Source organism: Rousettus aegyptiacus, unplaced genomic scaffold (assembly GCF_014176215.1).
Source record: "Rousettus aegyptiacus isolate mRouAeg1 unplaced genomic scaffold, mRouAeg1.p scaffold_m13_p_9, whole genome shotgun sequence".
NCBI classification, from domain to species: domain Eukaryota; kingdom Metazoa; phylum Chordata; class Mammalia; order Chiroptera; family Pteropodidae; genus Rousettus; species Rousettus aegyptiacus.
Window position 1 is genome coordinate 93,406,135 of NW_023416312.1, and position 72,089 is coordinate 93,478,223.

General features: G+C 37.6%; 1 non-coding gene and 4 pseudogenes across 1 annotated transcript; 3 read left to right on the top strand and 2 right to left on the bottom strand.

Moving 5' to 3' along the window:
• Window positions 1-27,584: 27,584 nt before the first annotated feature.
• On the bottom strand, window positions 27,585-27,703 carry LOC118608219. Its single transcript, XR_004952975.1, has one exon. It is a non-coding gene; the product is annotated as a 5S ribosomal RNA (ribosomal RNA).
• A 4,922-nt stretch (window positions 27,704-32,625) lies between these two features.
• On the top strand, window positions 32,626-35,861 carry LOC107503432 (annotated as a pseudogene).
• Window positions 35,862-38,108: 2,247 nt separating this feature from the next.
• Window positions 38,109-38,227, top strand: LOC118608412 (annotated as a pseudogene).
• Window positions 38,228-48,453: 10,226 nt separating this feature from the next.
• LOC107503433 lies at window positions 48,454-58,651 on the bottom strand (annotated as a pseudogene).
• LOC118608215 lies at window positions 55,247-55,365 on the top strand (annotated as a pseudogene).
• Window positions 58,652-72,089: the final 13,438 nt, after the last annotated feature.

The window sequence follows — 72,089 nt, forward strand, 5'->3', positions numbered from 1 at the left end:
AAGTTTCTGAATAGTATCTTCAGGGGTGAGTAATATCAAATCCCAGCTCTTCCTTTCAGTAGCACTTGACTGTTTTACAAGCAAATAACCTTTCAAACAACATGCACATTCTTACTCTCCTATCTAGAATTTTCTAAAATGTCTCTTTTTTTGATTACTGTATTTAAGTATATCACTTGCCCCAACCTAGTTTGCATAAATAAACCTGAGACCCACTGTAGCAACAATAGCACAATAAGCATATTAGCACAACTCACAATAATTACATTGTTTGATTTAGATTCTTCCCCTACTGAGACACAAGTTTCATTTCAAATCACCAACCAAGAAAGTTGCTTAATTGTCATGAAACTTGAACACTTCTACAAAAGGGTGGTTCCGGCAAAATGACATGTCCTTGCTTCATTCTCATGACCAGATATTGATGCCCTGACTACTTACTGTAAATATATCTAAGATATTGTCGCTGTGTGGATATGAATTTATTTCGCATATATTTTCTCTATCTTTGAATAAATGATAGACTATATCTAGTCCTAAATTCACCATTACTTTCCTGTGTGACTTTGGGCGAACCACTTGATTTTTCTGGACCTTGCTTTCCTCAACAATAAAGAAGATGAGATTTTATTAAATGAGCTCTTAAGCCCTTTCTAGCTCTAAAGTTTATTGACATCATGTCGGTTATTCACGTTGGGATTTCACTGTGGTGGGTGTCGCCTGCTCATGTTTTAGTCAATACTAATTTAAGGAAAACTAAGAGTTTTTTAAAAAAAGAGTAAGGCAGTATTACTGACCCTCAGCAAACCTGACTTCATTATATACCTCTAATATATGCAACTGCTCATGAGAGTAGCTGTAGGAGAATAGTATCAAGCTCAGTGATCAAAACCAAATGTGAGCTCAGTAGGTACCCTGTGCCAGACACTGTTTATGTGTTTTACATCTACTTAACCTATTTAACCTCCTCCACAAGTCTATGAACTAGGTTTTAGTATTAATCCCACTTAACTGGTAAGAAAACTGAAGGACACAGTGAAAATTACAAGGTCATAAAACTGGTAAGAGTCAGAGCTAGGATTTAAACTGAGGTAAGCTGATTTCAGAGTCTCTCTTCCCATTTACCACACTCTAATTCAGAGCAGGCCAGCTTGTACAGGTTCCTATAAAGTAACCATAGATGACTTGTCAGGACCTCAGTGGTGATGATTTCCTTCCTCAGGACAGAGCTCCAAGCACTCACGTGAGCTGTAGCCATTAATATGCTTACTTGGCTTTCATAATTGGCTCTACTCACCTGCCCATCCCTTGAACTTCCGGTCACTCTAGCCTGTTTGATCCCAAGACAGGAGAATGAGCACAAATACCTACAAACAGACTGACATACTCTGTAGAGCTTTGCATCCACTTAGTGACAGAGCACGGATTTCTATTTTTAATTTTTTTTCCATACAAATATGCTTAGTCTCCCTGAATAGATAATACATTCCTTTGGGCAGAGTTATTCTATACTGCATCATCTCTAACCCTCAGAATATCAAATGCTTACCGAGCACCTACTCAGTGCCAGGTAGTTTCAGGTCCTAGGGCTACAAGATGAATATGATGCATCTTTGCTTTTGAGGAACTCAACAGATCAGCAGGGGAGGCAGATATGTAAACAACCCAAACAAAGAAATTCATAAAAATGGAATGACTAAAGGACTGTCAACAAAGAGGAGAAAATCATTCACTCCGCTGAAGGAGGTCACAGTAGTCCATATGTCTATGTAGTAGGCATAGTGATTGAAACCATGAGCTTTAGAATCAGACAGAACTTGGTTTGACTTCTGACTTCCCCACTTACAAGCTATGTGACATTGGAAAAGGAACTTTGCTGAGCCTCAAGTCTCTCATAAGTACAATGGAGACAGTGATGAGATTTAAATGAGAAAAAACACTTAGCAAATACCTGGAATAGAGTAGGTACAAAAAAATAGTAGCTACTATTAATATCAGGTAAATCTTCATGCAGAAGAAAACAGTTCAAGTAGTCCTTGAAAAAGGAATATGAGAGGATAAAGGGAACAGTATTTCAGTTAGAGAAAACTACATGAAACACGGTATGATAGAAGAAGAAAAAAAGCCTATTTGTTAGAGGAAAGGAAAATAATTTTGTACGACTGCTGGGTATTATAGAGGCTTGGGGACAAAGTGAAGAGAGGTGATGAGAAGGCAGTCTAAGGATCTTGAAAACTCATGCTTATAGGATTTTGAACTCCAGCCTGTAGGAAAAAGAGATAATAGGAGGACATTAAATATGGAGTAGAGTGGAAAGATGACATATCATCTCATCTATATTTTTATGCCTTAGGAAGTGAGTGTGATCATCCTTCAGATTACTTGGTTATCCCTGAGTAAATCTCTTTCAGAAAGACTTTAATTTCAAGGGAGGAAACTGATGAGACAGCTGCCTACCAGTCACCATTAACTCAGTCTACAGTCTCTAATCACGATTCTCAATATTGTCCAATAATACATTTTCTGAAATAATCATAGTCCAGAAGGGGAAATATTCTACTGTTTCAGCATATTTTATTTAGTAAGAAGGGGGAAAATATTTACTAGTTAACCCATCTTGAGGTTGGAGGTTTTATTGGATTTCTATCACCTTAAAAAAGTTCCACATTTTTTCATTAACACAACCATCAAAATTTTTCTGAAAGATTCCCAAAGGCTATACAACCATGTCACAGACCATGGAGAAAGTCTATGTTGCAAGCTTACCTCAGTTTTTTTTTTGTATTTGCTCCCCCATCCTTGACTCTAGAATCCTAACAGCTGGTGGAGGGAGCTCATCTCAAGACCTGCTGGCATTGCTTCTGCTCCCAGAACCATCAGTCACCATTTAAGAATATTCATTATCCTTTGCCAAAATGTATTTTTCTACTTCCAGATGAAGTCTGGATTTTTAATTCTACCACTTCCTTGGTAGTATTGAGAAATATGACCACAATTACAGATGACTTGTGGCCCAGTACAACTAACTCCTAGAGTGACCTAGATCCAGTCTCTCCCCATCCTTGGCCTCCATTTTCACTTCTGTAAAGGAGGGTGTTGGGCTGCAGAATGCAAGAGGGGCCATCAGGCCATGAAAATGAAGTTTACATTCTCAACTTCAGTTTATACCTTAGGATCCCCTATTATTTTGAAAACAAGGTATTTAATGCCTTGTGAAGAAATCATAGCAGGAAAGTGTTATATTGCCATTGTAGGATCAGACAGCTAACAGGCAACATTTACTGAGCATTCATTGTATGTCTGACTCTCTTGTATATGTTTTTAATAAGCCCAGAGAAATCTTGGGGTATCAATCTATAAGGTGAAATGTAGTACAGGGTATAATTCCTTTGAGAAAAAGTCCCCAAAGAAAATCCTTGGTGGAGAACATCTTGAGATTTCTCCAGTGATTAAGTTCCTAGAGTCTGTTTTAAAGCAGCAATTTTTGCTTCCATAGTTGCCAAACTTAGCCATCCCTCAAATCCCCTTGACCATGGCCAGAAACTGAGTCACCATGAACTCCCGTCTTCACTATCATGACTGCTGACAGATTAAAAATGCCCCAAGCAAAGATAGACTTCATGAGTGAAACTATAACACAAAGAAACTTATAGAAAACCATCTATTCCGATCTTCATCCTAAAATCATGCATTAGATTTCTTGAGGCAATTTTAACTGAGGGTGACTCTGTAAGAGTACCAGGAGAGGTTAGCTTCTTACTGCTTTTCAGAGACATACCAAACTAGCAGTCTTACTGCTATGTAAATTAGAAAAAAAAAAACATGTCCCCTGAAAACTAGAAGATATGGTTTTAGTCCTGACTAGTAAGAGTAATTAGTTGTTTTGAATGTGAACAAGACACTTTAAGTGTCTAGACCTCAGTTTCATCATCTATAAGTTGAGAAGGCTAGGCTGGAAAGTCTTTAAAATTCTATGATTAATATGCAATTTTTTTCCTATCCTTCTCTATATGTCACACATACTTCTGTGGCTCTCAGGAACTATCTTTCAATTTAGAATAGCTTTTAATATTCATTTGGAACATATAGACTTCTTAATTAATCAAAATGTTCAATGTACTATTTTGACATTTACAAAGATGAACATACTTTTAAACTTGTTTACCTTATGTTTGACTATTCAATACTGCATTCCAAAACTCATGGTCAGATAGGAAACAAAAAATACAAGCATGCATTAATGAGCAACATATCAAGGAGTCTGGAGACTCTTCAATTAATCTGTTTTCTAGGCCATTCTCTCAGGTTTCATCATATTAAAAAACTGCCATCTTTCCTCCGACAAGACAACTCTTCACTAATAAATCACCAAAGCATTCCACTAGGCTAAATAACTTAAATAAACCTTCTACATAGGTGTATACTGAATGATAAAACTTGCCCTAAACTCATGATGGAGCTGAGAAAAGAGTGACATTTTTGTACCTATATATCGAGTAGCTTAGCAAAAACTAGAGGCATTTTATCCACCTCCACAGGGAGCTTCTTACAGTGTTGGGACAAAATATGTAGCCAGGTGTCTGCTGAACAGTCCTTATGAGGATACGACAAAACCATAGCCCAGATTTTGTGACATAATTTCAAAAATTTCCTCCATGGTTTCCATAAATTATCAAAATATACTGAAAATTCCAGTATTCCAGTATTCAAACTACTTCTACCAGCATAAGTCTTGTCAAAAGTTCGACACAGATCTTTCACTCTGTTTGTTCCCACCACATATGGAAACATTTTCAGATGTGTTCTATTGCTACAGAGAGAACAATCTAACTATTAGTAGATTATAAACATACTCATCGTCCAAAGGACATGCAAAAGCTTTCTTTCCTATCTGGTTGCCTTTTACTAAAAATAAAAATATCTTCAGTGGGCATCAGAAGTCTTCTTTTCTCCCTGATTTCCCTCTATCTTCTATTCTTTACCCACCTTTTTCTTCCTTAGATCCCACCCAGTAAGGTCAAAGCCAAGGGGCCTTTGTTCCCAGTTTCCTCATGGGAGATTTGGCTCTATTCCACATTTATCCTCATGGCCCACTCCAGAGTCAGCTTAGGACTTTCAGGAAAACAATGAATTATAGCTAATACTCACTACATGCTGAACACTGTCCAATTACTTTACATGCACATTAGTTCCTCACAACCTTCTGAGTTAAGTGCAATTATTATCTTCCTCATTTTACACAAAAAATAACTGAGGCAGAGAGAGATTAAATGACTCATCCAAGTTTACATAGCTAGTAACTTGCAGTGCTAAGATTCAAACCTCTGTCTGCTGTCTGCTTCCAGAGTCCAGGCTCCTAACCATTGCACTGCCTTTTAAGATATAGAATGGAACATTACAGAGACCACCTGATGAACCCTTGTTTTGTACTTAAAAATCATTCCTGCATCTTGAGAGACAAAGGACTGGAGGGCCATAAACCTACAGCTAGTTTAGTCCAGCCACAGACGTTTGCACAGAAAGTACTACCCTAATCTTCCCATAAACTCAATCTCATTACACCATCATTATAATATCATGTCTATGCCTGGAAGTTCATGAATCTAATTATTATTGACTGAATTCTGGGTAAGCACATGCTCAGTAGACAAAATGTTATATGGCACTCAAGTGTCAGTCAAGGTGACCTCCCATGTGGGTCTTCTAGTATGGCCCCTGTACTCTCCTATCATGGCCACAATACAAACAGACCTTCCCACTTCTGCATTGTTACAGCCCTCTTTGCTGAAAACCTGCTTCTCCCTTGGAGCATACTCTGTTTTCTATCTTGTCTCCTCACTTCCCAAACTCCATGGGGCTGCAGCCTTACTTAGCATGGCCTGTCTCCTTCTAAAATATACTTTCAATAAATCTTACCTCTTCTAAATCTCACCGAGCTGTAATTATTTGCTGCGTCAGTGGGGAAGAACTGAGGACATCCCCTCCCCCGCATGCCATTGGGGCGACACCAGATTTCACATCAGCCCATCAGTAACAGAAAGAGCTCATCCACCCAGCACTGCAGATAGCAATTACATTGATATCAGTATACAGTGAAGGAAAGTAGTATTTATTGTACAGTACTACACAATGGAAAATAGGCAGGTTGTACTGGAAAAACCCCAAATACCCAATGGTTTACAGAAAAGCAGTTTTATAGAGCAAAAACCACAAGTCATCATGAGTACAGGGTTTGGGGTCCTGACTCTTGCTGATTGGTCAAGAAAGAGGTAAGGGCATTAAATCATTATTTCAGGTCTTGAGGTCAGCTTCTATGTCCTTCAGGGCAGGATGATAAGTGATATATCCAACTGCCTTCACAAGGATGTAGCCAGAAATCAATCCACTTTAGGACTCAGGAGCTGAAACACAACTTAGGCCATGATGTTATCCTTTGCTTAACAAAAACCCATAGCTTGTGGCCCTTAGTCAAGGCATGGCCATTGTTTCTGGCTGCCTTGGGGCTAATAAGAGAAAAGGGCTAAAATTTAACAGGCATACTATGAAGAAACTTTATAATAGAGTGCTAGGGCTACCTATTAAATCAAAACCATACATTAAATCAGGACTCTTGGTTTCGACGGGACACAAAATCCTGTCCTAATCCTTCACATGTTTTTTATTTTAGTTTTGCAAAATTTGATCAGGCCATAAGAAATATCAGGCTCTCCAGAACCATCATCTCACAGGTACGAGTGGCCTGACTTAATACTTGTAAGCTAGAACCTTAGGAGGAGGACAAGATGCTGAAAAGTACAGGATGGATCTGATCAAGAGAGAGGAAAAACAAAAATAAGACTTGGAGTTTTCTTGGTGGCCATACTTACATAGTTAAGGGAAAAGTTATAAATAATACCATCTTTACATATTCATGATAAACATATAGTTTCCCCTAAAGAAGTATATTGCACACAAACTGCATTTCAGTTCTTTAATATAGTTTTTCTTATTCAAACTGGTTTTGCCCAGATGGTGGCATTATGACTTACTTGCTTTTTCCACCTTCCCTCTCTGTACGCCTGCTCCTTTAATCGTTAGGCCTTAGGGCATAAGATCAATCAAGTCTCAGGTCTATTGTCAAGGGGACAATAATGTTCAGTTACACTAAGGATATAACATCTTAGCCTTAGATGTTTCAGCACTAGGCCCATCTAGGCAGAACAACAACTCCATCGGCCACAGGACCAGTCCACAGAACCAGATGGGATCGGGCTGAGGCAGGAAAGGGCAAATTCTCCCAATTTGGGGGAGACCAAGCCCTGCACCGAGAGAAAAAGAGGGTTCTTTGGCAGAGAGTGTAGAAAGAATTCAACACACATGCTGGAGTTAAGGTCAAAAAGAAAGTTTATTAAGGACGGGGAAAAGAAAAGACTAGAGAAAGCAAAGACAAAAACCCAAGACAAAGCTCCAAGTGTGTGCATGGTGGGGGAGATCCAGTTTATATATCATTCTTTAGTTCTGTGAGTTTAAAGACTTTGTTGTCCCCATTTCCTTTGATATGGACAGACAGTGAGGAAGTATGTAGTCTGAAAGGCCTGCTGGCAGTTCCCAGCCTTTAATCCATAGGTTCCCCATGATTTTAGCCACAGGGAATGAACACTTTTATTTCGTGTAGGATGCCACTTAAAGAATTCATTTTTCCTGTTTCCTCATTGCAGATGTGGGAAATGGGTTGTTAGCAATCCCAGCAGAAGTTTTCTGCAGGTGTCCTCCTGGCCTGGCTGCAGGTCTGATCAGCATATTGCAGTCTCTGAATGCAGCTTGATTAACGTTTTAGTTCTCCTGCCTCCTCACATTAATGCCAGGCTGATTCCAGAACTGGACACAATGATCAATTATCCCAGCTCCGTCCAATAGTCCAATCAGTAGCGCACACGCCCCCAACTCCCTTAGTTTCCATGATGACTAATTTTCCTCTATATGACCTGTACTCCTGAGACACCCTGGGAGGGGGGGGGAAGGTTGAGAGCATTACCTCACTTTGGTCTTTGGGGCTTGCAGCTCCCCAAAATAAATCCTTACTTTCTTTGCTGCAAACCTGCCCGTATCTTCTGTTTGGCTCGTGCACAGGCAAACAGACCCCTTTTGTTCCGGTAACAGAAGTAATTTAAACTTAAGAAAAATTGAACCAACAAAACAGCATGACATTAATTTTCTAAGGCCTGTTGTTTATAGGTTCCTAATAATTATGGGGAAAGAAAAATAATCCCTCTACCTTTCTAAGGTTGTTGACTAAAACAATCCTATAATAAAAGACAGATTAACAGGAGAAAAACAAGCAGTTCCATAACATGGATACCTCCTGTATACACAGGAGACTCAGGAATGGCCCAAGCCACCAGCTTAAATTACATCTCCAGCTAAAGACAAAAGAATGGGGGGGGTGTGCAGGTATGGGAGGTTTTAAAGCAAAGCTCCCTAAATAAGGTACTGTTATTATGCAGATTTAAGTCCTAGCCTTTTGCATTGATAAATTTCTAGAGATGTTGTCCCTGTTTCCATTTATTAAAACAAAACAAACCAAAAACAAAACAAAACAAAAAAAACAGTACTGCTTGCCTAGGAATGAATGCTATATTTTCTAGGATTTGACATTTTCAGCAATCAAACTACTAAAAACAGAATGCTAAATAGAATGATGTCATTTGTTTCCATAGACTATATTAGATATACTCGATATACTAGAGCGTTACAAAAATAATAATAATGAAAGTGAGACATTTCGTGGCAAACTTTGGGAGTAAGGTTGGGACTGTAATCCTCAAGTTATTTTGGGGAAAATGGGAAAAGGGTTAGAGTCATCCTCTTCCTGTTACAAAGAGGGAGACACCCTTACAAATGGAGATTGCCCTGTTTTCAGAGCTTTTCCTATGTCCGTTGTTTTCTTAAAAATAATCAGCCTAAAATAATCCTTAGGTCAAAAAGACTTTTTTTTCACTTAATAACAATTTCATTTTTTTGCATTTTTATTTTTTTAATTCTTTAATGTCACAACATATTTGACCCCATTTACCACATCTACCTTCTTCCTCCACCCCCACACTCTCTGGTAACCACTAGTATATTGTCCATGTCCATGAGTCTCTGTTTGTCCTGTTCATTTGTTGCTTTTTCGTTTATATCCCACATATAAGTGACATCATGTGGTTTTCAACTTTTTCTGTCTGGCTTATTTCGCTTAGCACAATTATCTTGAGGACCATCCATGTTGTCGCAAATAGCAGTATTTCATCTCTTCTTATGACTAATATTCCATTGTATATATGTGCCACAGCTTCTTTAGCCAGTCATCTATCGTAGGACACTTCAGTTGCTTTCATGTCCTAGCCACTGCGAATAATGCTGCTATGAACATCGGTGTGCAAATATCTTTTTGGATATGGGTTTTCAAGTCTTTGGCAAGTAAATACCCAGTAGAGGGATTGCTGGATCATATGGTAGATCAATTCTTAGTTTTTTGAGGAACCTCCATACTGTTTTCCATAGTTGCAGTCCCACCAGCAGTGTATGAGGGTTCCTTTTTCTCCACATCATTTCCAACATTTGTTGTTACTTGTCCTGTTGACAACAGCTATTCTAACAGGTGTGAGATGATACTCATTGTGGTTTTGATTTGCATTTCCCTAATAGCTAGTGATGATGAGCATCTTTTCATATGTTTGCTGGCTACTTGCATGTCTTCTTGGAAGAAGTATCTGTTCCAAAAGACATATTTTGGGGTATCAGAGTCTGCTCCCCTTTATAACCAAACATGAGATTAATGTAAGGAAAAAAAATATTTTTATATAATAAGTTGAAGGTTTCAAAATCGTAAATCAACAATGAATAAAATATTAAGTGATAATATTTGAGTACAGATTCTCTACTATTACTGCATCTCTCCTCATTTTGAAGCATATGTACCTCACAATAGAAATTCAACATACAGAAAATGTAAAGTTTCAGGATATATAAAACTGTATTTGAATTTCTACCCCTTTCCTCTCAAAATGTGAACAAATAGAATACTGTTTCTGTCGGTTCCCAGTATTAGGCAGGAAAAGATTTAATAATGCAGTAAGCGGGGCTTTCCCACTTTTAAATGACATTTAAATCAAGTTTTTCTGGAAGCTTAATTTTTTTTTCACCAGAATCCCTTAACACACACAATAAGAAAAAGAATTAGTAAAATCAGTACCATATTCTTTATCAAGAAAAAAGAAAAAATAATAATACTTTGCAGCTAAAAAAAATTTATACATCAAAGACTGTGTAACCTAATGCCTATTTAATGCATGACTCCAATTGGATTTGTGAGCAAAAAAGGGGCTACACACAAAACCTGACAAGCTCAGAGGAGGAGAGCATGGCAGGCCCTACAGGTTTAGAGACTTAAATTAACCACACAAGATGGTCTGAACATAAAAATTCCTAACTAAAACCGGGTCATGGAGGGTAGTCCCATCCTGGGCCTGTAGGTTTCTTGACTACAGTCAACCTTTACCTGAAATGAGCCTGACTATTGTCTTTTCGCATCTAAGATAACATACCCTTCCTATGTCAGAGTAATCTTATTTTCCAGACCACTCAAGACATACCCACTGCACCAGAGCAGAGACCACAGCATCCCTCATTGTTATCTTGTTCCCTAGATACCATCTGTATGTGCTGTCAATGTTAATTACCCACCAATGTAAAAGAAGTATGCATCTCTGCTTTGCTTGTTATCCAATCCCAGAGATTCCTCACCCCCTACATTGCTTTCTCCCGCCCTCTTAATCTACTATCAATGGATGTCATGTAACCCTCCTTACGTCTCCTCCTTTGATTCTAATGTATAAAATAAGCTGCAAAACTGCCATTCTCCAGAACATTTTCTCAATCCATTGAGATTTTGCTTCATGGCAATTGTCATCAGTTTGGCTCAAGTAAACTCATAAAAATTCTCTACAGGTTTGGATGTTTCTTACATTAACAGATTCTTTGTACAAAGGACATGCTTCTCTTTTAAAAAAAATAGCCTGGTATGAATACCAAAACCTCCAAGTATGTAATTGCTAAGCACATGCATCTATCGCTGGTCTGTATCAGACGTGCACAAGCAAAACTAACTATAACCACTGTTTCCTCTATCTAAGTATATTAGAAGCCTTGTCTACTAACCTTGTCTACCACAAGTATTCATTGTTTGTTGATTTTAAATTAGCATCCTGGTGCCCCTGTGAGAGAAATCCTAAAAGAAGCCAGCACCATGTACTTCATGGGTTTGAAAAGAGACGTGCAAAGCATGCCTTCGGAGCCAGAATCTGTGCATAAAATTGGGCTCAGCACTTCCTCAGTCTCAAGAGGGTTTCTGAATTGTGGAGAAGAAATGTTTTTGTAAAATCGACTACTTTTTCTTAGTCTGGAAACTTAGAATCAGGTCACACCCCTGTTGCCGGGTTATCAACAAAAGTGGCCCTGCGGTGGCACCTTCTGTGGTTGAGTTTCCAAGAGCCCTCCCAATAGGTGTTCTGCTCAGTGTCTCCATGTCTCAATGTGAAGCGTATCTAGTATCCATGTCCCTGTTTCACAAGCTCTGACCGCCACACACTCAGTTCCTCCCCTTCCTCTTCCCTATCATGAGCACACCTACTCTAGGCAGTATCTCCTGCTCATTGCTTAGGAAAAGCTAAAATATCATAAAACACAGTGCCTACCCTCAAGGAGTTTACAGTCCAGTTAGGGTGGTAAGAAATTTAGATAAACAATTCTAACACAAGGGAAAAATGTAAAGGCTCCTTATTTTTCTTATGCTGTTCGGAAAGGAAAATGTCCTTTAACTTAAGAGGAATTAGGAACATTTTATTGAGGTGGAAGCACCAGAAAATATTTCCCTTTGCATATGCTATTCCATTACTTCTTCCTAGAGTGCATCTTTTCTCCCCTTGCAGACCCTGCCCACGTCTTCTACCATTTACCTTATGCATGTCTTTCACACTGTTATGTATACTCAAAGTACTTATTGACATGGGTACCTCCATATAATTTCTTGTACCCCATGAGAGCAAAGACCGCACCTCAGTGACTGCTGGATCCCTAACCCCCAGCACAATGTCCGATGCATCACAGTTGCTCAGGAAATATTGAATTGGATAATAATAGTGTTGGTCCAGGTGTTTTATATAAGAATTCCCATTCAATCTTCTCTGCAGCACAGTGACATCGGTACCCTTCTTATCTCCATTTTAGAGATCAGGAAAATGAACCACAGATAGGTTGTGTGATGTCTTCAAAGTCACACGGCTCTTAAGTATCAGAGTCAAGAGTTGAATTGAGGCAGTCTTTCTTCCAAGTTTGAGCTTTTAATAATTCTACAATCCTGCTTCTGTAAATATAATAAATAATGAGTTCGGCCTTAATGGCAGGATCTGGACAATAAGGTTGGTAAAAAGAGATTCAAGTGGAAGTTTTAATATAGTAGCAAAGACATATAAAAGGGAAAATGAGGGAGCACATAAGAAGCAGAAAAAAGTTTAATTTGACTGAGATATGCTATGTATATGTGAAAAAATGTGATGTACAAGACAGAAGATTGAAAAAGAGATGTCAGGTGAAGACTGTTCTTGGGGCCATCAATTCCCATAATTCTTGAACAAAACTGAGCCAGCCTTCTTCGGCACCCTTCATGCCCGGCTCACCATGTATAATCTGTTTGAGGTCACTTGAGTTCTCGTCTACGTTTTTTCTTAAATCTATCTCTTCTACACCTCCCCTGCCTCTGGAGCAGGGCCCAAAGACCACCTGCTTGGATTACTGAAAGTTTCACATAACCGAAGTCTGTGCAGGCTTGAACGTCCTGGAAGAGTAATGCTCTTGAAGTATATTCTAACTGCCACACCACTATTCAAAAACCCTTGTGGAACAAAGGTGTGGCAAATTTTTGCCCAATCAGTTATGTCCTTATTCATGCTTCTGTGGTTGGTTGTGCTAAGGTCATACTGATAGGAATTCCATGAGCTAATTTATCAGATTCTGAGCAAGGGTTGAAATTCTGCACAAAAGCTGACGGAACTCTTCAGAGATACTTAGTGATACAGTTCAGAAGCTGAGCCATTTCACCATCCAAATTCCAAAAGGAGGCCCAGAATTACAGCCCTCAGAAGTCTTTGCACCTAACAATGCCCTGGCACCCTAAACACTTGAAGCTTTAGAACAACCATAAACAGTGAATTTGGTGTGAGCATTAGTGTTCTCATGACTGACAATGATTAAGGTGATGCCTGTCCAAAGTGGCTTTGATATGGAAAAGTGGGAACCAGAGCAGGAGAGGAACAATAAAGCAGCCAGCATAAGGCATGGTGACAGCAGCTGCCATATTGGTTTGCAGATACATGTGAAGCATAATTTGGGGACTCCTCGAAATAACAGGAAGCTTTATTTTAAGAGAATTAATTCCCGACAAACAATTTTGTAGACATTCATGCTATTTAAATTTGGATTTAAAAAATATGACTCTTGAACAGTCTTAGACTCCATCACCAGAAAGTGAAAGTTGAGTCTGAACCTAGACCAAGGACAGAAAAATTCTCTCCAATTTCTCCTAGCTTCTCCACACAAACCTGAGTTGCTAATCAGACTCGGTCAAGATCTGAGACAGTGATGAGGCCATCCATGTCTCAGAGTGACCTGTGTCACTATGCTACAAAGTCATGTGTGTACATGTGATTCTCTTTCTTCACCCTCCTACATCTATACTGTAGAACTATTTAACTGAGCTTGGCCTGCATCTCAGGGGATAAATGACCACCTTATCCTCTTTTTCTTCTCTTCTATGTCATGTCTTCAAATAGTAAGATGAGCCTGGAGACCTTAATCTCACTCGTTTTCTCTCAAGTATAAGCTATAAAGACTCCATTGTGTGACTGTCTACAGTCCACTAGTGATGATAGCTGGGTTTAGAGGGAGGAAGAAGCTATCTCAGTCCACAGTGACACAGACTGACATCATTCATTCTTAATTACAAAGTACATCATTTATTCCAAGGGTGCATGGCTGGACGACTGGCAATTGGAAGAATCTTTCAAGTTCAATATCAGTAAAACACTGTCACATAAAGCTGTGCACTTCCCCTCTGAAGTAAGGCTTCCTCAATGATCTGTTTGCCTAAGTCTCAAGCCAGCCATCTGAGATATGTGAAATGCTTGTCAAAACAAAACGGACAAAACAAAACAGTGTTTTCACTCCTGGCTGCAAAGTTCTTAGTTTCCCACAGTTGATTTTATAGCCTCCTCTCACAGTTTCTTTCTGGGTGAACCTGACCATCCCATCTCAGCATCTTAAACTATCAGCCCGGTAACTCAATTTCAGTGGTCTAGATAATATCAGTCCCCTTTAGTATCTCATGTAATGCTGTTCTTGACATGTACAGAAAAAAAGCTGTGACTTCTGTAGATTCTGTTTGGAGCAATGAATGTTAATAGAAATTCGTCCCCAAAAGAAATTTCAATATTTACCTATGACTCTCTCAAATCTATGATGGACTCCAAGTGCTCATTTCACAGTGCCTGCCATTAAAATCCCATTGCCATTTCTTTGTCCCAGTCACCTCTTTCCTCCTTCCTTGTACAGCTCTTTGGAGCTAGCTCCTGTTATGCTGGACCACTACATGCGTCCCTGACTCACACACAGCACCTGCCAGCGGTCGGTGCAGAGGGAGTAGATTTTTGGCACTTATTTTCTAAGAGAATCCAAAAGCTCTCTTCTCTCCTTGGGAGCTTGAAAATGCAAATTAGTTCATGCATTTGGCATCTTATTCATTGAGCACCTGCTATGTGCTAGACACTGTTTCAGGCAATAAGGAGAGAACTTTAAACAAAGCAACACAGGATTTTTACCTTCATGAAGCTTATATTTTAATGGATGACACAACTAATACAATTCTGAAAAAAAATGGTAATGGTTATCCCTTTACAAGTGTAAAGGTTTTATTTATGCTTTATCAGTAACTCAGTGAGGCAACAGGGCATGTTAGCTGAGCTGCCTTAAACAACCTCTGTGATGCTCTCCCTTGCTGGCACTCCTAAGGAACCAGAATCAGTTCTAGCTGGGCTCTCACAGAGGCTGTGCCTTAGATCATGTGCATATACCATGTACCATAGCACAGTTTATCCGACGAGTCCCTAATTAGAGTATTTCTCCAGCGTTATTCACATATCACTAAGTGGCACTTTGTTTATCTCTTTACCATTTCCCTTTATGTACCTGTGTCCCCCAGGAATCTCTCAAGGAGGAGTTCTGGGCTAAGGTGGATTAAAACATTCCTGGATTCTTGACTTATACCACTCAGTTATTCTCAAATCTCATCACTATTTCTAACAGACCTTATTTTATAACCATGGCCAGGAGTATTTGGGTTAAACTATTTTCCAAATTTTCCTTTGTTAGGTATTTAATCTACCTGCCCTATACTGCCAACTTCCTTAGATATATTCTATTGAGATGCTCATTTCCATTTCTTCTTGAAAAGCTCTCTCCCTTCCAGCGAAGCTTTCCCCATGGGCAGATGAGATTGGAAGCTGCCATCCCCTAGCCACCTCCAACGATTAGTTACTGACCTCTGCCATCTTCAGTTTCAAACAGCATTTATTCACTCATTTACTCATAATATTTCCTGAGTGGTACCATATGCTAGGTACTGGTCTTGATGCCAGGGACACAGCACTGACTCAATCAGGAAACATCTCTGCTCTAATGGAGCTTATTCTAGTGAGGGGATATATAAGATAAACAAATAAACGCAATACACCAGGTGGCGATGTGTGCTACGCAGGAGAATAAAGCACGACAAAGTGGGTAGAGAGCGGCGGAGGGAATATTTGAGACAAGATTCACTTGTGTCAAGTGACACTGATCCTGCTCCACATTCCAGCCTCAGCAGCAAAACTATTCCCAGGCTACAGAGATGGGGATGTGTCCTAAAAAGGGACTCTGGCACCAAAAACTATTAGGTAAGTCTTAACCTCTGCCAGATGACATTTTTCTGCTCTTATTTTCTGATAACTCTAATTGTCATTCCCCAGCTCTCTGTCTTCCTTTTTCCCAAAGGGCATGTCAAATGTTCCCTGTGGCCTATCCTTCACTCCCGCATTGTTCTGGGTCGCTCTTGCTGACTTGCCCTTATGACATATGCTTTGTCTTGGTAACTTCTTCTCCAGTTTCTTATTTCCAGCCTTGGCCATTGAAAATGAAATAGAAAAAGGTTCACCTCTAAAAGCTCGAACCGATCACTAGTGAAACTAATGTAGGGAGGAGGAAAGAGAACTGAAAGTTGAATTAAGCTATATTCAGAGACTGCAATAAGCTGATCAGCCCTACAGCCAGGCCAGGAGGACACCTTCAGAACAAAGGAAGATTTCTGCTGGGATTACTAGCAACCCATTTATCTATGCCATAAAGGGAAAATAGGAAAAGTCGTTAAGTTATGCCCTACACAAAATAAAATCATTCATTCCCTATGGCTAAAACCATGGGGAACCTATTGATCAAAGCCTGGGAATTGCCAGCAGGCCTTTTACACTACAAATTCTTGCCTTTTTATGCTACATACTCTTATCCTTTCATGCTGTATGCCTGTACCATCAAAGGAAAATAAGTAAACAAATTCTTTAAACTATAATCACAGGAACTAAGAATGATATATAAAATGAATTCTCTGAACACTCAGAGTCCCTCTCTCAGTGTCTTTTTCTCTGTCTCTCATTGTCCCCGTCTCCCTGTGTCCCTCTGAGTCTCTCCCAGGCTCTCTCACTCTCTGCCTCTGAGAGGAGACCATATTCTATGGAGCATTACCCCTTCTGTAATAAACTTTCTTTTTGACTATTTCTGGTATGCGCTTGAATTCTTTCTTCCGCTCAGCCAATAACCCTCTCTCTTGGTGCAATTTTCCCTGTCCTTCATCAAAACCTCTAGCAACCAGAAACCCCAAGGCTTTCATGGAAGCATTTTAAGACTTCTTGAGCTGGGAAATATCTTTTGAGTCACACTTCTTCACTTCTTGAAATACTGCCTTAACTCTTCAGCGGTTCCTTTCCCATTTGCTTCCTTTGCTCTTTAAACACTTTTATTAAAACTCCGTCTAATACCTGCTATTTGCTTGTTTTAAAGTCAGAATATTTTGTTGTTGTTGTTTTCTTGTGTCTTAGGTCTGGCTTAAAATGCTCCCCTCTCTTCCAAATTTCATATATTCTAGGAAAATAGAGGTTTTATGAACCAAAATTTTATGTAGAAAACCAAACTGTCAAGTACATAAAATAATATAATTGCTAAAAACTATAATTATAAAACTTTTAATTAGTAAATTGATGGCTGCCCAACAGAAATACCAATGTTACATATTAGGAAATGATAGGACATCGTTTCTACTTCCTGATTCTCCCTCCACTTCTCTGTGCTGGAGAAGATACCTTTGTTTTATACCTATAGCGATTCTTGTCACAGAGATAAACAAATTTACTCATAGCCATCAACCTAAAAAATGGAAATACCACAATTTGAACCCAGTTCTGTCTGGATCTAGAGACTTCATACCTGACTATACTATAATCTCACTGAAAACAATTCTGCATTTCTAGAAAATTATGCCATATCAGAGAGGCACAAGGTAGAATCCAAGTCCATCCAAAGCCAAGGCCTATACTTCATTCACAGCACTAGTCACGTTGTAGATCCTTAAATTAAGCACATTAGCACGTTTCTCTTGAGTCATTCGACCATCTGACTAATAAACATCTGCTTCTCTTAGAGGATGACCTACCTCACACTATTAATGGGCTTCATTTCTTTTTGACATTTGGGATTTTAATCCTGCCTCAGCTTTTTCCTGGCATATCTGGTTGAGCAAATGCCAACCCCAACATAATTTCCTCCCTTGCGCTGTTTCTTTATTACAGCTATTATATTCTTGCTATCCCCTCGTACACATTAACATCTGAAATCTCGATATTTAATTAAAAATTATGATATAGAAGTAAGTGCCAAGCTCTCACTATTCTTATGAATAAAGGAAATTTTTTTCTGGAGCAAACACGTGCACATGAGACTGTTATATCTGAGAACCAGATGTTCAAAGATTTAAACTGACTACGTATACAAGAATTTAAGGCTCTAAAGCAAACTTGTTTTTGAAAAATAATCTTAAAATTAAGCCGTAACTACTAAGCTATGGGGCACTAAATGCACACGCGCACACGCGCGTGCACACACACACACACACACTATTCTGTTAGATACTACAATACACTGCATTGATTTCAATAAAACCTTAACTTAGCTCATTCTATGTTCAAGACGCTACTAGATTCAAAAAGGAAGGACAGAGGAATCTAAGATAATACAGGACAAAGTAGGAAAAAGAGAAAAATGTTCTGTAAGTAGATTCAAATGAGGGACATACTGTTTCTGGTTACTGATATCAGAAAAAGTTTCGTGTAAACACCAGTACCTAAATCAGTCCCAAAAGGAAGTACAAACACTTCTCAGAAAGAAATGAGGAAGAAAGCATTCCAGGCAGAATCACCTGATTAAATATATAAGAGGTAGGAAAGTGAGAGGCACCTTTGGGAGTGATGAGTAATAGAGTTTGGCTTGAGCACAGGCTGTATCGAAGAAAGAAAGGGAAAATAAGCCTGAAGGGAAGAGTGTCATAGGAAGTCTTAAATTCCATACCCAGGAGTTTTAACTGAAATAAAGAAGTGTGATTAAAACTTCACTAGAAAAATAAATCTGGCGTGGAAATTGAATTAGGATGAGATAGAGATATAAGGCAATTACAGAAATCTAGACAAGAGGTGATTTATTAATGCAAGAACAATCCCTACCTGGATCCCTACAACAGCACCTACTGGTCTTTCTGCCCCCTCTTTGGCCTCCTCAACACAGCAGCAAGACCGATCCTTTTCAAATACTCATTTGATGCCCTAATCCTCATCCTTAAAGCCTTTTGCCCTTCCATGAAAATTTCATGTGACCTTGATATGTCTAGTCCCGGGCTAGGTATCCCACCACACTTCATGAAACTAGGCTTCAGCCACACCAGGTCTCCTTTTAGTTCCTCAAATAGATCAAGCTCTTTGTACCTCAGAACCTTTGCACTCCCTTTGTCTGCTGGACTCTTCGCCCGTTCACTGTGTGGCTTGCTACCTTTCTTCTATCGGGCTTTTGTGAACGCCACCTAAAGTAGGAACACTTTTGTTATTCTCTCATCATCCCCTTACTTTTTTTGAATCATTCTATTTAATATGACTTAATTTTTGTTTGCTTCTTGTTCTTGGTCCATCTGTCCCCACTAGACCTTAGGTGGCATGAGGATAGCACCAGGTCTGTTTTATTCACTTCTATAGTGCTAGTGCTTAGCACAGAGTAGGTGTTCGAGTAACACTTGTTGAATAAATGTTAGTGATCTACAACTGTATGGCAGGTATCATAATAGGTACTGAAGAGATAGCATTGAATAAGACAGTATTGTTGTCAAGTAGCTAATGGTCTAGAAAAGTGAGACAGACATGGAAATACATCATTGCAACGGAGGTAAGAATAGAGTCAAGCGGATCAACTAGAAGACTCTTCTAATTGCTTAAACAACAAATAATGATGGTCAGAGAGATGCTTAAGTGAAAAAAAAAGCTATAGTATTTTTGGGGATGGGAGAAGTACGAGTGTAGGATGTCACCCTAATTTTTGGATGGAATACACTGATAACAGTGGCAAAAGAAAGAAAAGAGCCATTGAAAAATATTTTAGAAGCAGTACTTGGCAACTTTTAAGGTTTTGAGAAAGAGACAAATCAAACGGTGACTTGAGCTTTCAAGTGATTGTAAGCTGGTACTGTGAGCACCCAGAGTCAAGATTCTAAGAGAAGAGGAGAAGAATTAAAAACATAGATTTTTCTTCTTCTTCTTTTTTTTAAGCCTACAGCACCTGGTATTCCTAGGTGGTCTCCCATCCAAGTACTAACCAGGCTCAACCCAGTATTTTCCTTCTTAAAAAAAAAAATATATATATATATATATATATGTCAGTTAAAATATATATATATATATTTCAGTTATAGTTGGCACATAAAACTATATTAGTTTCAGGTGTACGACATAGTGTTTAGACATCGATATAATGGACAAAGTGATCTCCCTAATCTAGGGCCCCTCTGACACCATGCATAATTATTACAATATTATTGGCTATACTCCTTATGCTATACTTTCTATCTCCGTGACTATTTTGTAATTACCAATTTGTACTTTTTAATCCCTTCCCCCTTTTTCATCAACCCTCCCAAACCCCTCCCATATGAGTTTCTTTTTTGTTTGTTAATTTTCTTCTTTAGATTCCACATATATGTGCAGTCATATGGCATTTGTCTTCGTCTATCTGACTTACTCCACTCAGCACAATATTCTCTAGGTCTGTCATGAAATACTTTTATCCATCCCATTACTTTACATCTATGTATGTCTTAATCTGAAGTGAGTCTCTTGTAGGCAGCATATGTTAAGGATCTTGTTTTCTTAACTGTTCATTCACCCTATATTTTGATTGGAGCTTTAATTCTTTTACATTTTAAGTACTTGTTGATAGATATGTAGTTATTGCCACTCTTTATTTAGACTTTTGAGAGATATTTTTCCTTCTTCTTCTTAAAGAAGGCCCTCCAACATTTCCTGTAATACTGGCTTGGTGGTGGTGGACTTTTAGCTTTTTCTTGCCTGGGAAGCTCTTTATCTGTCATAAATGATAACTTTGGCATGTAAAGTAACCTTGGTTGTAGGTCTTGGGTTTTCTCACTTTGCATATTTTGTGTTAAGCCCTTCTGAACTGTAAAGTTTCTGTTAGGAAGCCAGCTGACAGACAGTCTTATGGGCATTCCTTTATATGTAACTAATTGCTTTTCTCTTGATGCTTTTCTTTTGATGCTTTTAAGGTCTAAAGTTAACCTTTGGCATTTTGATTATGATGTGTCTTGGTGTGGGGTTCTTTGGGTTCCTCTTGTTTGGGACTCTTTGACTTCCTGGCATGGTATGTCTATTTCTTTTACCAGGTTAAGGAAGTTTTCCATCGTTATTTCTACAAATAGGTTTTTAATTCCTTGCTCTCTCTCTTCTTCTGATACCCCGATGATGAAAATGTTGTTGCTCTTGATGCATATTGGCTGCTCTGTAGTTTTGTTATAATTTTGGTGTGGTCGCTAAAGGAGACATGCACAGCCTCTAGTTGCTACATCATCTTGAATATGCAGCTCAGATTTTCCTTAATTGTCACAACCTTCCCCTCAAACTTAAAGCTGTTTTTTTTTTATGCAGTTCTCAGGAAATACAGTTTTAAATCTTGTTCACAATAGACAATTTTGAAGTTTCAACCTGAGGAACAGCAATTTTCCAAAAAAGCACTTTCATCGATAATGTCATAAGGATAAACAGAACTGTAAATAACAAACACAGAACTAAATTAAAGGCAGCAGCCTCAACCCACCCGTTCTTTGTATGGCTTCATCAGCAACTACATCTTAGTCCACCATACCCAGACCAGAGATCGATAAACATATTTAAAGAGGAAAGATTTAATGTGGAGAGAAATATACTTAAAGAAAACCAAAGTTAAAGTACATAATTGTACCCCAAAGAGAAAGTTAGGCAATTTTCATGAATTCTGGGCATACAGAACATTCATTTGATGCTCCGGTAAATGAATTCATGGACAAGATATCATTATAAGGTAGGCGTTCAGAACCAAAATAGAAATTTTGAATATTGTTTTAAAAGAAGTAGAAACCAACCAACATGCACCTCTGGTGGTTAAGTTGGCTGGAACTTTCTGCAAACATCACTCTGAGCCAATTTTCTACCTCTGAACCTTCCCATTGGCTATGATTTATGTCCATGAATGGTGCTAATGTACACATGCCCAATTTTCTATGGCTACTTGGAAAGACTTGGCCTCGGATCATGGTATACTCAGTGGCTGCCCAGAACTTAATTAAAATTCCCAACTGATTAAGCCGACTTCAAATGGTGCCATAACTAAACTTACTAAAACTCTTTTGCAGAAAAATATGACATTAATCCCAAGTCCAGCCACTATCAATCTTACTTGAACACTCCAAGCACAATAATTCATACTGAAGCTGTATCTACACTTGCAAGTGTTTTCTAAACAAAATTTATGTTTAAGAAAATGAACAATTCATTTGGATCGGTCTTAGCAGATCAAATGTATTTATTTGATATATTTGGTAGGAAATGATTTTCCAAAGAGCAAGGCAAAACAAACACCTTTGAGTAAACCTAACTTGGTGCAAACACATATTCAAAGTTTTCAGAAAGTAGTTTCCATTTACCTAGTCATCTGTAAGATTTCACCACATGACTAGTGATATTGCTTGGGAGCGATTATATTATTTAACGGTTTAACAACATAATAGGGAAGTAGGGTGTGTTAGTTGGGGGGGGGAATGGATTTTGAAAGCACAGAGACCTAGACTCAAATATCAGCTCTGCCACTTATTTACTGTATAATTTTTGGCATGTAATATAACCTCTTTGTGCTTCAGTTTCCTGTGTTTTCAAAAAGGATTTTATCACCAATACCATATCACTGTTGCAAGAATCAAGTGAGATAATGTGCATAAAGAAACTAGAATAGTGCCTGACATAAGGTACACAGTAGACAGATTTGAGATAATCCTCCTTTATTTTGCTGGAAAGAAATAGCCATCCACAAGCTGATAAATGTCTATATCTCTTTGCAACCCTTGCATTTGCCTGCACGATACTTCTCTAGGTCACAGCCCTAGGGACCACTGTGATCCTTCATTTGTGATCCTTCATTTTGCTTCTGTTCATATTCAAATTAATTTATCCTTCTAACCTCAAATTCACTTTGTAGTAGCCCCTTTTATACTTTCTAAGAGAGAGCTCAACTTTTTCCTCCAAAAAATCTTATCCACATCATGAGAAACTATTTATTGACTCAGTTCTCCTCACTGCTATATGTATCTGATTTGTCTCCCCGACAGATGCGGAGGGCGGAGCTAGTGTTGGATTAAATTATTCCCTGACTATGCTAAATTAATATAAGTTGATGATGCTAGTTGGTACAAAACTGTCATATTAGGGGTATAGTAAAGGGGGCAGTAGTGTGGGCTCATGAAGACAGTACTGGATTGCCAGTTGCATGTCATTTATTTGTACTATGTCAAATCAGTTAATCTTAAATAATGTTCTTATCAAAAAAGGAGGCTAAAAATATGCACTGTGAAGATCAATTTAGACATTATGTGTGCTATACAATATACACAGTAGCTGAAGAGTCTAACTCTTCAATGAGGAAAATCTTCAGGGAGATTTTAAATGATGTGTAGAAATGTATTAGTCTACAATCTAATAATGTGGTATGTTAAGACACGGGCAAATACTTAAATGATCAGTTGCTTTTTAAAAAAAAACACAATTTGAAGACTTTGCAAAACTCAAATAAGCCAAAAACTTTTCATTTTTACGAGGCAGTTGTTGAGGTGCCTCACTCGGTAGAAAATGAGAAGTGTATTATCTTAAAATTAGACGTGAGCTACTAATACAATTGTAGAACAAACACGTTATATTTTGTTGGGTTGATAGTATCGTTCCTCTTTGTTTCTAAGTTGTTTCACTGTATCACTAAATCACCACGAGAGATTTCAAAAAACAAAGGTGTGCCATAATACAACCATACTACAGTTTTTGGTTGGGTTTTTTATATTATAAAATATAAAAATCGACTGATTTTGAAGACCTTATGTTTTCCCCAAATAGAATACATACTGAAAACTTTATTTAAACATATGATCAGGTGAAATCTACAAGAATTATATGATTTGAGCATTAAATCTCCATGAGCTAGACAAAGTTGAGAATTATTCACATATTTTTCAGATGAGGAAAAATCTTTAGAAAAGTTGAGTGACTTGCTCAAGGTCATACATCTTGCAGAGGCCAGACAAGGAATTCAAATCCTTTAAGTGCTGCCGACAATTCAGCAAAAACTTCTTGCTTTAATAATTATAATTTCTTCAGAAAACAAAAACCGTATCCAATAAAACAACAAATTGCTAGTGAAATACCCCAATTAAAATTTAATAATTTTCAGCATGGATTTCTACATGTTAAATGAAATCCTGAAAAATTCATTCATTCAACATCTATTAAGTACCTACCCTGTTCCAGAAACTTTTGGTATGAGTATATAATTGTAAACAAGACAGAGAAGTTCCCTGCCTTCATGGCATTTTCTTTATAGTGGTCTGGCAATGAACCAATGAGCAAATTCATACTAGAAATATTAGGCATACTCTTGCTCTTATTTTTCTGAAAAAATAAGAAGATATGAAAATGCTTTAAAATTACTTATCACTCTGAAATGCACCATTCATCTGAAAGCTCTGAAGAAAAATAAAGCAAAGAGCAGAGAGACAGACAGGAGTTGCTAATCAAAGAAGCCCTTTCTGAGGGTGACATTTAATCAGGAAGCCGTACAAAATTTGAGCAAAAGTGGGGAAGAGCATCCTACATAGAGGAAGCTGCAAGTGCAAAGACCTGAGTTGAGAGTGTACTTGATTTGTGCAAGAAATGAGATGGAGGCCATTGTGGCTGCAGCAGAGGGAACAATGAGGAAAAGTGTAGGAGAGGTGGTCAGAGTTGGGTGCAAGTTCGATCATGTAAGTTAACATTTTATTCTAACTGCAGTGGGAAGATATTAGAGGGATGGCAACTCTGACTTCTATTTTACAAGGGCCGCTCTTGCTAAGTGGAAAAATTAATATTAAGAGAGTGGAAGAAAGGAGACCAATTACAAGACTATTACGGTAAGTCCAGGACAGAGATAACAATGGTTGGATTAGGTTGTGTAAGAAGCGGACGCATCTGAGTTAGAGTCAACACAGTTTGTTGATGGATTATATAAGGGAGTTAGAGAAAAAAAATAAGAGACGAGAATGATTCCAAGTTTTGTGGCCTGGACAATGATATGGGTGACGACACCATCTGCTGAGACTGGGAACATCCTGAGCGCATCACCCTCCTGTGCAAGAACTGTGTTTTATTCACCTTATTCCCAGTGATTAGTACAGTGTCCAAGATACAAGTAGTGCCTCACAAATGGAAGTTGAAGAAAAGGTCTGCTAGATTCTTACAGCAAAAGTCATCCATAACATTTGACATGTTTTCTGTAATTCTTTGTGCTTTAACTGGACTGAAGCACAGATCCACTGTTTACAAAAACATGGGAAGAATGTGGGGTAATTTTTCATGTGGAAATAATAACTCCAGACGTCTGATAAGTCTTGGGAATGCTTTTGGAAGCCAAACAGGACTCTCTCTTCATTCATGTATATCAATGCCATGAATCCTAGAGTGACATACCTACCTAGGATCTAGAAAATTCCGAGAAATGACAAACTACTCCAAGTGATGGTCTGAGGCCACCAGAATGAGATCCTTATTAAATGGGACTAGTCAAGGAGTGTAAGCTCATTGAGAATAAAACCTGCGAGTGACCCATTTATCTTCATACACAGTAGACTACCTTGCACATTAGGCATTGGGTGAATGTCTATGGAGCTGAATGGCAGAAACATTGCTATATGATTTTCATGCATCTAGTTTAGTAGAAAAATGCATATGTGTAGAAAGGTGGTGAAATTAACTATGATAAGCTGTGAATCATAAAGACTTCCCTACAAAGACATTTAAGAGTAAATTAAGGCATCTTCTACTACTATCTACTACTTAATTCTTGAGATACAAAATGAGCCTAACTAAAAATCTTTCACCATTTTAATGGTATGCATCCTTGAGATTAAAATGCAAATAATTTCTCCAGTATTGCCATTAGTTTGGCATGCACTCAAGGTAATAAAATCCTTTACATTACTAGGTGTAGGGCAGGGGTCCTCACCTCAGCACTGTTGATGTTTTTGGTTCTGTAATTCTTTGTTGTGGGAAACTGCCTTGTGCTTTGTAGGATGTTTAGATGCCAGTAGCATCCCCAAACCAGATGTGACATTCAAAAATGTCTCTGGACATTTCCAAATGTTCCCTGGGGGGTAAATTATCCTAAGTGAGAACCACTGGTACAGGGAAAATAAATTAATATTCATGCAACCATTCACCCATTCTATAAATTATCTGCACGCCTATCAAGCATTAAGCTAGTCTCTGGGAACACAATGAATGAAAAAGATGTGGTCTCTGTCCTAATGGAGCTTCCTTCCAGTAGAACAGGGAAAAGAAGTGATCGCCTTGATAGATGGCCACGGGGATGGAGAGCACAGCACAGGGAATGCAGTCAGCAGTAATATAATGGCTGTGTGTAGAGCCGGAGGGGTGATGGAGTAATCGGGGGGATCGTTTCATAAACTACATAAATGCCTAACCAATATACATGAAACTAGCGATAAAATAAAAAGCTTAAAAAAAGCAGCAATTGCCAAGTGTACAATACATGTATTAAGTTCAAACTGCAATAAGTTCTAAGAAAGAAAAGACAGACCTGGATATGGTGGTCGGGCACAGCTTCTCTGAAGAGGTGGCATTTAAACTAGGACCTAAAGAATGAAAAAGAGCCAGCCAGGGAAGAGTGGAGTGGAGGAGTGTTTCAGTCAAAGAGAACAGCGTGTGTGAAGGCTTTGAAATGAGCCAGGGAGTATGCTAGTCCCATTCCATGCATTGTTTCATTTAGGTGAGGTGTCGTATGACCCGGCTGCTCACAGCAATCCCACTTGTACCTGTGGCTCTCTGTGATTATTTGGATGGATGATGAATTATATTGATACCCTATTACAAATTTCAAGGGGATTTTGTTCTTAATCTCTATGTTACATATAAAAAAAAAAAACTGAGCCCCAAGTAGGTTAAGTAATTTGTACAAGTTCGCAAAGTCAGTTAAGTGACAACACTGGGTTATAAAACCCAATCTTACTCCAAAGTTAATGCTTTTGACTACTCTGCTTTCATGTCTCCTACAGAAAGAAAGATGAAAGAAGATATTAAGTACTGAGTAGATACGAGGTACTAATAGAAGTGAACATGCGAAATACAATAATTTGAAGAACTGATGTACTGTGCAAGGAGATCAAAGTTGAAATTGGGGTCATTTGAGTCTGACGGCATAAGTGCTCTATCAGGACCTGTGATGAAGTGTTCATAGAAGACCAGAACCAACTTCCTCACCAAAGAGGTTCTGGAGAGCTCATTCATAAGGCACCTGGTTGATGGTGCAGCTGTGTACAATGAAAGGGACCCTGAGCAGGACTCAGTAAAGGTTCGATTTCTGGCCAAGACACCTATTAGACATGGGGTGCTAAGTGAGTTCCAACCCCTGAGATTATTGCCTCATCTGCAGAGTAGAGATAAGTGTGCACATTCTCCTTAAATCAAGGTTTGTCTAGAGGCTCAAATAAGGTAATGCCTATGTAAACTAGAAAGTAAAAGCAGGCTTTTTGAGCGGTTGGCATTTCTGCTGCTGTACTCAGTCAACTTCTTTATCCTTTTTATTTTTTATGCCTACAGCACCTGGTCTTCCTAGGTGGTCTCCCATCCAAGTACTAACCAGACCCAACCCTGCTTAGCTTCCGAGATCGGATGGGATCGGGCACGTTCAGGGTGGCATGGCTGTAGAATTCTTTATCCTTTTGATACCAGAATTCTTCAGAAGGGCTGAAGAAATACAAGTTCTCCTAGGGAGAAAAGTAAATATGACATTTTTTAATGCCTCCGTTGAATTGTCTGGTCAGACACTAGTCTGGATACCAGCAGTTGGATAAACCTCTATGTCATTACACCAGTGTCTTCCATTCCCCTCTGGCCCTCATGGGCTCACCCACAAAAGAACTTACTGTATGGATCTCACAGTTGTTTCTAGTTGGGAAAAAGACTAAACAAAAGAAAAAGAGAGAAAGCACTCTATTTTAAAGAGAAATTTCCAAATATTGAGTTGGCATTGCGATGGCACTTCTTCATACCCATCTGTGCTGGTCTGCTTATATAATCAACACTTATTGTCTGAGATTTCAAGCAATTTAAAAAATATTTCTAGAAATACAGTGTCCCTTTGACCTTTAATCAACCTTTCAACAGTCACTTGCTGTAACAGAAAAATGATAGAAAATGCCTATTCTTTTACCTCATTATTTTTTTTCAGTGTATCACAGATTGGCTGTATTTTTTAAAGAGGAGAATGAAAAAAAAACTTATGAACTTACTTGGAAGGTGGTTTTAAGTGACTATCTAAAGTAACTTCCATGCTGTCTTTTTTAAGCTATTATTTTAACAACTTTAAGATAAAATTCACATACCATAACATTAACTCTTTTAAAGTGAACAATTCAGTGGTTTTTAATATATTCACACGATTGTGCAACCAACACCAGTATCTAACATTAGAACATTTTAATCATACGAAAAAGAAACGTCACTGCCCACTCTCAATTGCCTCGCCTCCTTCCACCACAGGCAACCACTAATCTTTTTCTGTCCGTATAGATTTCTGTCCGTTAATATTTTGGATGTTTCAAATAAATATAATCACATAATCTGTGGCCTTTTGTGTCTGGCTTCTTTGGCTTAGCATAATGTTTTCAAAGTTCACTAATATGGCAATATGTATCAGTACTTCATTTCTTTTTATCATCATAATAGTCCACTGCGGACAAACCATATTTGCTTATCCATTCATCAGCTGACGAAAATATGGGTTGTTTCTACTTTTTAGCTTTTATGAATTGTGCTTCCTCAAAAATTCTTGCACAAGTTTCTATGTGGACATCCGATCCCATTTCTCTTAGTTATATACCTAAGAGTAGAATTTCTGGTTTCCTCCAAAAGTTTGAACAATGGTTATTCGAAACAATTATTATAGAGATGGATTATTATGATAAAATAATTGGAATTCTTATAAAACTACTGCAGGCAGGCAAGAATTGCTATTAGAAAAATTTAATTTGAAAGTTAAGAAGATTGAAAGATTATTTCTCAGATTTAATAGCTTGTAATTAAGCTGTTATCAACTTTAACAATTCAAAAAGCTATTTTCTTATTGTAACTGGTCATTATAAGTTAGGTTTTTTCCTGCCTGTTTTAGCACTGCTATTCCTATTTATGAATTTCATTACTGTCAAATTATAAATTATACTAAGAAGAATTGCTATGTCAGATCACAACTCTTAGGCCATTTATATGTTTAATTTACAAGGTTTAAAATAGCTATATTGTTATATTTGTGAATAATTAAATGAGCTAATACTGTGACAGAAAATATAAAAACAGATGAACATAAAATGTGTCTGCAATTTCATTCATTCACTACAAATAAGGAATATAGCTTTGCTATAAAAATCACAAAATACTTTGCTGGCTTTAGTCTGAAAATGCAAGCACGAGTTTTAAAATGATTTTCTTAAATGTAACATTAAATCCATTTAATCAAAGTGATTCATGCTGTAAAATGACCGCACTGTCGCTCTTGCCTAGAGTAGAAGGAAAATTCAGGAAGAGTTGAAATTCTAGAAGTGAAAGCAAAGTGTTTTGGGGGTCAGCCTCCATTACAGCCCACTTCAATAAGCAATCTCATAACGTACCCAGTATATTCTTAGGAGCTCATTAGGCCTCCAGCTACCTTCTCCAAAATCTACACTCTCCCTAGTCAATTGTAGGCACAAGGAAGTTCAGAACAGACATATGGTAAAACATTTGAGAACTTTGAATGTTATAATTAACTTACGAATTTAGTTACATATCCATTAGATATCTAAAAGAACTTGTTGCTACAGATGAAATATTCTTGCCCCCAAATAAGGCCAATACCTCCACTTGTGCCGTAAATCTCATCCCTTCTTACATACTAAAGGACATCACTCCAGCAATTTCATAATTTTATTCTTGCATTTTTCGCTTTCTACTCAACTATCCCCATCGGCACATAAACAAACCATACTTTTGTATCTCTTGATTTACAAAACAGACACCACAAATGTCTTCTGACCTTAATTCCTCTGCCAGCTATCTCATTTCTACACTCCCATTTGCAGCAAAACCCTTGGAAACAGCTCTCTACACATCCTGCCTCTAATTCATCTCCTGATTTCTCCTCTTAGACATACTATATATGATCAGCTTTCACCCCCACTCCACTAAACTTGATCTTGTCCTGCTCTAAAACAACCTTTACCTTATAAATCTCAAGGTCAACTTTCAATTCTCATTTTACCTGACCTGCAGGCAGCACTGAATATAACAGACAACCCCCCCTCCTTTCCTATTAAATTTCTTCACTTAGCTTCCAGCAAGTAGACACTCTGGGTTTTTCTCCTGTCTGTACCTTCAAAGCCGCCTTTGAGGGTTATGCTGGTTACTTTCTCCTCCTTGTACTTTTCACAACTGTTGTGCTCCAGGGCTCAGGCTTTAGGCCAGTCTCTTTTGTATGTGCACTCTCTCCTTGGCTTTAAATGCCATCTGTATGCTGATAATTCCCAAATTTCTATCACCAGTCCACATATCTGTCCTTAACTCCATGCTAGCAGATTTTACTTCCTATTCAACTTTTCCATTGGTAGCCTAATTGGCATCCCAAAGTGAGCCTGTTCACAGATTAATTTCTGATGTTCTACCAAAACTTACTCCATCTTCAATCTTCCCCATACAGTGGACAGAAACTCCATCCTTCTCATGTCTCAGGCTAAACAGTTTGAAGTCATCCTTGATATTTCTCTCTTCTTCTCCCTCTCCCTCTCCTTCTCCCTCCTCAACCTCCCCGCCCACTCCGTATCTAATTCTTCAGCATTTCAGACTGTTTTTCAAAGCTGCCATAATCTTTTGTCTGCTCACTACAAAAGCCTCCTAGCTGTTCTCCTTGTTTCTACCTTTTCCCCCAACAGACTGATCTCAGAAGAGCAAACAGAATGATCCTGTTATTACATAAATTGATGCAGGCCAGGGCAAATCCCCTCGAGTGTGGGGAGGGGCGGGGCTCAAGTCCTGCACCCAGAGAGAGGGTTCTTGATTGAGCACAGAAAGAATTCAAGCACGCACCAGAGTTAGAGATGAAAGGAAAGTTTATTAGAGAAGGAATAACGCTCCACAGAGATGTGGTCTCCTCTCAAAGACAGAGAATGAGAGAGCTGAGAGGCAGTAAGGCACAGAGAGTCAGAAGGCACAGAGAGGCAGAAAGAAGAGAGAGAGAGAGAGAGAGAGAGAGAGAGAGAGAGAGAGAGAGAGAGAGAGAGAGAGAGAGACTAAGAGAAAAGACCCCAAGTGTTCCGGGACTTCAGATTACATCATTCTTGGCTTCTATGAATTACAGTTTAAAGACTTTGTTCACCCTGTTTTCCTTTGATGGTATGGTACGTAGCATGAGAGATAAGGGTGTGTTGCATGAAAGACATGGGTATGAAGTGTGAAAGGTATACTAGCAATCTTGGCCTTTTTTCTATAGGTTCCCCATAGAGAATGACTGGTTGGGTTTACTTCTTGTAGGGTATGACTTAAAGACTTTTTTCCTGGTAGAGTACTGGTAAATGGTCTCTTGGTAATCCCAGCAGGACTTTTCCTTTGTTCTGTAGGTTTCCTGTGGTCTAGCAGCAGCACATTGCTGGCTCTGAATATAGCTTAACGTGTAGTTCTCACGCCTCTTCCCTATATTAAAATCAGATTATGTTATCCCCCTTATTAAAAAAAAATTCTCAATCGCCTCCCAACTTAAGACTCAGAGTAAAAGTCAGATTCTTCCATAGCAATAAATGACACAGTCCAGTTACATCTCTGACCTCATTTCCTAATGCTCTTGCCTTTGAAGCACAATAGCATTTTTTTTGTCTCAAAATTGCTATTCACATTCCCGCCTTAGAGGCTTTGCATTTGCTGTTGCTTTCCCTTGAAATCTCTTCTCCCAGATAAGGACATGGCTAATTCTGTCACCTCCACCAAATCTTTGCTCAAATTCACCTTTTCAATGAGGTCTACCATGCACATATGCTCCTCAACCACGAACGACCCTTCACTGGCACTCACCACCATCCTGACTCTATTCCAGTGCGCTTGTTATGTTTACTACTTATTGATGATATCTTACAATTATACTGAAAGAGTTAGGAGGGCAAGGGTGCTTTTTTTTTCTGTGTGTGTGTGTGTGTGGGGGGGTAGTTTCACCTATACTGTCCAGCAAGCATTTGAAAATAGCACTTGACACATAATAGCTACTAAATAAATATTCTTTGGCTAACTATATCAATCAAACTTCATCTGTCTAAACCAAAACTTATGGGGATCTTCTTCCAGACCCACATCTCAATAAATAGTACCACTTTTAATCCAACTGCTCAAACTTAAAATCTTAAGAACCTGACTTAATTCATCTCTTTCCCTCCATCAGCAAATACATGGGGTTTATTTTCATAATACATCTAGAATTTGACCACTTGTCACCACTTCCAGTACTACCACCCTAGCCCAATTCACCATCATCTCTTACATGGGTGACTGGTGTTAAAGAACAAAAATTCAACTGAGTAAATGAGAAGATCTAATTGGCTTTACTGAGCTATTATGAATGCGCAGCATCCCATCAGGTAAGTAGAGGGAGGCCTTGAGAAGCTATAGGATATGGAAAGCTTTTATAGATAGAAACTGAACAGGACAAGAAAGTTATTACCAAAAGAAATGATCGTTCCAAGCAAGGTTTACCTTTTCTTAAGCAGAGGTCTTAGGCAGATTGCCTCGGCTTCCTTTGGGAGATGGGGAAAGCACATGTGACAGATTATCTCAATGGACTGACCAGAAAATTCCAGATTATTGATTAAGATTACAGTACTGGAGAAGGTTAAAACTGCAGTTAGTTCTAGAATTAAGTCTAGTTTCAGTATCATGGGTTTTAGCACAAGTGACTCCATTCTGGGCCTGTGGTTTTCTCTTTAACACTGGTTTCCTTGCTTTCACTCTAGTCCTACAGTTTATTGATGCTTTAGACAGACTGATCCTTTTCTCTCTCAAACCTAAACATGTCATTTCCATATTCTCAACTATTTTAACTAAATGCCCACTATACTTAGAATAAAATCCAAACTCGCCATGAGCCATTCTACTCAACAGATCAAAGCATAACAGGGATGTAAGATTAAATTTTTACAGATCTTTCCTTTCTTTATTTTAATGCTAAATGAAGTCAGGTTTGCCACAAAGCAAATTATAGCTTCTCACATGCATGGTAAAGTCATCACTAAATACTCTCTCGGGCAGATAAAAATGCAAAGCCTTTGATCATTGCACGTGACGATGTCAAGTTTGAAGCAAGGAAAAAAAATGGAAAATAATATCAATCAAAATAAATGTAATCAGATTGGATTCATCCATCGAAAGATAGACTATCGCAACAGATTAAAATAACACAGTGTACAGTTATAGGCTACTTAAAGAGCCATGCTATAAATAAAACAACACAAAGTTTGAAGATAAAACAAAAATATTAAAGGGAAATACTAACATAAAAAGCTGTGAAAATATAAATACAGATAATTTACATAAAGAACACTCACAGAAAAAGAGATAATAACAATAATAAAAGAAAAAGAACACTCACAGAAAAAGAGATAATAACAATAATAAAAGAAAAAGAACAATTCCCCCCAAATTATTAAAATCAAGAATTTTTAACAGCAGTTTCATAAAGATGGCTTGGTTTCTGGTTTCTCATACCATCATCTATTCTCTGTGACCCTCCAGACTGAGAGGAGATGCAGCTACTGGGAATGCTAATTTCATGACTGTTTCACCTTCTCATTTAGTTTCCATGCATTAACGTCACCTGGTAAGCAATTCTTTGTGTTAAATTTGCTCTTTGTAAAACACTTCGAGTGATTTCTGTTTTACTAGTTGGATTAAGGCTAATACAAAAATTCATACTCCTTTTTGAGCAAAAATAAGACACATTCGGTTACGTAGTATCACACACATCTCAAAATTCACTGATTATTTTCTATTTGCTCCCCTCCAGCATCCAGTCTCTGTCTTTCTCCCCTTTGTCCTATGCTCTAAGTGGTAGTCCCTGTAAGCTGCATTACCTGGACTGCTTACACTCTAGCTTCCTACTGGAAGGTACTGGCAGAAGATAAGAAAACATGAAGAGAGTTTAGGGTAATTTTCCCATTTCCTCCCTACTTATGCAGTTGCCATGATTCTGGCAGTAGCTGTGCCTTTCTATAACTTCAGCTTCTGCATCTCTGTATAAAGCATCCTGTTTCCACCACTCTATATCTCACTGGGCTCCAGTAATATCGTTTCCTCCCTTTGTCCCTTAAAGCTTGATGACTGTAATAGCCCCTTTTCACTGTTGATAGTTCACAGGTGCTGTGACCTCCCTCAACATATTTGTAAATACTTTTTTGTCATAATCCCAGTGGAGTGTGCCTTCTATTTCTTAGACCTTGAGTGCCGCTGAAACAGAACTGATACATAAAGGAAGCTTTACCAAATTTCAAAGAACTGATGTCACAGGTGAAAATATCTGAAAATACAATCAGATGAGAAATCAACAATAAAAAGTGAAATCTACATACACTTGTTTTGTACTGGTCTCAGCCTATCAATAACCAACATTGTGACTACACTGGCCCTTGTGGTTTTTATTAAGACTGCAAGTGAAGCCGCCATTGCCACAGGAGGTCGTGAGGAGATAAAAAACATTCAGATAGATTAGTTTTCTTCAGATGGGGTTCCTTCAGATTCCTTGGAAGCTGCTAAAAATCAAATACTTCAGAAAAGCTCACAGATCACGTGATGCAGCCTCAGGTTTTGGCAGCCTTTCAGAAACGACTTGACAGTCTCCTACGCTCCTTCAAGCTACATCAAGACTTTACCTAAAGCATTAAAGAGAAGAATCGATGCATTGAAACAACTTCAGGGGAAGTGTGGTCACAAAGAAGCCAAGTTCTATGACGAGGTCCATGACCTGAAGAGGAAGTACGTGGCACTGTATCAGCTCTCTTTGACAATAGAAGGGAATTTGTCACTGATGATGTTGAGCTGAATCAGAATGGCACAGTGAGAATGAAGAGGAGAATAAATTGGCTGGAGCCGTGAAACATAGTCATAGCAGAAAAAGAAGCCACAAAGCCAAAGAGCCAAGCCCCAGAGGAATTCCGGACTTCTGGTTCACCACCTTCAGAAATGTACATATGCTAAGTGAGTTAGTCCAGGAATATGATGAACCGATCTTGAAACACCTGCATGGTATTAAAAGTAAAAATTTCCAACCCTAGACAGCCTCTGCCTTTTGTATTATGGTTCCACTTTGAACCCAATGACTACTTTACCAATTCAGTCCTGACAAAAATAGTACAAGGTGAAGTCGGAGTGAGATAAGGCCGACCCCTTTTCCTTTGAAGTTCCTGAAATACACGACTGTGCTGGGTGCACTATTGACTGGAAGAAAGGGGAAAAAATGCCACGGTCAAAATGATCAAGAAAAAGCAGAAACATCAAGGTTAAAGCACTGTCAGAACAATTACCAAACAAGTTCCCTACAATTCATTTTTCAACTTCTTCAATCTGTTGAAAACACCTGGGGATGGAGAATCACTGGATGAAGACTCTGAATTCACATTAGCTTCCGACATATGGATTGGACACTTGTTTCAGGAGTGGACAGTCCCACTGGCTGTGCTGTACTTCAAGGGAGAGACCATACGGGATGACAATTTTGAAGATAAGGAAGAAGAGAAAGAATTAGAAGACAATGAGGAGGGAGAAGATAAGGATGGAGAAGATGAGGACGATGCCAAAATTAACTGACCTGACTGCAAACAGCAAGTGAGCCTCTGCCAATGTGACTGCCACTTAGAGGTGACTTCCAGGTCTCATAATGGCTGCAGCACCGTTGTAGTGAGAGTGCTTACATCTCACTTGTTTTCAAGTGTGTGATTTTCATTTTTAACTTTCACTTTGTCATTATTTTGCTTAACCTGTACAGTGGCAACTTAAAAGTCTTTCACAAATAGTAGATTTAATTCAAGCAATTTACACGGTCTTGGGTGTGGCTCAGTAGACTTTCCCAGGCCCTGCCTTCGGGAGGGCCCTATAGACCTCATCAGCATGGGGGTGAGGGGAGGAAGGCCACTGGAGACCCAGGGCAGATGTCCGGGAACATGGTTCCAGGGCATCTAGAACCAACTGCACCACTCCCACCATTGGATCGATTCTTCTTTCATTTGAAGAAATCCACATGGTCTTCTTGGTCTTCTGTATCTGATCATCTCAGGAGAGCTGTAGAGTGGGGTCTTGTTTATTCTCAGAGCGCTTTTTCTTTGGTTTTATTTTCCTTGGCGTGGGGGTGAGGGTTGTGGCGTACACCCTTGCTGAAGCATGAGCTTGTGTGCTTCATCATTGTATTTATTTATTCTTTCATACTGTAAGGACTTGGGTCACATGCTGTCAATTGTCTTCGGAGTATGTTTTTGACTGGAGACCTGGAAATTTGACAAGACAGAGATGGTACCCTCTCCTCCAGGAGAGAGTCCTGTGTGGGAGAAACTGCAACCCGTCCTGCTATGATCTCAGGGGCTTGTTTCTGTGACATGCAGACCATGCTCAGCTTTGAGGATGGCGGTTGTAAGCAGAGCCAGGATTTGCCCATCTTCTGTGGTGAGGGTCTTGAGATGGAGGCTCTCTCTCAGTGTGTAAATGTTGTGCCTCACCCTCTCAGCAGCTCCCATTTCTCAGCTCCACATCCATCTTGTTTTAAAAGCCTTGGGTTCAGAGTGACCTATCTATGGCTGATATGTGGGGTTTCCGAGTGTGTGACCACAGTCCCTGGCAGGCCAAGGATGCTGGGTCCACACTATTGCCAGGTCCAGAGAGTGCTCATTGCCCTTACTTATAATATCTCTGTAATGAAATATGTTATTTTCAATTTGTACAGAATATTTAGGAATATTGCATTAAAGTTGTGAAACATGAAAAAAAAGGAGTGACATCAGAAGCATGGAGGTGCGAGTGATCTCCAATTGAAATTACATGTTGAACACCTAAAATTCAGCAAATAACATTCAACCTGAACACAAGCTCGTCTGAGAGCTCTGCACATCAGAGCATCTGAAGGTGGGCCAATCGCAGGAGACAGGAAGGTGGAAAGGGAGAGAAGATCAAAGACAGGTGCTGCAGAATGGAGCCCAGAGTTCTCTGCAGGAAGAGGGGAAGGAGGGAACTACAAGGCAGTTTTTTGGTTCTTTGAAGCCTTGAACAGTCCTACCTGAGTGATCAGCATATGCTATGCAGCAAAGCCCAGTTATCAGGACAGAGACCAAGTGCAGAAGGGCAACAGCTATGTCTTAGCAATCGCCATTGCTAGGCAGAAAGTTGAGTCATGGAGCCTGGCCACCTTCCCCTACCAATCCAGAGTGTACCCTCCCCCTGCCCCCGTACCCTCCCAATGCTAGCAATGAGCCCCAAGGTAATCTGCAGCAACCAGAACTGAAATGATTATACACTGTAGCCAGTCCCAGTGACAGGGGTGGAGATATAGAAGCAAGGCAGCTGAACCTTAAGGGCCAGCATTACCAGAAGGGAAACAGCCATACACAACACTGTCCTCTTGCAACGCACCCCACCTCCGCCCAGTCTGGCTGATTTGGAAGGAAGTGAAGCATTGCATCTGAATACTGGGGCAGTACCAGGACTTCAGGGCCTTTTCAGAGGCTCAGACCCCCATCAACCTTCACATTTTCCCATGGTACTGGAGTCCTGGGCCCAAGGTGACCTGGTCACAGAGGAGATACATATCTATCTCCCCAGAGAATAAAGGGTATTTTTAACCTCAAAGCAGAGATCCAGAGGGCTTGAGCAGTGCAGGAGCCTTGGGCACCACCTACTAGAAATCAAAAGAAAAACCTCATCAACCTACTAAAGAGAGATTACTATACAATAAATTTTCTTTTTTTTAAAAAAAAGCAGAGTATATTCCCATTAATGTCTAGGCAGAGAAATAGTCCATTAAACACCATGAACATAAGGCGGCTTGGAAAGAAAATTAAAAAATCTCCAGTGTATGGCCATGCTACCTTGAACAAGCCCAATCCCGTCTGATCTAAGAAGCTAAGCAGGGTTGGGCCTGGTTAGTACTTGGATGGGAGACCACCTAGGAAGACCAGGTGCTGTAGGTGTAAAAAATAAAAAAAAATAAGGGATTGTAAGATGACAAGGTCCTTGCAATCTGTGAGGTCAACTGAGGGTTGCCTCGCCTAAAAATACAAAAAAATCTATTTAAAAAATCTCCAGAAAATAAGCTTTAAAATATAGAAATATGTGATTTAAATGACAGAAAATTTGAAATTGCACTTGTGAAAAAGCCTAACGAGATGCAAAAAAAAATTCTGATCAACAGTTTAAGAACTTATAAATAAAATCAAGGAACAACAAGTATACATTACCAAGGAACTCTAAAAAAGAACCAACTAGACCTTCTGGAGACAAAGAACTCATTAAAAGAGATTAAGGATAAAATAGCAAGCTTAGGGAATAGAGCTGACTAGATGGAGAAATGAATTAGTGATATCAAAGACAGAAATCTTGAAATGACTCAGAAGAAGAGAGACTTGAGAGTAAAAAAAGTGAAAGAACTCTACTATCTGACACGTCAGAAAAAGCAATATAAGAATAATGGGTATACCAGAAGGAGAAGAGAGGGAAATGAGAACAGAGAGCCTATTCAAAACAAATAGTCAACGAGAATTTCCCAAACTTAAGGGAAGAACTGGATCCTTAAATCCCTGAAGCAAACAGAACACTTAATTATCTCAACGCAAAAAGACCTTCTCCAAGACACATTATATTAAAATTGTCAAAAATTAATGACAAAGAATTCTCAAGGCAGCCAGGGAAAAGAAGACAATAACTTAAAAAGGAAAATCCATTAGATTATTATCGGATATTTTAGCAGAAACTTTACAAGCTAAGAGGAGGTGGAACCAAATCTTCAAATTATTGAAAAAGGGGAATTACTAGCCAAGAATAATATATCCAGCAAGGTTCTCCTTTAAATATGAAGGAGAAATAAACATGTTTTCAGACATACAAAAGCTGAAGGAATTTTCTACCACAAGGCCTGCATTACAGGAAATACTGAAGGGGGGCATTCTACCTGGAACAAAAAGACAAATACATAACTAGGAGTGAGATGATCAACAGACAGACAGAAACAGGAAATTGACCCTTATTAAGAACAGGGTATTATAAGCTTAAATATTACATAATAGTTAAAGGTAAAAAAAAGAACACTTTAAAAAGAGAAGAAGACAACAGCTACTGCAACCTAGAGCAAAAAGAGGATAATGTGAGAGAACAAAACCAGGAAAGAGAAGGGGGTAAGGCTCTGAATCAGCAAAGGGGAATGGAGATAAGGTGCATGCAGACAGGAAAAAAAATACTGTGTGTTTGTACATACAACTTTCCTTTACAGAAACTTAATGATAACCAGACACAAAAAATCCAAAACTGAGACACAGAACAAAACAAGAGGAAATGGAGGGGAAAACCATAAAATACCACCAAGTTAAAATAACAGACAGAAATGCAAGGTAAAGAAAAAATGGAGACACTGAGCTACCATAAAACGAAAGATAAAATGGTTATAAAGAAAATCTCATATTTCAATAATCACCCTAAATGTAAATGGACTGAACTCACCGATAAAAAGGCACGGAGTAGCAGATTAGATCAAAAAACAAAACCCAATCATATGTTCCCTTCAAGAGACACATCTCAGCTATAAGGACAAATACAGACTCAAAGTGAAAGGGTGGAAAATGACATTCCAAGCAAACAGCATCCAGAGAAAAGCGGGTGTAGCCATATTTACATCTGATGAAATAGAGCAAAAGATAAAAAAGGTAAAGGAGACAATGATAGACACTTCATAATGATAAAATGTCAAAACACATCAATATATATGCTCCTAATCAGGAAGCATCAAACTATATAAAGTAACTACTAACAGAACTAAAGAGAGAAACTGATGAAAACACAATAATAGTAGGGGACCTAAATACCCCACTGCCAGCTATAGATAGATTATCCATGCAGAAAACAGATAAGAAAATAACAATCTTAAATGACACATTAGACCAACTGGACATAATTGGCATTTACAGAGCCTTTCATCCCCAAACAGCTGCTTATACATTCTTCTCTAGTGCACATGGAACGTTCTCAAGGATAGACCATATGTTGGAAAGCAATACTAGCTTTGACAAATTTAAGAAGATTAAAATCATATCAAGCATATTCTCTGATCATAATGCTTTGAAACTGGAGATCGACTGTAAAAAGAGAGCAGGAAGAACCACAAATACATGGCGAGATTAATCCATTTCCCACTTAGAAAAAAAAAAAGTGCAGCTCGCTGCTAGCTATAATTTATTTTTACATAAAAATACTCTTTGAAGCTGAAACAAATCTGACTGGTTTTCAATGTGAAAATATAAAAACTGTTTTTGGGAGTTATTTCTAAATAGAACTTGTCTCGAATTCCGATGTAACAGAAGTGTATACATAAATCGGATTCACCAAATGAATCTCTGGCTAACGACTGTTCGAGAATGATGTTAACATCACGCGTAGGAATGCTACATTTTCTAGGATTTGACATTTTCGGCAATTGAAAATTACTATATTTTGTTAATGGAAATACCACTACTAAAAACAGAATGCTATAAATAGAATGATGTCATTTGTTTTCAAAGACTATTGAGATTCTAGAGCTATGCGAAAGTAATAATAAAAGCAAGATGTTTTGTGGCAAACTTTGGGGGTAAGGTTAGGACTGTAATCTGTGAGTTATCTCGGAGTAAACGCACAGCCAGCGAATAGTCTTGGAGCAAACGGGAAATGGATTAAAGGTAAAATTGAAGTTCTCCTTAAAAAGAAGAAATTCTGCCTCAAGACTCCTAAGTTTCAGATTGGCCAGCCCCCACAATTTCAATTGCGCAAGTCAATTCCTTGAAATAAATAAACGTACACCTATATGTCTATGTGTGTGTTCTGATCATTTTTCTACAAAATTCTGATTGATACAAATGAAAACTTTTAACAGCTAAAAACAATAGACATGTACCAATATTTTGTCTAAATAACCTGTAGGTTAAAAGGGTACAGAATTTGCCACTCCAACATATGTCTCTTTGACTTAAGGATTATTTTAGGCAAATGATTTTTAAGAAACAGTAAACATAGGAAAATCTCTGAAAACTGAGTAGAAATTATTCTTCTGTAAGAGACATTTACATTTTTGAGGGCAATCTCCAACTGTAAGGGTGTCTTCCTCTCAGTACCAGGAAGAAGAGGATAACTCTAAATCTCTAGAAAATCATTAATGGAGAAGGCAAGGACTTAAATCTGCATAACAATGGTACCCTTCTTTACTGAGCTTTGCCTGAAAACCTCCCATAAGGGACTTGCCTACCCTCAACATCTTCGTTTATCTTTAGGAGATGGTATTTAAGGTGGTGGCTTGGGCTATTTAAAGAGTTACTCAGTTTTCCTGGGTACCTCCCATGTTTTCACACCTTGAGATTACCATTTGATGACAAAATAAAACACATGCGTGTATATATAGAGATAGATAGATAGATAGATAGATAGATAGATAGATAGATAGATTCTAAAACACAATTGCAAAGAAATTTAGAGATCATTTAGCCCAATCATTCACCCAGGATGCAAATCAGAATCATCCAGATGGATTTGAAAGAATATATGATTACAAAGTGCCCCCTTTCCTCCCTTCTCCTCCCCTCTGGCTCACCCCACACCCACAATTCTGACTACCAAATAATTCTTTGGCCATACTTATAAAACATTCATCTGATGCAGCCCTCATCTTTCACATGGGAAAGTGAGGTTTAGGAATTGACTAATTTGGCAAAGGTCTCTCCTCACTTTGGAATCTTCCAACTCTACCATCCTCTTCTTTGCAATAATGAGCACGACATTATTCTGCAGCCAAAATGCAGTGTCTTGATCATATCACTGGGGGTAACTACTATGTTGACTTGCTTTTGATCCATCCCCTTTAAAGATTAACATACCCCCTATGAGTTTGGTTTCTCCAGTTGGTACATTGGCTCAAGCCTTGAGAGGTTCCAAGAGTAAGTACCACTTTTTAAAGCACCAATAGAATGTAGTATCAAATTATCTTACTAATTTCAGTACTGCTAGACTGTCAGAATAATAGCATGCTATTCCTGTCATCAGTCCTTTAAGTCAATCCTTTAATTGCTTACATTAGAGGGATTCAGCAAGGAAAGAACTATCCACTGACAGATAAGCAACACTGCCAATGTGAGGGTACAGTACACTCATATGTAATGTCAATATCACTGGCACAGGCGAACAGTGCTAGGCTGCCAGTGCTCAAACAACAATGGCTATTCCCTGCGCACTCACAACAGGCCAGCACATTGACATTTTTTTTTTGCCATAGCACCCTGACCTAGAAGGACATGTTCAAGTTTTAAAATGTTGGTTTACCAATTTAAAGCAGGAACATCAAAGACTTGAAAACTCATATCTGAAAAGATACTTGCACACCAATGTTCATAGCAGCATTATTCACAGTGGCCAGGACATGGAAGCAACCGAAGTGTCCTACAATAGATGACTGGCTAAAGAAGCTGTGGTACATATATATAATGGAATATTACTCAGCCATAAGAAGAGATGAAATACTGCCATTTGTGACAACCTGGATGGACCTCGAGATAAGCATGCTAAGCGAAAGAAGCCAGACAGAAAAAGTTGAAAATCGCATTATATCACTTACATGTGGGATGTAAATCTAAAAGCAACAAACAAACAGGACAAACAAACCAGAGACTCATGGACATGGACAATAGCCTAGTGGTTACCAGAGAGGAGGGGGTAAAAGGGGTCAAATATGTGGTGGCATTAAAGAATTAAAAATAAACTAATTAAAAATAATAAATAAAAATAAAGCAGGAACATCAGAAGCACTTGGAAAAATAAATCACCTTATTTTGCCTCTATAATTCAGTCATATCAATATCCAATTTATCTGCAAGTCCTTTGTACATAAGTATTTGGCATGTGTATAGAATAAGTTTTACTCATAATCCACCGAATCTACAATCTAGGGTTTTACTTTCCTTTCATTATAATTATCTCTTAAGTCAGGGGTTTGAAAAGTCTTTCTGTAAAGGTACATATGGTAAACATTTAGGGTTTTCAACCATACAGTCTCTGTCACAGCTACTCACCTCTGCCATTGTAGCAGAAAAACAGCCATTCAAGATACAGAAGGGAATGGTACCAGTGTCTTCCAATAAAAGTTTACTTACAAAAATAGGCAGTGAGATCGATTTAGTCCAACTTAGTCATAATTTGCTAACTCCTGTCATAAAACGGTCTCCATGTTCACAATTTTTAATAATCATATAATATTCTATTTAGTACAGACATTAATTTACTTGACTATTACTCTACTGCTGAGCATTTCATTTTTTTTCTTTCTGTGGATGGGTGTTAAAATAAATAAAGTGCAATTATAAATATTATCTTAGTGAGAGACAGTCTTTCTCAGTCTGGATCAGTTTTCTTAACAGAAATTTAAATGTGAAGAATCTAATATCTAAACCAAAAGGGGCCAAACTGCTCTAAGGGGGTTAATTTTAACACTATCAGTTATTACCTGTTTCTGTACAACTTTGTCACCATTGGATTTTAGTTTTACTAGTTTAGGTGATGCAAGTAATTATTTGAGAAAACTATCCCCAAACCCACCTTCTATCGGTGAGTCATCTATGGCTGCAGGATGCTGAGGCCTCATGGCTGGACTCGGTCCTTTGTGCACTGTTCTTCCCTTCGACATGCTGCCTCATAGGAGCCACTGCTCTCAATGAACTATTGAAAGAAGAAAATACACATTGGTGTTCCTTCTTTGTCTTAAAAATGTGTCATATTAGTCATTCTGATGTGCCGTGGCTAATTTAGAAATATCACAAGATACACAGAAAGATTGGGGACATAGAGTAGTCAAATATTTTAGTAAGGCCAATTTTATAACTGATATCCATAAGTAAGATAGGACTTAACCACTGGAATATGTATGGCCTATGACAGGCTGCATTCCCAGAATTTAAGGGGAGGCACTAGAATATAATCAACCATAAAATTTAAAAGCCATTGCTAAGGATAGTGAAATAGAAGTGTTACATTTTATTATTTTATTACTACTTTACTTAATGGATGAAAATGAAGTAGTGCTTAAGAAATGGGAAAGGAGTTCAATCTTTGATAAGGAAATACTATTCCAAGTGAGTCACTTTACAATATCCAATCTTCCCATCTGCCAGTCTTTGTGGATGCTGTCACCTGTATTATTCCCTCCACTTCGTGTTACACTTTGCACAAAACAAGTCAACACATACCTTACATATGCCGTGTCAGTCCAAGAACAATAAAGATAACTATTGCGGTATGGTGCCAACCGAAAGGGATGAGAAAGAAGCTGGATTTGTATAGGTCAGCAGGGCACCATTAATTTGATCCAGAAGATAATGGTGGGGGATGAGAAGCATTTACTTAGCGAAAGTGTAACATCCACAGGGAAGGAGACTTAGCAACAGGAGCTTAGCAACAAGGCAGTAAATGAAGAGGTAAGCGGGGTTTTCTAGGAGATACGTGGGGCACAATTTTTAGAAACCAAAAGCAAAAGTCAACGAGAAGCACACACACTAACGGAGAGCCCCCATCTACCTGCATTAATTGAACATGAAGGTCAGGGCTGGGCTGGAATTCAGACCAGGTCTCCAGCTCTGTGTTCTCCTAAGTGTTTATATAGGGTGTGTGTGCAAGTACTGAGTGAACAAAATATTTTCTAGGAGACACTGCCTGGATTCAAATCCCAGCTCTAATACTTGCTAGTCATATAACTTTGGGCAAGTTACATAACCTCTCTGTGCCTTAGTTTCTTCATCTGTAAAATGAAAAATAAAAGTATTTATCTCATAAGAGCTTTAGTGAGGATTAAATTAGTGTATGTGTTTGTATACATGTATATACGTGTATTCATAAAAGTGTTAGTTGGCACACAGTGCTATCTAAGGATTTGCTGTTATATACCGCAGAGGCCCGAGGTATCATCGAGCCAGGTGAAAACTTTTTAACATCTATTGTGTTTGTTCAATCTTTTGTTACAAGATGTTAGTAATGGATAAAACAGTAAAAACAATTTTATGATGCCCTTATTTGACACACCAATTTTATGTGTCATAAATTGCCATCGTATTGCTGCATGAAAGAGTAAATACGTGTTAAATATGCAGATATAATTTATATTAGAAAACATAACTTAGATTTGATTGATTAAGCCTAATGTTCTTTTATTAGCACTGGCCTTTAGGTTTCCATTGATATCAGAAACCCACTGGTAGGATATATTTTTTATTTTAAAAAAGGCTATAAAACCCAATAATTTATTAGTCCATAAAAGATCTACTTTATTGAGCAATCGCTATGTCCAGCGTAGTATTTTTTTTTCTCAATACAGAAAGAACTGCCAATAGCTTCAAAATATTGGCTCAGACCTTGTTCTGTGGAACACTATAGCAGTTATTCATTCCTGCCTCTCAAATAAGATTTAATGAAACTGTATTCCTATTGTGAGATTCTGAAAAATCATTGAGTTTTAAATACCACTAAATTCACATCGGGCAGATGGATAAACACTAGTATCCCGTCAGTTTGGTTTATATTTCATGTCTCCAGAAAGCTGTCATCAAGGCAGTATGTCTAATGTTTAGCAACAACGAGTCAAACAAAGGCTCATTTTCATTGAAAATGATGCAAATATATAGTTATATTTGAGACATCTCCATATTAATCCTTCTTAGGCTTATACGGTTCTACCAATGATGTTGTCTAAATTCTGCACCTACAAAGAAAATTTTGCATCCTCCTTCACCCATCTCATTTTCCTTCTGCTTGACATGTCTCAGCACACTCTCTCCAAACCCTTCTCATTTAGTTTTCTAGGCTCATTCAAATCACCGAGTCCTGTGAACCCTTATTCAGATGCCAAGGGAGAATGAATATCCACTGTTTTATCTGGCTCAGAAGCCAGTACTTAGAGACGGACATGATGCTTATTAAAACCAAGGTAATTGTTATAAGCTGAATTTTGTCTTCCCCCAAAATCCATATGTTGAAGTCTTAACCCTCGGAATGTGACCATTTTTGGAGACAGGATCTTTACAAAAGTAATTAAATTAAAATGAGGTCATTAGTTAAGTTAAAATAGGGTGGGGGCTGAGACAATATGGCTAGTGTCCTTTTAAGAAGAGAAGATCATGACACTGACACATTCAGAAGGAAGACCGCATGAAGGCATAGAGAGAAGATGGCCATCTATTAGCCAGGGAGAGAGGCCTGGAACAGGTCCTTCCCTCATGGCCCTCAGAAGAAAACTCTGCTGACACCTTGAACTCCGACTTGTGAGCAAATCCAGATCCAGAACTGTGAGCAAATACAATCCTGTTGTTAAAGCCATCTAGTCTGTGGTACTTTACTATGGCAGTCCTGGCAAACTCATATAGCACTTCCTGTTCCCTCAGTTTCGATGGGCTTCCTCCAAATTTTGGCCTGGTCGGCTAACGTAAACCTTGCCTTGCCTCTCTTCTCATAGAAATTCATTAGTTGCTGTTTGCATGACTTAATTCCACCTTAAATTTGCCTTGTGGTATTTAACCATCCCCACATCATCACCAATATCATTGTTTATTTGGCCCTTGACCCACCACTTTTCACAACTTCCTGTTCTCAAAATAACCAGTTTTAAGGCCCTGTGCATCCAGACTCATTCCCATTCTTGAGGAGGAGAAAGGTAAAACCTATTAGTAGAGCACAACTCCTACTGCCAGGCATTCTGCCTGGTCTACCATGCTCCCCTTATCTGCTCCTCCTCTGAAGCCAGTATGATGCCCTCAGGCACTCTGGATCGTCTTATAACCTTCACATGTCCAGCTCTCTGATTTTGCCATTACTGCTTCACTGGAATGTGGGCCTCTGTGGGTCAACACAGAATTCAGGTGTTTGAATATAGAATGTTCAATAAAGGTTTGATGACTGAGCTGAAGGGAACTGATCTCATTCAGGGATTTTTTTTAATTCAATACTCTAAATTAATATGTACAATTAAGATCAGAAAATTGAGTTTATCTTAAATAGAACACTTCTGCCCTTGATTGATGTACATGTTCATTACCATCCACTGACCCAAGAAGCCAAATTCTCAGGTCTCTAGTCTTAGGCTCCAACCTATGATCAGTTTTTTTTTCTTTCAAAATCCTAAACCCATGTGAGAAAGGAATCCCTGGGTAATTTCAGAAAATCAGATATCTCACCTAACCAAAATCAATACATTCCTTTACTATTTTCTTTCAATTCTGTTGTAATTGTTCCTAATATCAGGATCCCTCCTTTAATAAGCTTTCTCTGTTTTAAGTAAATTAAATATACTCTTGCCCCTAAGAATGACAGTAAAACTATGGTGCCATGTTTCTGATGCATAATGAAATATTTCTTTTCTATAACTCAAAAATGTCATAGAATTCATTGACTGGTTGTCATTATCAACATATTTTCATTTCAATTGTGTTGAGTTGAAGATCAAGGAACAGATCTTTTCTTCCTTAAATCAATAGATGTTTATACATACATAGCTGAGAAGTCAATGTATGAACAATTAGTAGTAAGAAAAAAACATTCCAGCCCTTGTTAAACAACATACAGTGAGAAGACTTACAATCATAAAAAGTAACTTTGACCTGGGAAGGATTATAATTTCTTTGTAAATTGAGAGACACACACATCAGTGCGTTATGAATACTTTTTGAAGAAATACACAGAAATATGACTAAAAGGGATAAACTCTATAGTGCAATATAGATGAATAGAACAAAATGTTCATACAAGTTTTCAGCCACAATATTTGCTCACAAGTAGTCATTCTTATTAAAGTGGCAAGACTGTGGGATGGTACTATTAAAGTGTTTAAATATTTTATAAGGGCTAATTCCCAAATAAGTCACCATATATAAACGTCAGATGTTAAAAACAATGTGTTGAAGTTCATAAACACACAAGATGTAGAAGCATTAATGTTAAAAATGTTGAATGAACTTACAAATTCTTATCAGGAAACTAGGTTTTGACTCTCCTTTTTCATATATACTGATCCTGCAAAACTAAGCATGAAATACTGAAATAGAGACTGCATAAATGGCTGTAAAGAACAGGAAAGTCCTAAAGAATGATTGTTTAGACTACTTCATCAATACTAGACCTAGGCTCCTCTGAGCTGTGGGAGACTCAGCAATCAGATCTGATGGTAGTAAAGCCGGATGACACTCAGACTTAAGACTCCTTCAAACTCTTTCTGCATATACTCACACTCATCTCTTTCAGCAACCTGGCTACACTTGAGGTAGCTGAACACTTCCCGGCACTTTTCAAGAAACTTCCTCTTACATCTTCTTTACCGAACTTAAATCTGAAGGTATTATTTTAAACCATTTGCATGCCATTGAACATGTGGGATTCCATGGTGTTTCTGGCTGCTACCTTATCTATTGACTTAGTCTTCTAATTTATATTTTTCTGCTTCTCTTATACTCTGGTCAATATCATCTTTACTGGAAGTTTTTATTATTAGTAATGTTGATTTTGTTCTTCCCGCCAGGACTTCTGTCTGCAGCACTTATATTGATGATGATTGGTGTCTATGTCAAAGGTCACATGGATTTTAGGAATGCCACATTAGTAAGCTAAAGGATCCCAGCAGTATGAACTTGCCAAGCAGTTTTCCTTTTCTTTTAGTTAAAGACCTTTCTCCCTCATAAACTTTTACTAAGACAGTGGTCTGGTCATCAAAGTAAGTTGTGAACACTGGGGTTTGCTTTGTAGGACTAGTGGTGTTTTTCTTGATAAGGGATGTCACATCCTACATGCCAATTCAATGCCCAGAGAGAAAGGAGTAACATCAAGGAACAGGAGCTCGTGCACATTCAGATTTGTCACCCAGGAGAATAGCTGCTTGTACAGCTGCACCATACGTCACTGCCTCCTCAGGGTTGATGGTCTTCTACAGCAACTTTCCATTTTAAAAAATCTTTCAGCAATTTTTAGAACTTTGGGATACAAGTGGAACCAACCACCAGCACAATTTCATTAATCTGGCTTTTATCAAGTTTGTCATCCTTCAGATATTTCTCTACCAGCTTTGAGGTAGCACAGAAAAGCACTGAGCTGCTAAAAGTGGGCTCGGGGAATGGCAGTGTAGAAATCTACATCCTTTTAGAATGAATCAATTTCAATCCTGGCATGAGCAAAGAAATTAGACACATTTTGCCTTCTCACAGGGAGTCTGGAGGCAGAATACTGCCTGTTTGTTGGAGGCTGTATCCTTCTTGTGTTTATATTTGAACTCTAATCAGATGATTCACCATATGGTAATCAAAGTTCCCCCCACCCAGATGAGCATTACCAACTGTGGCTTTTACTTCAAAGATGTCATCCTGGATGTTTTAGATAGATACATCAAAGGTGCCTCTACCTAAGTCAAAAAGATCAGCAAATATTCCTCTGTTTTAAAGTTTCTTTTTTTTTTAATCCAGGCCATAGACAAGGGCTGCTGCAATAGGTTCCCATTTATGATTCTCAGGATATTAAGATCAGTGATGGTCCCTGCGTCCTTGGTAGCCCCACACTGTGAACCATTTAAGCAGGCTGGGACAATAATTACTGCATTTTCTACTTTTGTTCTCCCTAAATAGGCTTCAGCAAACTCTTTCATCTTGCTTAGAACTATGGAAGACATCTCCTCTGGGGAAAAAATAGTATTCCCTTTATATTCTACAACCTCTTGGTTCTTAGCAACCTCATTGATGAGATGTCCACTTTGTGAAATCTACATAACTTGGACTGGTACAGTTGCCTCGGTAATTGGCAACGATCTCTACTTTTCCATGCTGGAAGACTCCTACACATGAACATGTGGTACCCAGTTTAACATCAATTAGCAAACATCTTGATTAGACAAAGAAAAGAGAGAAAATGAGGCAGAAAATAGTTTAAAAGAAAGCAGTGTCAACAATAGCCACTTGTAATTAACCTCTACATGAGACCTATATGCTCTATTTTCCCCACCACCTCCCTTTCACTGTATTTTTTTGGTCCTTATGTGGGTCAAACTCAAATATAAATGGATTCAGTTTTACAACTCATTCAGATGTTATTGTGTTCCATTTGTTTTCTGTTGCTTGCAGACCTCCACTGCGCTCGGTAATAGATGCCGGCTTACAAACCAATCACAAGAATTCAGAGAATGATATCAAATCATCGTGGCAACCGACAAGGCTTCAGAACTTTGGGGTCATAATTGTGGCTTCTCTCATGCCCATATCTAATTGCTTTCCAAGTCCAGTGAATTTTTCCTCTTTATATGTGTCTTTTCTTTTCCCGCTACCACCACTCCAGTTCAAACTTTTATTGCCTCATGTCCAGATGATCACAGTAGCATTATCACTAGTGTATCTCCTTTCTCTGATTTAATGACTTATTCATCACCATAATTCATTTATCCATCCACCTACCCATTCAATAATCATCAATTGTGTGCCTGCAATTTGCTAAATACCGTTAGAGGTTGAAAGTAAAGAGATGAATTGAATATGGCTGCTATCCTCCAAGAATATGATCATGCTGACCATTTTAAATTATGCCTTTGTCACACTAACCCTTGATCAAAACTTGTTCCCCATCACCTACTGAATAAAATAAAGTAAAATGGATCTAATTTGCCTGTCCAGCCAGTGTGGCTTATGGAATCAGAAAGACACAGAACCAAGTCTTGACTCTGCCATTTGTAGCTTTGTTAGTTTATTAATGATTAGCCATGCTTTCTAACCTCTCTGGTCCTCAGTCTCCTTACCTCTAAAGTATACCTGTAATTTTGGTGCATAGTAGGTGCTCATTAAAAGTTTTTGTGCCTTTCTTTGTCTTTAAATGATTGGTATGGTCAAACAGATTCACACAGAATCAGATTATAACAGATTCTAGATGTCATCAAATAAAGCTCCGTGATTTGACAATTGGGGAAACTGAAGTGCAATCTGGGAAGTGACTGGCCTTTGGTGTCATGGGGATTTTGGAGCAGCTGAAGATCTGGTAGCTAGTCCCCCAGACTTCCCATCCAAAGCTCTAAATGGAAGAAGCCAGGAAATGTTTATGGGGAAAATTTGAGGGCAGGTAGGCAAAGGCCATTCCTAACCAGAAGTGTGTTTAGTGTGATGATTCAGATCAAATATGTTGTTAGTTTGATGTAAATTAAATATTCTCTTACCCTTTGAACAGGAAAAGACTATTTTTGTTTTTCTCCTAATGTCAATGCAGAAGTTATATGAACGTGAAAAATTAAAAGCATAACAAACACTTAGCCAAATGACATTAAGGTAATCACACAGGAGCATCTTCACTGGAGGTAAAGATGGAACCGAGATATTAGGTAGTATAAGAGGGGAGGGGATCATCAAACTATAGGTTAATTCTAGACTGGTTTTCAGAAACCACTGGGTCTAAGACATTCAGATGACAAGTAAGAAAACTAAGGCCCAGAGAGTCCCAATTACTCAGCAATGAAAAATAATGAAAATTTGCCATTTGCAACAATATTGTTGGACCTCAAGGGTATTATGTTAAGTGAATAAAGTCAGACAAAGAAAGACAAATACTGTATCACTTCACTTATATGCGAAATCTAAAAACACAAAACAAATAAACAAACAAAACAAAACAGAAACAGACCCAGAGATACAGAGAACAAGCTGATGGTTGCCGAAGGGGAGGGGAGTGAAGGGATGGGGTAAAAAGTTAAAAAAAAAGGGAGGGATGGCCCAAGATTGCACATATTCTTACAGACAGAGCTTGAACACCTGACTTTATAATATTTTGTAATTATTCCCTTTGACTCCACTGGCTGCTCAAACAGAAATGTGTTTATCGCTTAGCATTTATTAAATACCTCCTATATACAGATCACTGGGCAGAGTGCCAAAGAAAAGATAAGTTGACAAGTAATATCTGGGCTGAAGGCAGGTAGAGAGCAGAAAGGAAGACAAGCTGTTCAGTTGTTCCCTGTGTGCATGCACCTCTGGTTGCATAGGCAAAATATATAAATGTATGTAGTCACAGCCAGCCTAAGCAGGGTGACTCCAAAAGAGGTTGTTACACTGTCATTTAAAATTAAAATTTAATAAGTTATATTCAACATGAGTTGAAAACATTCATAAATTTAATGAAACATCTAATTAAATATTGTATATGCAATAGTATGAAACAGACTGAGAGAAACCTTAAGAGTTATTTTTATGCTTCAATGCAATTAGTAAGTAATGTTTTAAAAACAAAACTCTCTTGAACTGTATAAAGTTTTTTCTAAAGCAGAAAATGTTTATTTCATGAACCAACCCTTGTTTTCAGGGATTACATGTTTATTTTGCTTTCAATGCTAAGTAGTTAGCTGAACTACAATTTATAACAGCCACCACACTGTCAGTCTCGACTGACCCAGCCAAGCCTGGTTTCATGCAGAATATTCACATGGCAACACTGTCAAGTATTTCGTTGTGCTATGATGCCCAAATGACTCCATGGTAGCAGGCTCTATCACTGGGGGTGGGGGAACTACATTTTTATATCGAGATGTGACATCTAGTCTCATTTATAATCTTTCCTTAATATGCTTTACTTATCCTATAATTATGGTAAAGTTATCCTTTACCCTCTTTGAGCAGCTATTAATGAAATATCTTCTGAGTTAATATGTCAGCCAGCTTTAAGCCCAATATTCAATGTAAAGTGAAAAGCTCAATTTGAAATTTGATGATTTGCTAGAAAGCTCATAGAGCACAAGTTCGGAAGTATTTAAGCCATAGATCGCAGCCTGAGTTTAAAGCACTGCCCCCCAACTCTCCTCTTAGCCTCCTACTGACTGTAGAAGCGACATGCTTACTGTGGAACAAATCATCTTTTTCATAGCCACAACTGCCCGAGAGTTCGTTTAATCTAGATGAAATATTTTCAGATTTCCAAATGGCAGAAATGGTGAGTTAAAGCCTTGAACTCTAAGTAACATTTTATTTCTTCAGCTGAGTGATGTGTACACAGGTAATCACTGTTATTATTCCTTTTATCAGTTTGATAGTTCACTAACAGATCCATCTATTTGAGGTTCATAGATATAATCAGTTCTTTAAAATATAATAATTACCATACGTACTGCATTTGGTAATGCAAGAAATCCAGGCAACAAAAACAGATTACTTGCACACCTTCGTTCAGGATGTCATTAACCACTACATTCTAAAAAGTGAATTCTCTATTGACATCCACAGAGTTTTGCTAATAAATATGGTTGGATCACCTCCCTCCCTGTGTGAGTTTGGGGCTACTACCCTTTGCCACTCATTTTCTTATATCACTTAGCATAGCTGGTCAAGGGTAAACTTTACTTTTCTTCCAATTCAACTTTTCCTCAGTCCTTCAACATTCCCCCAGCAGGTGTATTATCCCTATTTTTTTTAATGATGATTTAGTCATAGGGGGGAAAAACATGGTTAAAGATCATAAATTACTTAGGAACATGAGAAAAATGACCTAAAATATATTATAGAAAATTATTGCACCAATTCTGAGTCTGAGGAAGAAAATCAGTTGATTTTCTTTCCCTTTCCAGAGCAAAATGTGGCTCTGGAGAAGCTGAGGAATGAAATGAAGAGAACTCATACAGCTCTATCTAACCAGAAATAAGAAAGGAACCATCGGAGAAAATCTGACTTATGAAAACTGTTAAAAAAGAATATCAAGAAGTTCCAAGAAACATACAGGTGTTGCTCTTAGTCAAATGCATGTCAAGTTTTTACATCTAATAATCTGAAATAAATTAAAATGTATTTATGCAGATAGATGGTGTATTTGACTACAATGCAGAAGCGGAAGAATACCCTATTGCTTCACATTCATGCCTATTAAAATAAAAGAGAATTCTGAAGCATGATTCTCTAGCAGACATACAATGGTTGGGATAGGGGACTATCAAAAGCAAATACTTTGCACCAACCAGGCTCACACATCTGTATCTATTTGACCTTCAGAGACTTTGTAGGTCCAGAGGACCTGCACATGTGTCAATTCATAAGGTAAAATGTGACGAAATATTTCAAAGTATTTCATAAATGTAAAATTGCTATAGAAATATGTTATCGTTGATCTTAAGATGACAGTAAATCAACTTCTGAAACATTAAGTATACATTTATGTATATATATATATACAAGTGTATACATACATATATATAAACACACATCGATATGTATGCAATTATTCTTGGACACAAATTAAACTGTTAACATTTGAAAAGAGTACTCATTTAAAAATAAATGGGCCCTAAAAATGTAGTATAGACTGTCAAGGCAAAGAAGATTACAGGATCAGGGAAGCCACATAAAAGGTTTCAACTGTATAGTTATGTTTTATTTCTTAGCTGGGTGATGTATACACAGGTAATCATTCCTTTCATCAATTTGATATTCTTAATAGATAATATCATTTTAAAAAATAAAGAATGCTCTATTCTAAACGTGTATGGGTATTTGAGAATAAAAATAAAAAGGAAAATAGATATCTGCTGTTCAGCTACAGAACGGAACACAATCACACACTTTCACACAAGCACACCTATACACACTCACGCAAACACACACAAGCACACACAATCGCCACATAGTGTAATAGGATGAGGAAAATTGGAATCCTGTTTCGGGCTCCATCACATCTTCAGAGGAGTGCTCTTATACAAGTCACTTAACTTTGCTGAGGTCCAGCTGACTTGCCTGAACATGGAGTTTTTAATACCTAGACAGGGCCACTGTGAAATTATTAATATACAGACAAAAGCACTCTATAAAATAAAAAAACCCACTACATCAAAACTAAGGTGTTATGACGTAGCAGTAAGGGCAGCGGATGCCAATGTGATAAAGGTGGCCCTTTTTGCCTATCAGTCACTGCATGGACTGCTCACCTGCCTGAAATCAAATTAGAAGTTGCCTATTGTCTACAGCCATGCCACCCTGAATGAGCCCGATCTCATCTGATCTCAAAAGCTAAGCAGGGTCGGGCCTAGTTAATACTTGGATGGGAGACCACCTAGGAAGACCAGGTGCTGTAGGTATAAAAAATAAAACAATAAGGGATTGTAAACTGACAAGGTCCTTACAATCTGTGAGGTCAACCAAGGGTTGTCTCATCTAAAAATAAAAAATAATAATAATAATAATAGAAGTGGCCTATGTACATACAAAAGTAGAAAAATATTTCATATTTGAAACAATCCTATCCTTCCAAGATGGTGCTTTCTTAATGAGTGACTCCAAAAGTGGCTACATCAGTTGTAACTTGTGTTTGCGAATGGGATATGGGGGTACACTCTCCCTAAATCGGAAGCCAACATCAGACTGGAGGAGGTCAGGAGTCGATCTATAGATCACGTATTTACTGGACTTAATCATATTCTGAAAATATATTTTCAAATATTTTATACACATCCCTAATCTTTAAAGCCTGCCAAGATCTTATAGTGCACATTTTAGAGATGCAAAGACAAGCTCAGCAAAAACAGGTATAATGTTAAGGTAATGAATATCCTCAACCACTGTGATCCAGGCCGCCAAGATTTCTGGCTCAGGATAGTGTGATAGCTTTTCAGCAACTCTTGCTGCTTCTGCCTGTGCCCCTGTGTTCTCTACACTAGTCATGCACATCCCTCGAAAGCAGTGTTTCTCAAAGTGTGCTCCTTACCCATCCACATCAGAGACACCTGACAAACCTTATTAGAGAATGCAGATTCCCAGGCCCCATCCCAGAGCAACTGCTTTCGTAAGTCTAGGGTGGGACTGAGCAATCTGCATTTTGGCAACACTCAGGGGATTCTCACGCTGCTGACACGGGAAAACGGCAGAAGTACAAGGAATATCATGATACCATTCCTCTATTCAGAAACCTTCCAACTGGCTATCTCTGTTACTCTCTAAAGGCCAAAGGAGGCATCATGGCCCATAAGGCTGTTCATTACCCAGCTGATCCCATCTTCTGCCATATCCTGCTTTTTCTTGCTTACTACCCTCAGCCATTTTGAACTGTTTGCTCTTCCTAAGCTCTCCTGCCACAGGACCTTTGCACTCACTGTTTCTACTGCCTGGAATGCTCCGATGCTCCCATCTCACATAGCTCATCCTCTCCCTCTTTTTAAGTGCCATCTCAAAGATTACTTCATATCAGAGATGTCTCCTTTACCATCTCATACTGACTAAACCCCTCCTACCTGGCTTTATTTGTATTCAACAACTTATCATAACCTGACATTTACCTGTCTGTCTCACTTCACTTCAACTGAGGTTCTATGACAGAAGGAACACTACCTGTTACCCACGTTGCCTACAATAGTGTTTAGCACTTAGGGGGCCACTAATAAGTGTTTGTAAAGGTAACTTAAAATATTTGTATTTTTCAATCAAAAGAAATCTTTGCTCTCCCTAGAAAAAAAAGTGGAGATTCAGTATCCCGAGCCTGTCTTTCCACACAGGAATAATTGGGTGAAACAGCAGACCGGTGGCCCCTTCAGTAGAAGACATGTTTACTCACAAGCGCCCACACTTCCTACGTCAAGGTTGACAGCAGGCCCGCTCGCTCTTTCAGCTCGGTGGTCTGATCCTTGTAGACTCTCCCCTGCAATCTCCTTCCTTCTGGCAATCCCCTTCCTCTTGTTCTCTCTCTCTCCTGCACATTCCCTTCTTTCCTCCCTCCTACATTCTCCATTAGTCTTGCGCTCACTCTGTTTCCTTCTCCCTATACCCCCCCTCCTGTGCGCATGGTCCATTTTGCAGTCCCCCTTCCTCCGTCCTACCAGTATTCTTCCTCTAACCCAATGGTTCTCAATCTAGGTGATTTTGCCTCTCATGCTTCAGAAAACATTTCACTGAGTAGAGACAGTTTTGGTTATCACAACTAGCCACACTAATGCTGCTGACATCTGTTCCACCAAGACTAAGATTGCTACTAAACATCCAACAATATCCTACAATGCATGAGGATAGTCCCCCACAACAGAGAATAATCTGGAGCACAATGCTGAGTTTGAGCATCCCTGCTCTAGGGATTACTACCTCATATTAAACTTCTCTGACTCCATAAAGTTCCACCAATCTCCAAAAGAAAAAAAGGGAACAACTTTCTTTCTTTCTCGACTAACAACAGAATATAGAAGCAAAGAAGTTTTAGTATGGACATTACGATACATTTCAAATGAAAAAATAAGAAGCCCCTGAGGGCCTGAATAGACATTTCTCTAAAGAAGAAATACAGACAGCCAATAGACATGTGAAAAGATGCTCAAAGTCGCTAATTATTAGAGAAATGCAAGTCAGAATCATAATGAGATACCACCTCACACCTGTCAAAAGGGTATCATTAATAAATCAAAAATCAAGTTTTGGCAAAGATGTGGAGAAAGGTGAACCGTCATGCACTTTTGGTGGGACTGAAAACTGGTGCGGCCACTATGGAGATAAAACAGCATGAGGTTCCTCAATATATCAAAAATAGAACTACCTTATAACCTTTAAAATCCACTTCTGGATATTTATCCAAAGAAATACAAAACACTAATATGAAAAGATATATGTACCCCTATGTTCATTGCAGCATTATTTACAATAGCCCAGATACGAAGGTAACCTAAATGTCCAACAAGAGGTGAATGAATAAAGAGGTAATACATATGTACAATGGAATATTACTCGGCCATAAAAAGAATGAAATCTTACCATTTGAGACATCATAAATGGACCTAGAGGGTATTATGCTAAGTGAAATAAGTTAAAGAAAGACAAATATCATATGGTTTCACCTACATGCAGAATCTACAAAACTAAAATGAACCACAACAACAAAAAACAAATAAACTTATAGATACAGAGAATAAACTGATAGTTGTCAGATGGGAGGGGGTTAGGGGAATGTATTAAGAACTACAAATCGTCAGTTATAAAAATAGTCACAGGAATATAAAGTACAGCATAGGGAATGTAGTGAATAATATTGTAATGAATATGTATGGTATTGGATGGGTACTAGATTTATCAGGGTGATCACTTCATAAGTATATAAATGTCTAATCATATCTTAAACACCTGAAACTAATATAATATTGTATGTCAATTGTAACCAAAATACAATTTTAAATAAGATCCCATTGGTTTAAACATTGAGGTCACAAATATTCAGACATTAATATGTTTCTATTGGATTTTAATGAACACTGGAGAACCCTCATAGTGAAAAGACTAGAAGAAAGTGTAACAAAATATTAACCATGATAAACTCTGAACTATAGTATTATATATTATAGGAGAGGAAGAATAATTTTCCCTCTACCCTTCAAGGTACTTGGCTGAGGTCATTCCCCCACCCCCTTGTTATAAAATATAGATTAATAGGAGAAAAACAAATAGAAGTTTAATAACACATATATTTAACTATTAGACCAGCCAAAAGAACCCTGAAGGATTAGAGGAAAATTTCTTCTTCCCCCACAGTATGAAAAAGACATTTTAAAATTTGTCACATAAAACTTTCAAAATAAAAAAGAAACACTTTTGATATGCCAACATTGGCTTTTATACTGAATCAACCATTGTTTTTTTTAACTTAGAAAAGCCTAAAAACAGTAATTAAAAATTATTTTTAAAACTCTGAAAGCTGTGAGAAATTTGAGCATGTTGACATCATAGATTTCCAAGGTTAGCTCAATTTGCAAGCAGTATCAAAAAGAGCATCTTAAAATCTGTCTTCTTAAAACTTAAAAAAAGAAACGCTTTTGATATCTCAACGTTAGCTTTTATCCTGAACTAATCAGCATGTCAAAATCCTAAAGTTAGACCAAGAACTGCTGAAACAGACCAGTATCGATTTTTTAAGTTGTGATATATTTAAGAATCGTTATAACTCTGGAAGCTGTGAAAAATTTGGGCAAGTTAACGTCATAGTTTTCAAAGGTGAGCCCAATTTGCAATTTCATTACCAACCATTCTCACAACTAGATATGAACTCTCGCTAAAGAAATACATTAGGGAAATCTCTAATTACTGATGACAAATCAACAAACAAACCTTTAGGTCAACAAGTAAATGTTTTCTATTAAAGGTATTATACAGCAGCATTCGCTCTTATCTGCATGCTCTCTCACCTTGATTTTGGCATCTTTAAGAACGTCAAAGTTGTCAACATTCTTTAGGAAGCTGAGGTTTTCAGGATAGTAAGAAATTCTCATGGTTTCATATAAAATAAATGTCAAGTTGGATAAGAACTCATCTTGTTGGTTTACACCGTTTATCGTAATCAATTTAATATCACTTCCAGCAGTGTGGCATAGCACTGCATAAACAATACGATAATTGGAATTCCTCTGCTCCTTGAATTAGTAAGCAAGTTACAGTGTATATCAATCATGCATAATGACTCTGAAGCGTGGCTTGATTATATTTCATTTGCATAAGAATTTTCTGTAATTTTTTTAAACTGATCATTTTTAATTCAGAATAGATTTAAATGCCACAGAACTGCTGCTCTCCTCCTGAAATACTAAGCAATCTTCTTACATAATACAAAAATGCTAATCAATTTTTTTAATGCAGATTCTGGCTTGTTAATGAGTTTTCACCTTTCTACATGCTGTCAAATCTCATTACACTGTCACCTTTCTAGGGTTCACAATTGGAGTACACATTTATATGGTTCAATTTTAATTGCCACATTATTTGGCTCCTTTTATGAAGGACACATCTTTTAAAAAATCTTTGAATCGTCCAATGTGAAGGATATTTTGCTCACTTTGCATTCTGTAGTTTATAAAACCCCTACTATTATAATTTACAGAAATATTAATTCAAACATGTTTTCTCATAAGCCAAAAGTCTGAGGAGAAAAATGAAACAAACAGGAACTAACAAACATAGATCTAGAAGTTAAATTATGAGATAAAATGTAGAAATAAAAATAGCTTGTTAAAAACAATAATTTTGAAATGTAACCTATTTGGGAATTATTACATTAAAATGATTATTCATAAGATATTCAGAGTATAGCATTTTCTCGAATTTCATATATATACACATTCTTACAGCAAAGATTTTATAAGATTTTCATGTGAAACATATTAAAATCTTTTAACAGAACAATTCCAAAGAGTAGGGTGAGGCAAGTGACTTGTTTTTAAAACACACCATGTACTGACAATGACTTTTTAAAATGCTTAATAGGAAAAAAAAAAAGAAAAGAAAGAATGGTCTATATAGGAGAAGCTGGCAACTTAGTGGTGAAAAAATGAATTTAACTTGCTAAGTAAACTCTTAGATCTAAGTATCTAAGCTAAGTACCAGCCCACTGGCTAGAAGGAACAGTTACTGAAAGATCTCATTACTACACATTGAATTTTCTATTCTTTCAAGGAAAAAAATATATATTCTCCTTCAAGGTAACGTTTCCCCCCTCTAAAGAAACTGTGAAATTTCCATGGAGAAAAATCTCCATGATAAAAGGATTTACTGAATCATTCTGAGACATTTTTTCCACCTGTAAATCCCTAGTTTAGATGGTACAATGAATACACATTCTCTTAGGGAAAAAAATTTTCTTTTGTTCACCTGTTCAAGAGCACAAAAAATTTTCTCTTTTGTTCACCTGTTCGAGTGCACATCTAATTCCTAAAACGTATTGATTCACTTTCCTTCAATCATACAAAGCTTCTAAAAACAGCATATGTATATTCTTTGAAAAGTAGCTCATATGAAATTATAATAAACTGTTTCACAATTCAAAGATCACAAGATTCCTGACATTTCCTAGGAGGAGATTCATCCTTGGCACAAGATCCAAAATCACCTGTTTAATTTAGTGCATCAAGGACAAACCAGCTCTGCTCCCTCCCCTAAAAATCAGTATTGCTTACCATTAAAATAGATTTTAAATAAATGACCACTAAGGCATTTGATAGTGGGGTTATAGGCGATTTTCAACACTAAGCCTGATGAAAATCTGTAAAAGAAACAAAATGAAAACTTTAAAAACGATGACAAATAAATACTAAACACTAAAATAGTGTAAAACACAGGGTGGGCAACAGACAACGAATTGTGAGTTTCTGGAGCCTTTTTGTGCTAATGGGAAGGGCTCTCCCATAGTGACAGGAATCTCGGGGTGTCCAAAGTAACCTTATGTTATATAGTGCTTCCTACGTCAATACAGCCAATGATGCGGCCACGTAGGTACTTACAAAGTAAAAGCTTCTTTTCTAACAGATTAGCTAAAATACAGCAAACAATCCAACCTAAAGGTAAAAGTAAAGAAACAATAATGGACTTTGAAAGCTCAAATCGTGAGACTCTAGAGGTCAGTCAAATTATAACAAACTCAAACTTCAGGATAAAGAAAAAGTATGGTTACAGTGTAGGGAAGAGGCAAGAGAACTAAAGCGTTCAAGCGAACTGCATTCAGAGATTGCAATATGCTGATCAGCCCTGCAGCCAGGCCAGGAGGACTCCTACAGAAAGAACAAAGGAAGATTTCTGCTGGAGTTGCTAACAACCCATTTCCTCACACCCTGAAGGAAAAACAGGAAAAACAGAGTCTTTAAGTGGCGCCCTACACGCCCTACACAAAACAAAATCATTCATTCCCTACGGCTATAACCACGGGGAACCAACAGAAAGTCTGAGAACTGCCAACAAGCGTTTCAGATTACATACTCTACCCTTACCCTTCCTCATTGTAGATCCATATTTTTTTAAAAAACAAATGAGAACTAAAGAATGGTGCATAAACTGAATTCCCTGAACACTCGGAGTCCCTCTCACTCTCTGCCTCTGAGGAGACCACACTGTGGAGCATCACCCCTTTTCTAATAAACTTTCCTTTTGACTCTAACTTTGTGTGTTGAATTATTTCTACACTCTCCGCCAAAGGACCCTCTTCTCTTGGTGCAAGGCTTGGTCTCCCACTCCGGTACATTTGCCCTGTCCTGCATCAGGTATACATACACTCCCCTATCCCACAAAGGTAAAATCACCAGATGCCAGGGAGGTGGCAAATTTCACTGTACCCTGCCTTGACTAGCCTACTCCATTCTAAACGTTCTAGAGCCTCTGTTAAGTTCTGCCCCGCCGCCTCTCTCACCTGACTCCTCAAGGCTTGATGTTGGGCCCAGCGGTGTGATTCGGCTCTTCACCTCAATTCTCAGTCACACTCCAGGTGCGCAGCAGCCACCAGTAGACACTCATGCTCCGCCCACCTGTCCGCGCCTGCGCTGTTTCCCAAACCCACCTGGACTGCCGTCCCTTCCTTCCATTCTCCCACATGGAACGTTCTAAAATGATGTTCCCGTGTCTATTTTTTCTTGTTATTGTTTTTCATCTCTCAATATCTCAAGTGTCTCATTCTTTTATTTTTGTCCCATATCTCGCCCGTTCTAGGTTCATTCTTGCTCCCATTCTTTTATCTCACACTATTATTTTCTCATTTCCAAAGCCCCGTAGCTTATGTTGTCTCCTTATTTCGTCGTTTAGTCTCCATAAATGTTCTTATACTATATTTTACATTATTCTTGTGTTTAACCTCATATTTTCAGCATATTCTCTACATTTATCTGTATCTGCCAAATCTTTCATTCTCAATTCCATTTTACTATCTCATTCCTTCGTATTAAACTCTAATATTCTTTTATTTTCACATATTCTCTTTTCCCCTTTCTCATATTTACATGTTTCTATTTTCTCACGGTCTCATTGTTTTTACTCTTTTATTTTTACAGCATCACAAATTATACTTTATTCTATATTTTTTTCTATTTTCTCATTCCTTTCATTATGTTCCCATACTCTCATTCTCTGCCATATTATGTCACATTTCTCTCTCATACACTTTCACACTTCCTCTGTAGTAATTCTTCCTCTCATTCTTTAAAATATGTGTTTTCAATCTGTGATTGGGAATACACACACGTGGAGGGCCTATTAAATTATATTCGGATTCTCAACTGCATAGGGTCAGGGTCATTGCCCTTAACCCTCCTCATTGTTCAGGGGGCAACTGTAACTGTCAGATCTAACAGAGTTAAGTAAGAAAAGGTTTACTCTAGTGTTCAGATGCCTGCTAGTAAATTAAATTACTGGTTAGCGGTCAATGCAGGTGAACGGTGAAACCAAGGCTGTGCAAGCTCAGATGAAATGAAGGTGAAGACAAGCCCACCCAGGGACAATAAGTATGTTTTACAATGGAGTTGGCCTGGCAACTCCACTCATACCACTCCGTTACAGAAGTTTCTGGAAGAAACAAGGGGCTAAAGGAATTTCAATTCAAAGTTCTCAACCAATTTCACTTTAAGCACATTGTTTCCTGACAAGATGAACAAGATCGACTAATCTCACTGAGGGCTCTTACAATCCAACAGGCCCCAAATAAGTCACGAAGAGGCCCAACCCTTCCATTCCCTATGTGTCCACTTAAACCCTTTCCCTATACATCCAGTTAAAAAGTCCAGACTGAATAAAAAGCTTTTGACAGAAAAAAAAAGTCCAGACAGATGGGAAAATAAAAATAAATATACGGCTTGGGAAGGGGAAATAGATCATTGCAAGCATCCTTAAGCCACGGGGGTAACTAAAAAAAAATGGTTAAAGAAGTAAAGTTTAAGACAAAGCCCGTAGATACATATAGTTCAAATTGCAAGAACCAGATGAATGGGAAAGAATGAGCAAACAGATCTGCAGAAAAATAAGTTAAAGGATCATATGAGAAGAATGTTTCAGAAGTGTCCCAAATTTTCAAAACATTTTTGAGATACTGAAGAGAAAATATGGTGTAGACAATTTTGCATTTGACCACAAGGAAGACAAAATATTCCAAGCAGAGTTTCAGTGAAATCAGAGGATGAAGCCGCAACAGAGAAATTCAAATACTAGAAGAAGAGGATCTACATAGATTTATTCTTATAGTCAATTGTATGAATCGAGTAAAGTGTAAGTGAAGATCAGTCCTCCTGTGCAGTGTCAAATTAAAACAAATCTAACTTAAGTAAGGAGAAATGTATTCAAAATAACTTTTACAAGAAAAAAGCTCCAAACTCAAATCTGTAAGAGATTCAAAATCAGAGAAAGGCTTTTCTTATTTATATAAGGAGGAGTAAGCTGGGCTAACAGGAACTTCATCGGGGAGAGGGACAGGTGATGGGAGTGGTTAGTTTGGTAAAATCAGGGCGCTTCAACAGGAATTTTTTTTCTATGTAGTGAACCTATTCTTGATTTTCAGAATGAGCTGTTAAGAGGGGAAGATTCTACACCTTGGTGCTTGTTTAAGCTTTGGGTGAGGCAGATTTCAGAGGCCTGTGGGGAGGACAGAAGCCTGACTAAAGTTTTTGGTCAAGCCTAGTCAAAAGGTAAATAATCAACGAAGACTTGGTCATCAGTAGTAAGTTAACACTACTCTTATCTGCTCTACCTGGAAGCCTCCGTTGGCCAATCTGTTCTCAGCAGAGTACTTAGGCTGAGCATTCCATTTTTAATATGTATTTCTATTTCACTCACCAAATCTTTTTGGAACCTATCGTTTATCAAAGCTGTGTCTTATTTGTTTTTCTGTTCAAGTTCACCAATGGAAACTGAGATTAAGCTATCAAAGAAAATGCACAAATGTAAACAACATTAATGATTAGGAAAGTGAAACATCTTATACTGCAGATGACAAAAAGGAGGCTTAGAACAATGAGATTACTTGCCCACGGCCATATCACTAACTAGTAGCAGAATCAGAACTGAACTCGAGTCTTTAATCCTTAACCATTCTCTTTCCCTCTCCCTGTCTCTCTGTCTCTGTCTCTCTGTCTCTCCCTTTGTCTCTCTCCGTCTCTCTTTCTCATACACAAACACACACATTTGATGATATCTCTGAAAAACTATCATGGCCACTGAGAATGGATATCCTTTTGCTGAAGAAAAGCATTTGGCTTGGCTGTATACTTATATTTAACTTTGCTTATACATTTTCTTTCCATTCTTTCTGAAAATGTAAACTCAATCTTTCTATCTTGGAACATATGTACCCACAAGAAACAAAAATGATTTGTTTCCAACAGAAAATTACATTAGGGGAAATAATCATAAATCCAAGGAAATAGAACATTAAATCATGCTGAGGTCAGAGTTATGATTTTGGTTTTAATTAGTTATAATCTAACACAATCGAAGAATTTGTCATTATTATCATGTTAACAAGATGGTTTTTAATAATGAATACAGTTCAAAATAACCTAAGGTAAATCTTCTCAGAAGAATTTGTTTGGCTATTAATATTTACACTTTCTCCATCTGTAGTCTGACGTGAACAGAAAGCAGTAACGGACAAGATAAGATGATGAACTAGGTAGAAAATAATCTAATCTAAAATTAAACATTAACAGTGATTAAACATATTGTTTGCTATGCATATTGCAGTGAAAAATAAGAATTTGAGAAATTGTAATGCATCTTTTTATAACAGGAAATATGGGGAAAAGTATGATAAAAGTAATATGTCATGGAAATCTGACACTAGTACAGTCTCTTGCCTGTTTATCTTTTATTTGTTTTATATTTTCGGATTCTTAGAAACCATTTATTTCTAGAGCTTCTAATAATATTACACTACATTATACATACTGTGATCTGGAATGTCAAGATTGAATGAATATAAAATAGCTATTCTGAAGATGTATGAATATGGCAAAAAGCTACCTCATCTCCTTAAATCAAAGAACAATTGCCTAGAGATAAAATGATAACATTTTGTTAACTACAAATAATACATAATAATATAGAAATCACAGTGGAAAAATAAAATGCACCATTTTAACCATCAGACATGTATTATCCCCAATGTGTGTCATACATTGTGGATTTAAAGCTATGCTCTTCATAACTACATTTAAAAAAATGAGATGTTTCAGAATGGCAAAAGAGATGGCATATTATAATTTCCTCTAATGCATTATCCTACCCCTACAAGTGTAATTTAACAAAGTTAAACTAGGAAACTACACATTATTCCTTTAATTAAAGAATTTTTTGCAAAATAGATAAATACACATATATACGTACAGATATACATGTGTGTGCGTGTATATATATATATACATATATACACACGCACACACATATATATATACACTCACGCACACATCCAGTTTTAATTGAAAAAGGCAGATGGCAATTTGTTTTATGTATACACAAATTAATTTAATATTTAAATGATTTAATCATTTAAATAACTCAGAATAAGGGTAAAAATCTTATATATATAGATGTTACCAAGTGTATATTAGAAGCCAAAGAACAAGTGAGCAGTAGATAGTAGGAACATATAAATCTTTTACAGCTAGATTTGGGTTTGAGTCCTGGCTTCTAAATGACTCCAGATAAATAATTGAATCTCTCCGAGCTGCACTCCATCCAACTGGAAAATGGAACTTACACCTGCTATTATAATAAGAATCCAATGGAAGGAATAACATGGGAAAAAATTCTTCATAAACTATAAAGATCGATACAAATGAAAAATCATTTATCTTCCCTAGCCCATTTCCATATGCTCCTTAGTGAACTTATTGAATGGTAATCCCTACAAGGAAGCATGTGGTGTTCTAAATGTGAAACTGTGATTCCATAATTTTTTTATATTTACAAGCGATCTCAGCTTCCCCAGTCCTCAATGTATAGCCTACAACATGATGTAAATGAAGTGCCTCGATTTGGGATTCAGGCCCTTGGGTTGAAATCCCAGCTACTCCTCTTTCTGTCATGTGATTGTGATAGTAGGCATGTCTGTCACTTTAGCTTTCTGAGCTTTAAGTTACTTATTAATATGGTAATAAAGATGGTACCTACACCCAAGACTTATTGGACAATTGTGTAACGTAATGCTTCTAAATTTCTAGCACCATACTTGGCATATAGTAGTCACTCAGTGAAAAAGTAGCGATATTATCAATATCGATGTCTATTACCCTCATTTTGTAATAATGCTTCCGGCTCTAAATGGCAAAATTCAAACCCTTGGCACTTTTGGCACTTTTGCCTAAGATGTTTTCATAACAATTACTGCTCAGTACAACCTAAGATGAATCTGCTCAGAAGGATCTGTTTTGATATGAATATCTATCAGCAGATACCGCAGAATTCACTTTTTATATTTGGTGTGGATTTGAATATTTATCAGCAGATACCGCAGAATTCGCTGTCTACATTTGGTGTGGATTTCTCCGTGTTGGATGCTTTCTTCTTAGACTGCCACTTATAATAAGGAATTTTTACACATCTCAGTGATCGATATTACAAATAGGTATCACATCAGTGAATTTATATGTGAACAAAACACTATATTCAAGGGCAAAATTTCCAAACAACCCTTAAATAGATATTTGAATAACAATGTAGTAACATCTTCAATTAATATTAACTTGTCCTTTACTAGATGATCTAGCACTCTAAGCCTAATGATGAAAGTCATGGCCAAAGATAAATGTTTACTTATGAATCTGGATCAGTCATAAAGCACATCCAATTTGCATTTTCAGATTACCTGTTCTCTAAGCACCTGCTTTATTCTCCAAGCTGGAAAGAGAAGAAGGAAGAACTTGTTACATTCACTTTTGGAGAGAGTAGTGATTTGGAAGCCACCTGATTTGTTGACTATGTATTCACTCCTCTGTCTTCACTTACTGCTAGGAATGGTTTTATCCCGCAAATCATCTCAGATAATTTCTAGAGATTTTTATATCTATTTCACAAGCAAGTTTGGGAGAAAAACAAATTGTAAATAGACATAGATGAGTAAATGAGTACCATGAAAATAAAATTAAAAGAAGAAAAAGAGCAAGAGCAGATGCTGGGATGGGACTATTTTAAATTGGGTGGTCAGGAAAGGCTACACTAATTCAGTAACGTTAGATCAGAATGCTGAGATAGGGCAGGGTGTGATCTACACAGCTGTCTGGAGGGAGGACATTCCAGGAATAGGGGAAAGCAAAGGCAAGTGTCCTGAGATACAAGTGTGCTTGATGTGCTTGAGGGGCAGAAAGGAGAACAGTCCAGTGACAACAGAGCAGACGCGGGGGTAAGGGAAGTGGCTAACAAGCCTTATATATAGGTTTTTTACACTAATTATATATGTGCAAGACATTCATGGGAAAAATAGTAAAACATTATTAAACATACACAAAAGAAGAGTTAAGTAAATGAAATGGATAGTATGTTTTGTACATAATGAAACTCATTATCAAAAAATAGAACAATAACACATTTGCCAAGCTGATAGGTAGTTTCAACATAATGCCAATCTAATTTCCACAGGCTTTTATAGTGTGTTTTGAATATTTCTTAATGACGCATTGTTTGATAAAATGGCTCAAAACAATTTCTATTCAGCAAAAGATACACAAAGTTAGCAAATAGGTGACAGATTGGGAGATGAAATGTTCACTAATGTGATAAGAAATAATATCTAGACCATGAAATACTCAAAGTAACAGCAAAAGCAAAATCAGAGTTATTGATAGCAAAAATGGACAAAAATATGAAATCAATTCACAGAAATGGAAGACTGAATATATAACAGTAATAATCAAAGAAATGCAAATTAAACAATGAACTAACACTTGTCTTCCATACTATCATCAAAAATGTGAAAATCTGATACCAAATGTTGATGGGTAACATGCAACCTCATGTATATGAGAGTGTAATCCATCCAGTACAGCCATTCTGGAGATCGACTTGGCCATCCTTAGTGAAAGTAAGAAGATACATACCATGTAATACAGACAACTCCACTCCTGGAACATTACTCTGAAGAAACTCACATCACACGGCCGTGAGAGGATATGTACAAGGATATTTCATCACGGAGTTGTTTGTGGTACTAGAAGCTGGAGGCAACCGAGATGTTCATCACTGAGAGAATGGATGAACAAATGTGAATATGTACTATGGAATACTCTGCAGTAGTAGAAACAATGAACTAGATTTCCTTACAGCTACCTGGGTAGATCTTGGAAACATGGCATTGAGTAAAAACATCTGAAATCATGATATCTATGGCACAATACCATTTACATATATTTTTTAAAATGTAAAAATACTATATTCTTGACAAAGACACAGGGTCTTGAAAAGTTAAAACAATGAAATCCTACATGCTGTTTCTCTTTTTCAATATTATTCTTGTGAGTTTTGGTTTCAGAATTATACTGCTTTGAGCCCAAGGATTAACCTATAAAATCCACCTCTTCACAAGAAATGGACTGATCCATGACCTTGGCTTAGTCAAGAAAGGACAATGTGTAAATCACTCTACAGTTGGCACCTGGCAGAAAAAGAAAGGAGGGAAGAGACTGATATAGGTTTATGTTTGATGATCACTGTTCTCAGAAGAGTGAAGGAATAATTTCTGACATTTTCCATAAGTAGATTTTTGTACCAATTTTGTTAAAAGAAAAAGGAATAAAATATCTTCATTGAAGCTGCAAACAGGTCACAAAATATATTATGGAGCAGGACACTGATAATGCATTATGTTTACAGCACAGTCTTTCCTCATGTAACCCTCCCGAGGTCCCTGTGAAATGTCTGGGGCAGAAATGAAGATCTACATGGCTCCTGCTGGATTTAGTATGGCTTAAAAAAATAAGATGCTCTATATGAAAGTGATCTGCTAACTTCACTAGTTGGCCAATACATTAATGATAACAATTGCATTGTAAATCAAAAGCTCTATTGCACTTTATCTAACAGTTTTTCCAAGTAGTTTGACCTGCATTGATTGTAAGGTCCTTAAAAAATGCTTTAGGTTAGGCAGCCATTATCAGTCCCAGTATACAGAATTAAAAACTGTGTCCCAAAAAAGTTGTCACTTAGCTAGTAAATTACAGAAGAGGTGGTAAAAACACCCATCTTCTGACTAGACAAGGGAGAAATTCTGAAAAGTACTGAATGAGAAAGCAGATATTTGTTCATTTGCATAAATCATTTGCAAGACAAAGGAAGTAGCAGAAACTGAACACATGTGTTACACTGAACACAGAATCCCCCTAATGCTAAATTCTAAATTTATCACAATATATTAAAGAATTGGAGAGACAGATTTAAGTACTCAGAAACTCAGCAAAGATGCAAACTAGTAAAGGTAATTAGCAATAAATTATCTGCTGTTTTAATATTATCATCACATGCCCTGAGTAGATTCTGAAATATTAAATTAAGAATGATTATATTCTTCCAGAAGACATGCAAAACAGAAAAAAAAGGTTTTTTTTGTGTGGTAAAATTTCTACTTGGTTCATGCTTTATTAATGAAAATTAGCTAAATATAGCACTCATATATTTCTAAAGATATTATTCTAGAAAGACTTGACAAAGGAATACTGCACATACACAGTAAGTAACTATTTACCATAGATTAAAAGATAGCACTTCCATTCTCTTAGGTAATTCTTGGATAACTAGCTATTGAAAGGGGTTATATATTTTTCAGAACCATTCCAACATGAAATTCAAGTGTCTTCGTTATTAAACGTACTCTCACAAATAAACCGGGATGGCTTTTTGAAATATTTATTTAAAGTTCTAAATGTAAATGTAAATTCATTTTTAATAATTTCTTGTCAAGTTTGGTTACATGCAAATTTAGGCAGATACACACTTTCTCAGAGGCTGCTACAACAAAAGATATTTACTTTAAACTGGAACCCAATTCCGCGTTGCGTTATAATCAATACATTAACTGAGGAATTGAACCAGAATCACTGTGCAATTGATGGTTATTTTTATTTATTTATTTTTTCATTTTAGTTGGTAAAAAGCAGCATACCTTATGACTTCACAATATTGCTATGATAGTCGTTTATAAGATCAATTTCTGTACCATTACATGAAGCCTGCTTAATTTCTGTATAAGACTGACCCGCTTCTTGAAATATATCCTAGGTTCATTTGAATTTTACTAACGTGCAATTCCAAGTGTTTTGTCATACCGATTATTTGGTAATAGTAGGAATTAGAAGGAAGACAGCATAATGTTCACAACTAGGGGACTGCTTTCAATGATATTTTCCAGCTCTAGTTGATAGTGGTGTCTTTAATATGGATAAATCGAGATATTAAAAAAGAAGTGATTGCATCATGTTCATTCAATTTACTTGGGAAGAGGGTGAGGACTCCACATGGACCTTAAAATATCACCATGAACTGCCTTCTCAATTTGCCCTGATGATAAAGCTCTGAAGAGTAAGAGGCCAAGAAGAAAAATTGTCATTTATTAACATTCTAAACCTTGGGAGGTTTGGATTTTATTCTAGCTATAAATGGGACGATGTCAGGCTGAATGTTTATTACATAATTTTAAATACACATCTCCCAAGATCTTCCTCTTTGGAGGGGATGCCTGAATTTTACATAAAATATACATGATTATAGTGCATGTCATAAACAAGGTAAGATCTAGGTAACAACAAGAGAATAGAGAAAAATCCAATCATCTAATGAGAATAGGTGACCTCCAGGGCTGCACAATTCAAAGGGATGTCGTTCACATAGATAATGATGCGAATGATGCTTCGTGTTTGTGCAAGTAAACAAAAACTATACCCGAAGAAATATAAATGGACTGATTGGTAATAAAATAGTAGCTTACATTTGTAACTCAGTGTTTTTCTAGGACTCAGCAGATTGTCAGGACCAGCTGAATCAATACCAATTGAAATTTCTTATCCTCTTACCCTACATACTCACAGCAGAAGGACCTCAGCCTCTGATTCAGATT